At 37.6% G+C, this 70,879-nt stretch overlaps 1 protein-coding gene across 1 annotated transcript; it reads left to right on the top strand.

Moving 5' to 3' along the window:
* The first annotated feature begins 12,612 nt into the window (after positions 1-12,612).
* LOC144253331 (uncharacterized) lies at positions 12,613-56,557 on the top strand. The gene is made up of 4 exons (XM_077795449.1): positions 12,613-13,265; positions 36,809-36,879; positions 44,382-44,508; positions 49,473-56,557. The coding sequence occupies exons 2-4, from the start codon at positions 36,877-36,879 to the stop codon at positions 51,179-51,181; spliced, it is 1,839 nt and encodes a 612-aa protein (XP_077651575.1). The 5' UTR covers positions 12,613-13,265; positions 36,809-36,876; the 3' UTR covers positions 51,182-56,557.
* The last annotated feature ends 14,322 nt before the right edge of the window (positions 56,558-70,879 follow it).

The raw sequence follows: 70,879 nt of genomic DNA, 5'->3' as shown, positions 1-70,879 counted from the left end.
CATTCCTAGAAGCATGAGTTTGGGATCAGATCCCTTTCTTAAACACACATGTGACCCACATCACTAAACAAAGACTAGTTAAGATGTATATTCCATTTGGCTTCTGTAAAGGTAAAATTTCTAAGCTGATTCTAAGCTGCAAAAGTCTGAGTTAAAGTGTAAAAGACCGGCATTGTAAAGCTTCTAAATGGCAAGGCCTGGGCTAAAAAGTAAAGACTAGGTATTGTTAAAATTCTTCTGCTATCCCCGGAACCTGTTAATCTCTGTAAAGTTGTTAGGACAATGCTGGAACTGCCCAGTAAATATTTCCACTGACTTTCTGGTTGTTTAATAGCTAAGGGTTCTGAGTTGCTTGGCACGTAGGCATTTCAGGACCTAAACCAATCAGTTTAAATGTGTACCCCGCTTAGAAACAGCCAATCACCCCTGCCCTGATTGTTCCCGCCAATGTATGCACTAATCCTAACTCAGGATTGTTGTTCAATTTTCCCGCGCCTCATGATGATTTGTTCTGATGTATGCAAAGCCCCCCACCCTCTCCAAAAAGTGTACTTAAGCTCTGCTTGAACTCTGCTCTGGGCTCTGGGCTGCTCTCCCTCCTTGAGTGAGCACAGAGTCCCAGCGCGCTGGAATGGATCCTCAATAAATCCCCTTTTGCCAATTGCATGGAGTCAGTCTCTTGGGTGGTCTTTCCCTCCGACGTTTCGCCGGTCCCCCCTTACAGCTTCTACGTGAGGATCGTCCTATTGGGCAGCAGAAATCAATGAGAACACAAAGACCTTCCCAGTTCCCAGAGGTCTTGCCCACAGCACGACTCTTCCTGCCATCTTCATGCTTTGGATTAACTCTTCTATGAAGTCATCTGCCTGCAGCACAGAGGGAAGAAATGGTCAATATTTCTGTGTTTCAGTGGGGAAAAAAATGCAGTCCCTGGTCCAAATGATTCACAGACTGGTCCAACCAACCCTGGGTGCCAGCACCTTCCAGGCACTGCTCTGGATGCCCCAACAGTGGAGGTGAGAGAGAAAAGTCTGCTGGCACAATGGCCCACACCTGTGATGGCAGGGACTTGGGAGGCTGAGGCAGGAGGATGTCAGTTCAAAACCAGCCTCAGCCAAAGTGAGGCCTGAGCAACTCAGAGAGACCCTGTCTCTAAATAAAATGCAAAATAGGGCTGGAGAATGGCTCAGGGATTGAGGGCTCCCCAAGTTCAATCCCTGGCACCCCCCACCCCCTAAAAAGAGACATAGACAAGAAACCAGAGGTTTTCATTGGCCTTTTCTGTTAATAGGAGGCTCCGAGGCCACAGTCACAAGCTCATATAAATTGCAGGTTTCTGTAGATGCTCAGCCTAAAGGGAGACCACGGGCCATGACTCTAGGGTCCAGCAGCTTAGAGGCAATGGAGTGCAAACCCCCAGTTGTCATTACTAAAATGGGTGGCCAATGGATGGGCCATTTTTTAAAAATAATAATAATAATAATAATAATAATAAATACTGTAAGTGCTGGGACTTGGTACAGTTGCCACTTAACAAAAGTAGACCTCACTGGTAAAAGGATGGTTGGTCAGGGCCTTGTGGCACAGGTCTGTCATCCCAGGGCACCTGGAGTCTGAGGCAGGAGGACTGCAACGTGGAGGCCAGCCTCAGCAGCTCAGCAAGACCCTGTCTTGGAATAAACACAAAAAGGGCCACAGTGTGGCTCCATGAGCAGCGCCCCTGGGTTGGGGAGAATGCTAGGACGGTCCCCATGCCCCCACACCCCTGGCTGTGCCCGCAGCTCCTCTTGCGCTTGGCCAGGGCACTCTCATCAAGCTTCAGCCCCTTCCCGTGTCTGTGTGAGGTGATGGGCAACATCTTCGTGGTGCTCTCCACCTCCTGGATCTTCAAGGTGCCAGCCGGGAGCCCAACCTGCATTGAACCAGGAGCCACTACCCTGCACCTGCCCAGGGATTACCAAGCGGCAATTACTAGGGAGGCTGGTAAGAGCCCACCTCCCCTGGCGTCCCATTGGAGGATATTGGAACACCCTCACTCTCCATTGGCTCAGGCATGCACTCATCACACCTGCTGGTAGATCTCCGCACACACTTCCCGCTGTGGCTCTGGGTTGACTTCCCTGGCAAGAGTACTTCCAGCTTGCTCTGCAGGTGTGAGCACAGAAGGACTGATCCCTGGAGTTCTGCTCCCTTAATGAGGAGCGGAGGGGGGGGGGTGGCCCGGAGGAGCGTTTTTCTGGGTGTTTGTTTGGTACCAGGGATTGACACCAGAGCTCTAAACCACTGAGTCCCAGCCCCAGCCCATTTTTGTATTTTATTTAGAGACAGGGTCTCACTAAGTATCTTAGGGCCTTGCTAAGTTGCTGAGGTTGGCCTCCAACTTGCGATCCTCCTGCCTCAGCCTCCAAAGCCGCTGGTATTAGAGATGTTCACCCACATGCCTGGCATCTACTCAGAATCTTAATAAATTAGTGAGACTTTGTCAGAAGCAAATGGCATTGCACCATTTTGCAGATGAAGAAAAAACCCATACAGAGGAAAACAGAACTTCCAGAGATAAGTGAGCTCACATGAGGGTGAAGACACACCTGATATCCAGTCCAGCTGTGGGGGTTGCTGACTCCCATGTGATTTCTTTGTCCTCTCTAGTCTGACTTTTAAATATAATTATTTTATTCTGATCATTGACATCATTATTGAGGCGATTTTGTCTCTTTCCCTCTACTGCTTTACATTATGAAGGTGGAGAACACATATTTACCATTTTAATTTTAATTTTGGAACGTGTTACACAGTCTACAAACCAGCTTCTAGATAAGACTTCTTATGAATTCAAAGAAGGTTCTAGAAAACACCCTCCTGCACACACTGTTGAATCCATGCTTTTTATTTTTATACTATGGATTGAACTCAGGAGCACTTTACCACTGAGCCCCTCCTCACCCGTTTTTATATTTTTATTTACAGACAAGGTCTCACTGAGTTGCTTAGGGGCTCAATAAGTTGCTGAGGCTGGTCTCCAGCTTATGATCCTCCTGCCTCAGCCTCCCAACTCACTGGGATGACAGGCATATACCACTGTGCCTGGCTTCAATTATATTTTTATCCACTAAATAGGTACTAAAATGCCAAATAAATGCAATGAAACATACACCAATAATCCTATGGAGAACTACCTTCCAGAACCATGCACTGAACAATCCCACCTCAATCCCATCCCAAGTAGCATGAAAACTCCAAAGTAGTGGGCGAGGAAGCAAGAGCCACCCTATTGCCCGCCAGTAAAGGTCAAATATACAATACAATCAATCCAGCATCACAGCAATTATATACAGCTTAACTCAAATCATCATCTCAATGGTTCCCTGGTGTCACCTTTCAAACATTCCCTCTGGCAAATGCCAGGCCTCATTCTGACTGGGCTGTGGCTCTCAACAGATCTAATATTGTATTAGTTAGAATGTTAGTATAACAGCATTAACACAAAAAAAACTCAAAACAATGGTGAATAAAGCAAAAGAGAAGTTATTTATTTTTCTCAATTGGGCACATTGGCTCATGCTTGTAATCACAGGGCTCAGGAGGCTGAGGCAGGAGGATCTCCATTTGGAGGCCAGCCTCAGTAACTTAGTGAGACCTAGTCTCAAAATAAAACATTAAAAGGGCTGGAGATGTGGATCAGTAGTTTAAGCACCATGGGTTCAAACCCCAGTACCAAAAAAAAAAAAAAGTTATGGCTAGCTGCAAGGGATTTCCAAGAAAGAAAAGCAAAGCCCAGGACCCAATGGCTTGACTCGATTGTGAATTCTCTGATATATTTAAAGAATGAACACCAGCCAGGCAAGGTGGTGCACTCATGTCATCCCAGCAGCTGGGTAGGCTGAGGCAAGAACATTACAAATTAAAGGCCAGCCTCAGCAAAAGTGAGGGCCTAAACAATTCATTGAGGCCCTGTCTCTCAATAAAATATAAAAAAAAGCTGGGGATGGGGCTCTATGGATAGTGCCCCTGGGTTCAAACCCCTGTGCCAAAACAAAGAATCAAACCAAATGCATCTCAAACTCTTACCAAATAAATAAATAGGAAGAAATGTTTTCTAATATGTTCCCATGAAGCCAGCATCATCCTGGTAACAGCATCAGGTAAAAATCCTACAAGGAAAAACAAAACAAAACAAAAACCCAGGTCAATATCCCCGGAACATAGACACAAAATTTCTCACAAAAATCTGGTATTAGTAAACCAAATTCAGCATCAGGTTTTCTCATTGATTATGGTCCTAGGGAGGGAACTCAGGGATGCTCTACCATTGTTCTGTATCCCTCGCTCTCTTTGGTGTTTTTATTTTGAGTCACTGTCTTACTAAGGTGTGGAGGCTGGCCTCCAACTTGCTTGCCATCCTCCTGCCTCAGCCTCCTGAGCCACATGGATGACAGACGAGCACCAGTGTGCCCTGCTGGAATGAGATTCTGACACTGTGTCAGACTTCCTCACCTCTGATTCAGTGTGGCATTAGCAGATCTGTTCAGTTCTGGGGGTGACAGGCAGCTCAGCTGGAGGCCTGATAGTCTGCTCTGAGGTTGGTGTATGACACACTGAGGAACACACAGGGTTAATGGCAATCACTGGCAGGGTAGGACCCTCTGAGAAAAGAGAAATTTCCATTTCACTCCTGAAAGCATCTTTAAAGCTCAAGTTCCAATCAAAGGGGAAAGTATAATAACTTCCTCTTGGCAAATTTATAATGAATCCAGGATTAATTGGCCTTAATGAAGTTGAATTCATGACTGGCTGTTTGTAAAGAAGTCTGAACCACCTTGGTTTCAAAATGGCATTGAAGACCCAAAAATAAGCCAGCATCCTATGACCATGAAGAACAAATTCCAAATCATGCAGTTCTGCAGGCAGTTTTCAAGCACTCATGTCCCCAGAGACTGTGCCCAGCTGGGACTGAAGACGACTGGGGAGTGTGCTTTAGAGGAAGATGCTATATAGGCTAGTGCTCTGAGGGGGAGTCCCACTCACCTTGGGGTCATGGTAAATTTACAGGTGTCCATGCATCCTCAGAGCTGGGTGTGGTGGCATATTCTGTCATCCCAGCAGCTTAGGAGGCTGAGGCAGGAGGTTCAAAATTTGGAGGCCAGCCTCAGCAACTTAATGGGGCCCTGAGCAACTCAGTGAGACCCTGTCTCTAAATAAAATACAAAATAGGGCTGGGGATGGGGCTTAGGGGTGAAGCATCCCTGGGTTCTGTGCCCAGTGTACACACATAAAAGAAAAAAAAAGGAAAGAAGACCAGCAGCCCTCAGAATGTGGGTGGTCCCAGGAGGGCTGACCTGTGGCCAAACCTCCATGCTCAGTCCTGAGGTTGGCTTTAAACTCAGGCACATGCCTGGTATGGAAGGACACAGGGCCCATGAGGGTCTTGGGCACATCTGGACCACAGATGGCTGTAGAGATGTCCTTACTAGCCTGCTCTCTCCAAATGACAAGAAGATGGAGAAGTGCTGACAGAGGGCTCCAACTCCATGTCAACCCTTCAACAACCTGGGAACCATAAATGGTGGGCCTTAGTTTCTAAATCTGTGAACTACAGCCAAGGACAGGAGCAGCACTGCCCACTTAGAGGTCTGTTGGGTGAATTGCAGACTAGAAAGTATGGAAATACTCATGAAGCTTTAAATGACTGTTCAAAGTTGGTGACACCTAGAGATTCAAAAATGTCTGCCAGGTTTTGCTACAGGTGATTCTTGAGATGTGTGGGTGCTGTGAGTGAAATATGATAATATGTTTTTACATCTGAGTCAGATAAATCTGTTCAGCTTTGCTGCCCACCATAATCTGTTGAGATAGGTGCAGATTCTCACACTCATTACTCAAGAAAATGAAACAAGGTTTCTGAGCATGGGAGGAACTTATCCAAATTCCCAAAGCTCCTCTGTGATGGAAATGATGGCACATTGCACTCTGCCATTTGGGCTTTTGTAGGATTTGGTACAAAGTCCTCTCTAAAGAGTCAGATTGACAAAGCTGGGTTAGCAGGAGTCTGAGTGTGATGTCACATGCCAGGAGCCTTGGCTTCAAGTGGATTATTGACAGTTTCTGAGACTTGAGTGTCTCCTTTTCCATTCCCTGGTTACCTGAGATGTATTTATGTCTTCAGAGCAACATTCTGTGCTCTGCCTTCTCTGCTATTTGGCCAACCCTGTCCTTGAGTCAGGAATTTCCTCCAGGAAGAAGCAAGGTTGTTATATGATGCAAAAGAAAAAATCTGGCTTTAGGGCCAAACAGATGCAGTTGGATTCCCAGCTTCACCTTTTTTTAATCTGGGAGATTGCACAAGCCATGGTTTCTGAGCCTCAGTTTCCTCATCTGAACTGACTCCTCTGTGGCTCTGAGATGCTTTCAAAATTTAATGAATTAACAAACCCAAATGAAAGAGCCCAGCCTGGGGCCCAGGACTGAGCAAAAGCTCAAAGAGAGGGGGCGCCTTTGTCTTTCCCCCTCCAGGGAAGAAGTTCCATGGGAATATAAGATCACTGTGTCCCAGGGAACAGGCGGGCAAGACCTTACAAGCTCTGGCCACAAGGGACTTGAGAAAAAAAGCAAAGATTCCGTGAGATGAGTCCTGAGAAGGTGGTGTGGAAACGTTCAGAAACATGTGGCTAAGATTTCCCTGGGAGAAGAAGGGAAAGTTGCTTCTTGAAAAAAATCTATGTCAAGAAAAAAATCTGGGGAATCTTAGGAACAAACACTATTATGTGCAGAGATGATAGGGCCTTGAAGATAATCTTATCTAGCTCCTTTGACCCATGTGAAAATTGAGGCACAAAGATAAGAGGTTAGTATTGGGGGCACAGAAGGCATTCGTGGAAGACTTCCAACTCCCTCTAGTGTTCATGACACCTCCCATGCAGCCTGGGTGGGACAGGAAGAGGGCCTACCTGTGTCATGGAAAGGGACATAGAACCTGCTCCTATCTTTTGGTGGTCAGAAGAGGAACAGGAAAGAAGATGGGTCCATTGGCAGCATCCAAAGCCTTGACCCCAACTTTTCTGTCCAAGGCCTGGTGGCCTTGCAATGACTCTGATCTGCCAGTGGAAGCTGGCTGGCCAGAACTATCTGTCTAGAATTCTTCCTGGCCCATCCTGCCAAGAAAGAAGAAATTCTGCACTCAAAGTGGGGGCTGGGGTGCTGGGGTTGTGGCTCAGCGGTAGAGCACTTGCCTAGCATGTGCGAGGCCCTGAGTTCGAGCCTCAGCACCACATAAAGCTAAATAAATAAAGGCATTGTTCATCTACAATTTAAAAAATTAAAAAAAAAAAGTGGGGGCTGGGACAGGCAGCATGTCCTTGGAGGTCCTCAACAGCTCTGGAAGTCTTCACACAAGGACTCTGGAAAAATAAGAGGTGATGTCCCTGCAAAAGAACCATTAGAAACTTCTGTGTGATGGTGACACAAACCATTTCTTCTTCCATAATCATCCTTGCTATAGCCCTGGCTCAGGTCAGACAGCCTGCCATGCATGCACTTTACTTTAAAATACCTCTTGCTTTATCTATATCTATATCTAGATCTATATCTAGATCTAGATCTATATATCAATCTCTCTATATATCTATCTACCTACCTATCTACCTATCTCTCTATATATCCATATATCTATATATCTATACATCATATATCTATCTATATCTATATATCTATACATCATATATCTATCTATATCTATGTATTGGTATATCTATATATCATCTATCTATCCCTGTGAATTTCTGAACTCCTAGTCAGAAGAAAGCACTCTATTCTGTCTTTGAGTGTGCTGATGGTGATGTGATTTCTCAGACAGAACCCTCTGAGCTCTGCAGCAGAAACAAGCCCCCTCCTGATGTAGTTTAAAAGAATAGCCTCCCAATTTTCTCATCTCTTTGCTGGATACACCTTATCCAAGGACAGGGTAAGCCAATTTCTGGTTAAATAGTTCAGAGGTTAATTCTCAACAGATGTGAGAACTTTTTTCTTACATTCCTACACTCTTAGAGGGAATCTGGTCAACTCTTCTTGCTGGATTCACAAGACTACCTTTGGCCCACGTGTGCCCCACTCTTCAGGCCTTCTCACCTACATTTCATCACTGAAATATAATAGAACAAAGGACGGGAATACTGACATAAATGCAGGAAAGCTAAAAGAAAACCTTAGTTATAAAAAGAAGACATCACCCTTCCACAGATACCATCTCTTCGGTCCCCTTCTTCCTCCGGGAGAAGTCTTTTCTGCTGTCCTTTAATAAACTTCTACTTTCCACTCTGACCTTGCCTTGGCGTGCTTCTCTGGTATAATACTTCAACGTTGGAAAAGCAAGGACTCGTCACTGGTAAACAACGATAACACTGGTGTCCGAAGAAGTGAGGATTTCTGTCCTTTTTTGTGTTCTAGGCTTTCTTTGTTCTCATGCCTTTTCTTCTTATTTTTCTCCTTCCTGAATCCTTGACTAGGCCCAGAACTAGGCCAAGAAATTCTTGGTGGAGTGGCCCAAAGGTAGAACCCAGGTTGGCTGAAGGGGGAAGGGCAGTTCAGAGAGCCAAAGACAAATGAACCACCTTAAAGCTTCCTGTAAAGAGGGGGAATTTTGGGGACAGATTACCATGGTTCCAGGTGGAGGTGTGAGGTTCTTGACAAGGGTCAAAGAAGCACTCTGAGAGAGTTAAATTCTTCCCTTATGGGACAGTCTCCAAATGATTGGAATCACTCAAAATTGGTCTTCTTGATCTTGCCTGACTCAAGTTATCTATCTGTACTTACTGCCTGTCTAATTCTGGCTTCATGAACACATTTGTTTTTCAATTATCAGTATTTTTTTCTATAATTTAACACTGCAAAAAACAAAGAAAAAAAAAGAACCATTAAATCATCAAGGGAGGGGCTGGGGATTTGGCTCAAGCGGTAGCACACTCGCCTGGCGTGCGTGCGGCCTGGGTTCGATCCTCAGCACCACATACCAACAAAGATGTTGTGTCCGCCAAAAACCAAAAAAATCAATAAATATTAAAAACCAAAAAAAAAAATCATCAAGGGAAACAATTAATGTAATGCACTTGGGCCCCTTCCGCTCAGCCTCAGGACACTTTCTCAGCATTCCTGCTTTTTTTCTGCCAAGGTCACAGAAAGCACCTGGGGTCACTGTGTTAAGATGATGAGAATCACAGCCTCAAGAAAGAGTGTTTTGTAAAGTGATCCTGAATAAATATTGAAGGAGACAGCAGGGCGCAAAACTAGGATCTCCTAAGCCCTCAGGCACAGGTTAGGCCGAATATTCATTTCTAGTTTTTTTAATCTTCATACAGATATCCAGATTTGTATTAATTTGCAGATCCACTGAAAGATCTAAGCAATCTCATTCTACTTGTGACCTCATTTTGCTCTGAAAGTTAACCTTTGACCTACTATAGTCCTAAAGTCAGGAAAATACCACAGAAAAGCTCTGTGGAAACAGTCCTAAAAAAGCTGCAGATGGTGATCGCTGAAGATAGGCCAAGATATTGAAATATCCGAAATTCCAGATGCTCCCTCCCACCTAGGTGTGGTGGCCAATATCTAAACTAGAAGCCCTGAAGCTGGGCATGCCACACCCTTGTGGTTTAAACCAATCATTTTTAATTGCATCAACCCCTTGAACTAACCAAGAATCCTTTTCATATTCTCTCCTGCCACTTAATCCCTTCTCCAAAGAATGTATAAAACTGCTGCAAACCCTGGGCTTGGGGCCTCTCAGTGTCACCACTTGCTATGTGCACACGGAGGACCCAGCTAGCTCACAATAAACACCTCTTTGCTGCTTACATCAATCTTGGGTCTCTGGTGGTCTTTTGGGGATCCCAAATTCAAGCATAACATTAGCTCCAGAGACTCTGCCCCCACCCAACACCCTTCATAACCTCTTTTCCAGATTTTACAACCTCTCTTTCACTTCCTAGAAATGAGATCTGCTCTCTGGCAGGTCCACTCTGCTTAGTCTATCTGCTCTACAGCATCCCCACAAGGAAGCATCAAACCTAAACTCCCCACACATCAGATGAGGAGCCACCAGCCAGATGAAGACTGGCAGATCAACTTCACTCACATGCCTAGGCACAAAAAGCTTCACTACCTACTTACTTTGGTTGATACTTTTTCAGGTTGGATAGAAGATTTTCCTACATCCAGGGAAACTGCTGACACCATCACCTTTTTCCTCATCAAGCAGATTATTCCCAGGTTCAGACTTCCCACCTCCACCCAGTCAGACAAAAATCCAGCCCCCACTTCTCAGGAAACAAGCAGACCAGTGCCTTCCTGCAACATTCATTGCCTCAATCCCAGCACAACCACAAACTAAATTGGACCCTCTTCAACTGGGTGACTCAGTCTTACTTCAGGAACTGCATTCTCAGTCATTGCTGGATGGGACCCCATACAGTCATACTTACTACCCCAATAGTGACCAAGCTTTTAGGCATTCTCGCTGGTACCATGTCTCCCACCTAAAAAAGGCACCTGTTACAAATATCCAGTCTTGAACTTCCACCACGCCCATCAAACTCAAAATTTCTCACCAATCCTGTTCTTCTTTTACTAATCATTAAATTTCTTTTAAGTTTCTATTCCAAACACAGATGATGCTTTAACATCTAAGTGACATGGCACCAGGATTACACCACCCACTCTCAATTTATGGATCAAGGCGATTTTGCTTCCACTGGCTGAAATTGGGCTGTCACTTTTAACATTACTGGAATCAACAGAGCTACCTCTGATACTTCCTAGAGTCCTTACGACAGGACCAATGGCTGTTACCAAGGATCTCCTCTGCCCAAGACTGATTTGGTGCTATTGATAACTTGTGGTTTCAAGGAATTTTTATGGACTTTACCCCTGCCAAAAAAAAACTGTATATAGCCACTGGGTGTTATTTCTGGCTGCCTGGTGTTCCCTGACCTGTCCCTGAATATTCCTCCACTTTCTCTCCTAGGTCCCACCTTGCCCACCATTAAGCAGGATGTAGCCAGAGGATTTTATGATTTTCCCATGTCACTTAGAAAAACAAATGGAAGGAATGTTAGGTTCAGGACAGGCTGAACCATGTTGTCTGTAGGGCAGGCTTAATGGATGTTAGCTGCAGGATAACACATGCACATGCACCCAACACCCCCCCCACCACCTGTCTGATCCTTTATCACCTGTTTACATCAAGTCTGAACACTCGACCCCCACCCATCTGGTGCAACAGAAACCCACATCTGACCCCTGTCCCATCTGCCTCAAGGCAGAGAAGGATACCCTTAGCAACTACTGTGTAATCCAATCATTATCCACCAACAAGGCAGCTTGGAGACCCAGAGATCCCATTAAAATTTGGCTTTAAAAACTCTCTCCTGCAGGGGGGGGGGCATCTCTTGTTCTCTCTGTTTCAATCTCTTGCTTCACTCTCCCTTGCTCTCTCTTTTTTCTCTCTCTCCTCCTATTTTGCACTGCTGCAATAAAGATCTCTTGGTCATTCCGAGTGTTGTGGTCACTTTCCTTTCACTTCCACCCCTAAACTATCATTTGGCCCTGTGTGAGAAAGCAGAGGTGGGCTTAGAGTGACCTTTGTACTCCAGGGGTTGGGTCACTCGCCCAAGGAAAGTGAAATGCTGGAGCCCAAGCCTTGCCTCAGGCAAAGGAAAGTTTGAGTACCCTTGAAGCATGGGATTCCAGTCTGGAAGAGTTAGTTGTCAACCACAGAACCAAGGCTCCTCTCCCTGGTATTGAACGTTTATCAAGCCCACTTTGCTACTGAGCAGTGAGGTTTGTACACAACAGAACTTGCCTACAAACATAAGTGAATGTGGGTGCGATACTTTCACTTACATGTAGAAGAGAAATAAAGAAAGGACAATATATGACATGGATTGCAGTCTCACTTATAACCAGAAACTTCAGCACAGTGGTCACACAAAACTATTTAAAGGTGACTTGCAAAAAGAAGTTATCCTTCTTTTGTTTGGAGGGGAGTTAATACCAGGGATTGATCTCAGGGGCACTCAGCCACCGAGCCACATACTCAGCATTATTTTATATTTTATTTAGAGACAGGGTCTCACTGAGTTGCTTAGTGCCTCACCATCCCTGAGGCTGGCTTTGAATTTGAGAGAGTCTTGTCTCAGCCTCCAGAGCTGCTGAGATTACAGGCATGTGCCACCACGGTCCACTTCTAAATCTTTCTGTCTAAACTAGAATCCTTTTTTTTTTTTTTTTTTTTGCAAAGGTCAAGAATGTTTTATTGTGGCTTTGGGGGTAGGGGAGCGCTGGGCTGCCCTGCACCCTGAGCAATTGTTGCGAGCCCGGAAGTGGTGAGAGGGAGGGGGCCAGGCCTGGAGGCTGAAGACAGCTGGCCAACCAGGGCCCTGCCCATTGGCTGCCGGGTGGGGCGGTAACCATGGCGACGCCATTGCTAAGGGCGTCACTCTGGCTGTTTCAAAAATCTCCCAGCAGCACTTGGGAAGGGGAGGGGAGAGCGTCTGGTGGGGGAGGGGAGGGGAGGTCCTGGCCCAGCGGGGATGGTCCCCCTCCACATTGTCACATGTAGGGCCTGGGCGCTCACTTGCAGCCCTTGGGCACCTTGGGGACACTGGGCTTGGCTGCCTTCTTCAACTTCTTGCTCCCAGCCGCTGCCTTCTTGGCCTTGCTGCTGCTGCTGCTGCTGCTGCTGCTCTTGTTCTCGGTGGCAGCGGCCTTCCGGGTGCTTGCTTGTCGGCTGTGGCACCCTTGGTGGGTCAGGGGTCCGCGTGGCGCTGTGCTGCCTGCTTCTTGGGTTTGTGCACAGCAGGCGCGGAAAAGGGGCCCACCGTTAGCTGGCAGCCAGCTTTTGGCAATTGAACTTGAAGGAGCAGGTGGAGCCTGTGCCCTTGACCTGCAGTAGCAAGTCATTCTGCACCAGCTTGCACAAAGTACTTGAGGTAGGTGCGGCTGTTCTGCTGGTCGAACCTCACCACCTTCCTGGTCTCTGCATAGATGCCCGCCAGCGACAAGCTTCTGCTCGCCCAGCCTGCGGTCTCCTCCACCAGCTGGCTGTACTTGCCTGGCTGGTTCTTCCTGCGGCTGCTCTTATGCTTGGGGCCACCATGGCCCTTGTCGCTGCCCCCCCATGGCCCTCTCGGCGGGCGCCCAGGAGCGGCAGGGCCTTCTCCAGCTCCACCAAGGTGGTGGCCAGCGGGTTGGTGGCAGGCGGTGCCAGGAAGAGGAAGGTGAAGGGGGGGGGTGCTCAAGGCGCGGGTCCTGGGGCTGGGCGGCATGGCTGGGGACAGATGGACGAGCGCCATCGGGGAGCCGGGGTGGGAGTCTGGGGCAGCTCTGGGGCTTAGGGAGGGCTCAAGCTTGGGTCTGAATCTCCTTGCGGTGCCACTGCTCTAAAGCTGCCTGCCTTCTGGACGTTGTGCTGCACTCTGCTAAGCTAGAATTTTTTATTCAGAAGATTCCTATACAGATCTTTGTCCTTGTGTAAAACAAATGGAAGACCAGTGTTCATCAACATGAGGACAATTTTTTTGAAAAGGGTTTGAGGGAAACAAACTTCTTGGTGCTTTTTCGTGAAAGCACATGGTGGGCAGTTAGAGGTTAAGTTGTTCAGACAACACAAGCAGAATTTATGGGATATGGATTATTTTTGTTTCTTTACCCTATTTCTGTAAGTCTGTAGGTCCACTTATAATTTTTTTCAAATGAGACATCCTTAAGTTGAATTTCAATGATTCATAGTTGTTATAGTTTTTATAAGAATGTATTTGAAAACATTTGTTCTCTGTGTACACAGTTTACGTAGGAAACTAGCTCCATGATATTTCTTGGCTAGGAAGCCTGTATAAGGACTTTTTCAATCTGATACTGAGGACAGGTTTCATGGGAAAGTCAATCATATGAAGGTTACATAACTTTTTCCCCCCTGGAGCTTTGCTTATCCAAGTGTGGTCCTATGTCCTGGAGCTTGTTTGAAATGCAGACTGGTGGTGTACCTGAACTTGTGGGAAGATCCAGACAAGATATGTGACTCTCAGACTTGATGGTGTTACCAGGATCACTGGACTATTACAAAGTTTCTGATTCAGTAGTCTGTGTGGGAGCCTGAAAATTTTAATTTTAAGAAGTTATCACATGATTCTGACGCTGCTGGTACTTGGAGAACCATTATACTAGAGTCTCCTCATTTTACACTTTTCTTCCCTTTCCAAAGTTCTTACTCATTCAAATAGATTTTTAAAAACAGATTATCATATTCTTTAACTTGATTGAAGATGAAAAAAGCATTTTTTTTCAATGACCACACCAAGATTGCTTTTCAGCATCTAATTTCAGAGCAAAAACTCTTTAAACCTTAGTTTTAAGTCTTATTTATGGGTGTCTCTTTCTCTTCTTTCTGTAAGTATTCTTTTTAATGTTTAAAAATTCTTTTAATGTAGATAACATATTCTTATGTTTCAAAAGTTAAAATGACACAAGCATGCTTGGGAAAATGTGATTTCCAACTGCTTTGCCCCCCTTCACCCCTCTTTTTTAGATAACCACCTTTAATTTATTTCCCATAGATGTCAATTGTTTCCTTTTATAGTAGGAGAAATGCCAATGTACATTATATATATATATATATATATATATATATATATATATATATATATATATATAATGTAGAATACTATGTAAGTAATTCTATCCTATGGCTTTTTCTTTATATGCTCTTGAGATTTTTTCCTATTAGTATTTATTTAGAAAGAATATAATATTTGCTTATAAAAAAACACTTAAAAAAAAAAACAGCTGTGTTTAAACAGTGTCTATTAAGTGCCTTGTTTACTTAGCCAGCCCCCCCCCCATGGGTGTTTTGGTTGTTTCTAGTTTTACCACAGACCATACTATGGTGAAACAGCTTGTATACATATCATTTTATACATGTGCAAGTACATCTGTGGGATACATTCCTGGAAGTGGGATCGTTGTGCCAGTGGGCAGTGCATTTATAATTTAGTTAAATTCTTCTTTTCTTAGGTGTTGCACTGTTTTAAACTCCCACAAGTACAGTTGCTCCTCATTATCCACTGAGGATTGGTTTGAGGACCCCTTTGTGGATACTGTAATACAAGGATGCTTAAGTCTCTTATGTAAAAAGCATAGTATTTGCATATAACCTATGCACTTTCTGCACATACTTTTAAATCATCTTTAGATTGCTTAGAAGACCTAATACAATAAAAATACCATGTAAATAGTCATTACACTGTATTGTTTAGGAACTAGTGACAACAAATAGTTGGTATGTGTTCAGTATGACAATTTAAAAAAAAAAATATTTTCACCTATGATTGTTGAATCCAGTCTGAATACCACAGATACAAGAGGGCAGATCGCAGTGTATGAGAGAGTTCCTATTTTTTCCTGGCACCTTTCCAATGTACTGTGTACAACCCTTGAATTTTTTAACAGTTTTATAGATGAGAATTATCAATATAGAGTAGTTTAATGTGGATTGCTATCATTATTAATAAGGCTGAGCATATTATGCTTAAAAACTAATTGTATTTTTTTTTTCTTGTGAACTCTCTGTTAATGAGTTTTTTCACATTTTTGTTTTGGGTTGCTTTTTTCCCATTATCAATTTCTAGAAATTTGTAAATTGGTGAGATTAGCCCTGTGTAATATCAATTCTAGTTTTCCCCAGATTTTCACTTATTTTTATTTACCTTCACATATTTTGATATACAAAAGTCTTACATTTTTTTTCTTTAAATTTTACAGTTTATATTAATCATTAAGGTATCTTGATTTTTTAAAAAAAATATTTCTTTATTTCTATGTGGTGCTGAGGATCAAACCCAATGCCTCACAAGTGCTAGGCAAGCACTCTACCACTGAGCTAAAGCCCAGCCCAGGTATCTGGAATTTTAAGTCACTGAAAGGCCTCCAAGGTTTTTAGAATTTGCCCATGGTTTGTTTTAGTACTTTTATGGTATCACTTTTACATTTAAATGTTCAAATTAGGATTTATTCTGGTGTTCAGAATGATGCATAGGTTCAACTTTATATTTTTCTGTGTGTCTGTTATTTTCATCTGTTGCTTTTAGAGCCCTTCTTTGAATCTCTTATGGTATTGTTAACTTTTGGAGGTATTGGGGTGTCTCTGAGTTTTGTATTCTATTAGTCTTTTTCTTCATATATCAGTATCACATTAGTTGTTTTATAAAAGTTTTAATATCTTTTAAAACTAGTTTCCCCTTGTTGCTTTTCATATTTTTTGGGAATTCTTGCTTGCTTATTTTCCCATGAGTACTTTTGAACTGTTTTGTCTAGTTCCAGAAAAACAGAAATCTAAAGGAAATAAACATCAGATTAAAGGTATATATTTAAAATCTATTTAACTTCTCCAAACTTTTTTTTTCAGGTTTTTAATAAAGGTACTATGAAAGAATGTAAGACAGGAAAATAATTAAATATTTTTACTGTGGTGTTTTATGATTTTACATTTTAAAAATTCTTTAATTCTTCTTCTTCTTCTTCTTCTTCTTCTTATTATTATTATTATTTTAGTCTGCTTCCTTAATGTGTAAAAGGGTTATTGTTTTAGGAGTGTTTGAGTTCATACAGCCTCTGGGTAGTAAGGTGGATGCCAATAATGTGGGCTGTTTGAATAATGATGTTTGTCTTTCCCTATCTCTTTGACTCTAATATTTTAATTTCTATTATCTTGTCATTTTAAAGTGTGGTTCTGAGAAGGAGGTCCTGTGTTACATTTACTTGCAACATTCAATGAATTCTTTCCTCTTAAATAGGAAGATGAAAAGATTTGAAGTAATTTTGGTGATATAGAGGCACTTCTTTCTCTTAAAATTTGTTGTGATTTTTTATTATAATAATTAGCAAAATTTTTACCCATATAAAACAACATGATGACAAAAGTAAGCCCTCAACTCCTGCACAAAGAAATGGCAACCATTAACTCACTTTTGGAAACTTATTGTTGGATATGAAAGTATATATAAGACTTTAAATACACAGCAGTCTCTCTCTATATATGAAGCTATGTGGTCATTTTTATAGTATTCTATATATATCTCCATTTGGGAGTTGAACCTGATGTGCATAATCATGGGTGATAATTTTACTGGCTACCTAGTTTTGTTTTTTAAATTATTTTTTTAGTTGTCAATAGACCTTTGTATATGCAGTGTTGAGAATCAAACCCTGTTCTTCACACATGCCAGGCAAGTGCTCTACCACTGAGCTACAACCCAGACTTGCCTGCCTAGTTTTCTATTATTTAGAGGCATCATATTTTATCTAGCTACTCCTTTCATAACCATTTAGATTGTTACTTGTTTTTCTTTCTTGTTAAATATGGTATATTGATTATAGTATACTTATTCACTTATCTTCTTAGAGGTAAAACTGCCAGGTCAAAGATTATATACATTTTATATATTGATAAATATAGCTAAGCTGTTATCTGTAAAAACTGTCCTCCTCAATGTCCATGAGAATCCTATTTTCAAAACCCTTGCTCACACCAAGGTTTGTTAATCTTTTTAATCTTTGCTAATCCAATAGGGAAAAAAAGTACATTTTTGAGATAACATATGTTTTATTGGTACTGGGGATCGAACCTATGGGTACTTCACTAGTAAATTAGATCCCCAGCACATTTAATTTAATTTTTTTTTTTGAGACAGGGCCTAGCTAAGTTGCTGAGGCTATCCTTGAACTTGTGATCCTCCTGCCTCAGTCTCCTGATTTTCTGGGATTATACGTGTGTTCCATTGTAAACTTGTGTTATTCAAAGATTTCTTTCATTCAACATTCTTATTAACATAAAGAATTCTCTTCCTTAACAATATACTAGTGATTCTTACTTGTCAGATATTCTTACACATTTAATATGATGAAAATATTTAAATATATTGAGTTCTTTTTAGGTCTTTTGCCTTGATTTTAACTCATTGTTTTTTTTTTAATTTTTTTAATATTTATTTTTTAGTTCTCAGCGGACACAACATCTTTGTTGGTATGTGGTGCTGAGGATCGAACCCGGGCCGCACGCATGCCAGGCGAGCGCGCTACCGCTTGAGCCACATCCCCAGCCCTTAACTCATTGTTAATATATGAAAATTTGAGGGTTGGGGATATGGCTCAAGTGGTAGTACACTAGCCTGGACTGTATGATTCACTGGGTTCAATCCTCAGCACCACATAAAAATAAAATAAAAAGATTGTGTCCACCGTGAAAAAAAAAAAAAAAAACACCTAAAAAGGAAATATTAAAAGCAATATTTGAAAACTTGATCAACCAGCTATAATTGCTTTGAATACAGAATGTTTTCTTCTGCAAAGAGCAGTACTTTTGTGTTTTATTCACCTGAAGGAAAGCCTAAAGTAACTTTCAAAATAAATTTCTTAACAATTTTCAAACAGGGATCCCAATGGCTGAATAGCATACAGAATATTATTTCCATAATTGGGTAATAATATAGTTTTTATGAGTTATGTAAACTATATGATTGTGCGATCATCTCTAAAATTATGTGTATCTCTTCTGTCCAAAGATTTTATCACATCCTGATGTAAATATGATTTTTAATTTTATGTTTGCTTTACATTTTATTTCAATCAAATAAGAGTTACATATAAAGATGACCTCACATGAAGCAAATTCACAACTTTATCATTGACCTCCTGTTTATTCTTTGAACTGTCTTCTATATATAAAGTACATCTAGATTGCCTTTCCTGAGAGTGCTTTTTTTTTCACTTCAATTAACTTTGTTTACTGAATAACCCAAGGCTGGGACAATATGGTCCAATTGGCGATTTATTCACCAGTTTTCTTTTTTCTTTTTTTTTTTTTTTTTGAATTTTTAATATTTATTTTTATTTTTTAGTTCTCGGCGGACACAACATCTTTGTTGGTATGTGGTGCTGAGGATCGAACCCGGGCCGCACGCATGCCAGGCGAGCGCGCTACCGCTTGAGCCACATCCCCAGCCCAACCAGTTTTCATTTAGCACTGAATACCTACCTAAATGGTAGGCATCCACAGACACCCAAATCATTATTTACTTCTTTGTTTAATTTTATGGTACTGGGGATTGAATCTAGGGGCACTTTACCACTGAAACACATCCCCAGCCCTTTTGTTTATGTTTTTTAAAATTTTTAGACAGGATCTTGCTAAGTTGCTTAGGGCCTAAGTTCCTAAGACTGGCCTTGAATGTAGGATCCTCCTGCCTCAGCCTCAACCTCCCAATGGTTGATGTATATTGTCATTATTAAGTTAAAGATGCAAAAGAGAATAGTATACATTTTTTTAAAGAGAGAGTGAGAGAGTAGAGAGAGAGAGAGAGAGAGAATTTTTTAATATTTATTTTTTAGTTCTCGGCGGACACAACATCTTTGTTGGTATGTGGTGCTGAGGATCGAACCCGGGCCGCACGCATGCCAGGCGAGCGCGCTACCACTTGAGCCACACCCCCAGCCCCAATAGTATACATTTTAATTTAGAGAAGACTGTGGTGAGCCGTTTCTGTGTACTGTGGCCGCCATTACAAGATGGCGCTGGTTTCCGCTGTAGTGTATGACAAACAACTCCTTATCAGAATGAGTTGGCGCGCTGTGACTTGGCACCCTATGAGAAAAGTCCACGTGGCAGTTGTGCATTGGGGCTTGATGTGCTTTATCAAGGCTGGGGCGCTCGGGTGAGGTAGTAGGAGTAGTAGGAGGAGTAGGAGTAGTAGTAGTTGTAGTAGTAGTAGAAGCTAGAAGACATGTCAAAATAAAGGCCTGAATAAACTGCTGAAGGAAGAATCCTGTATCACGTCTTCCTTTGCCGTCTGGGGGTCGTGGCAGAAGACTAACATGGTTTCTTTTAAATTTAGATATGCATAACTGTATGGCACTTGCTGCCATAACATTCGATGGTACTTTATTTCAAATTTTGATGTGGACTATATTTTATTTAGTTTTTAGAATCACATAAGTCCTGTATTTTAAATCTTTTTTTAATGGGCAGAGTAAGTATTTAAACTTAGTATGCTGCTGGATCTTGTTTAAGATCTGTTTATGTTTCTCAGTATAGACATGGCAATATTTTTCACAATATGTTGTTTGAAAATAATGATAAAGTAAATGCCCCCCAAAATAAAGTAAATATAATTGTATGGTTCACATTTTTTAAAATAAAAGCAGAAAATTAGATTGCCAGACTTTGAGTAGAATGAATAAGTTTTTGTCTGAGACTTGCCTGGGAAGCTTTTCTGACTCCTAAACCAGTTTTTCACAGCCAAAGTAAACAGAGACATGGGACAATTAGTGATTTAACAGATTTAAGCAGTATTTTAGTCTCTATTTTATACACTTTATTTCTATTAGAATGCAGGATTCTAAAGAATACATGTAACTTGTTTTAATTATTATTTTTGCAGAAGTTATTTGCATGTGAAACTTTTAAATCAATTAAATAATACTCTAGCAAGTTTATTTGCACTTTATTTTGCCTAAAAATTGTTTCTTTTTTAATATTTATTTTTTTAGTTGTAGTTGGATACAATACCTTTATTTTATTGATTTTATATGAGGTGCTGAGGATTGAACCCAGGGCCCTGATGTGCCAGGCAAGCACTCTACTGCTGAGCCACAACTTCAGCCCCTAGCAAATATTTCTTAATACATAGTCTGAAATTAAATCAAGGCAGACTTGAAATTACTGAGTCTTCATTACTGGGCCAAATTAATGAGGTTTTCCTGGACTTTTCCTTGTGCTATCTTATTGTGACTAATGATGTAATCTTGTTTGTTTTCTAAAATATTGAAGTTTTAGGTTTTTGAATCTTTTCTGTGGGAGTACAGGAATTTGTTTATACAGTGCCTTTAATTTTACTTATGAGTTAATTTCTTTAATTTTGTGCCATAAAAACTACTAAAAATATTCCTGGAAAGTGAAGGATTAAACAGAATTTGTAATTAAAAATGAAGGCCTTTTTCTTTATTTCTTCTGTTAGCTGCAATTGTTAACATTTTTATACTACATTTAAATGAATATTAAGACTTTATTACAGGGCTGGGATTATGGGTCAGTGTAGAGTACCTGCCTGACATGTGTGAGGCACTGGGTTTGATCACCAGCACCAAAATAAATAAATAAATAAATAAACAAACAAATAAATAAATAAAGCAATTATGTCCATCAAAAACTACCCCCTCCCCCAAAAAAGAGAAAAGACTTTATTACATATTAAGTGGGTTGGATTTTCTGTATTTGAAACAGTTTCTTTCTATATTAGGCATAAAGTTTAAATTAGACTGGCAGAGTAAGTGGTCATTTGATTGGAAAGTTGGGTAGACAATCTTTGGTTAGTTTTATTCTATAACCTTCCAGCTAATTGTTGAATTGCATGCTCTTTTGTTCTTTGCTCTGTCTACTTTTGATCTGATTTTATGGTTGGTTGAAATAGGGATTTATTGGTAGGAACATAGATTATTTTCTGATTTAAATAGATTGTGTGTTCTTCTGACAGCTTATTCTGTCACAAGCAGATTCATTCAACCAGACCGTTGTGCAGAGGTGTTAGTATAGGATTTGGGCAGCCATTTTAAAAAATAACAGCTTTATTGATATATAATTCACATTACCATCAAGGTCACTCCTTAAAAGTGCAATTCACTGAGTTTTAGTATATTCACACAGTTGTGTGCCTATCCAGCTATCTAATACTGAAACACATTTGTCATACCCAAAGAAGACCCATGCCCTTTAGCAGGCAGTCTCCACTCACTCTTGTATCCATGTAGGCATGAATCTTTATTTCTTTGTGAAATTACTTGTTTTGGACATGATATATATATAAATGTAATCATTCAATATATGGCCCTTTGTATCTGGTTTTTTAGCCTGTTTTTGAGGTAGCACATATCAGAACTTCATTCCTTTTATTGCTAAATAGTGTTCTGTTATGTAGATACACTACAGTTTGTTTATCCATTTATCAGTTGATGGATATGTGAGTGACTTTCACTTTGTGGTTCTTATGATCATGCTGCTGTGAATATTGGTGTTTTTGAGTTGACTTCTGTTTTTTGCGGGGTAGATACTTGGGATTGAAATTTATGGGCCATAAGAAACTCTGCCAGACTGTTTTATAAGGTGACTCAACCACTTTATATTCCCATCAGCAATGTTTGAAGATTCCATTTCTCCATATCTTTGCCAACATTGTGCCATGGTGTTTTTCCATAGTAGTCATCCTAATGGGTATGAAGTGGCATTGCATTGTGGTTTTTATTTGCATTTCCCTGATAACTAATGATATTCAATATTTCCATGTACTTGTTAGCCATTGTTTATCTTTGTTAGACAAATTCCTATTCAAATTCTTTACCCATTTTAAAAATTGAGCGGTCCTTTTTTTTTGTTTAGTTTTAATAGTTCTTCTGTATTCTGGATATACACAAATGTACACTTATCAGATATGTGAAGTATAATTTTTTTTTCTTATTCTATAGTCTTTTCATTCTTATAAGGCCAATAGGTTTTTTGTTCAAGTCCAATTTACCAGTTTTTTGACTGCTTATGCAGTTTTCTCTGAAATTTCGTATAAGTTAAAAAAAAAACAGACCTTATTTCTCAACATCTTCCAATATTTTTTTTCTACAGAAACAATAATCATTTAGTTAACTACACAATGGGTTAGAGATATTTAAAATATTTTTTGTTTTCAAATATTTTCATCACATTTAATGGAAGAAGCCCAAGTTTTCTAACTTGATATCCAGTGCACTTTAAAAAAATCTGCTTAGCCCAGAATGCACACATTATTCTCTAAATATTTACAGGTGTCTAATGTATTCTGATGACTGGTCTTGGAGATCCAGGGATGCTTGGAACATGGTCCTGTCCTTAAGGAAGCAGAGGTCATGTGCCAGGCTACAGATTTCTACAGAGGGGAGTGGCACCAGTGGAGAAACAGGGGAACTGTCTGGGTGAGAAAGCCTCTCAGGGAGTCAGTGCTGGTGCTCTGTCTGCAGAGATTCATCACTGATCAGAACCTTTTGTTATAGCCTATGATTCTTCCTTTCAGACATTTGCTGCTGCTGTGTGTTATGTACATTGGCACCAGTTATTTGTAACAGCAATATTTAGGAATTTGATGTAATGAAATGTAGACATCAATGTGATGACTTTGATACCTAGAAGCAAGCTGGAAGAAAGTCACATTTTGTTGATTTCTTTAGGTTTTCAAGAATGGGAACTTTCTACTTTCTAATTAATTTGGTGTGGTGTGTGTATCTGAGCTCCAGACCAAACCCAAGCAATTTTGGGTAGTCAGAGCTAAAATGTGAGTCAAAGAGGAACAGCTGTTTGACTGGAAGGAAGATTGTATATAGACATTTGGGCGAGTCCTGTTAAGGAATTTAGATCTTTCTTTAATAATGGAGAGCCATTGATGAGTTTGGATGTGTGTGGGGAACATGGACCTTCCTGTTATCTGTACCACAGAAGCTGTTTGTGAGGACTAGAGACAGGAGACTTGTGGGGCTGTGGGACGAGAGCCAATAAGGACCTGAGCTAGGGCACTGCTGATAGATGTGGACACAGAGATTGGAAATGTTTAGAAGGTGTAAGTCAGGATGCTTGGATGCAATCAACCATCATAATTTAAAAGGAGGATTACTGAAGAAAGAAGATTTCTGAAGAAAGATTCAAAGGAATGAAATGCTACAGAAGCCAGCATGATTTTAGGGCCTTAGGGGCTAAGGGACAGAGCAGGGGCCATACTCAGGCTCTCCCACAAGAGGGAGGAAAGAGGGTCTCCTTCCAGCTGTGCTTTTTAAAATCCCATGAGCACTCTTTTTTTTTTAATTTATATTTTTTTTAGTTGTTGATGAACTTTATTTTGTTTATATTTATGTAGTGCTGAGAATCAAACCTGGTGCCTCACACATGCTAGGCTATTGCTTACCACTGAGCCACAACCCCAGCCCCCAAGAGCACTCTTAGCCTTGGGTTTTGTGCCCCCTGTTCGGGCAGAAGCTTTGCTGGGAACTCCATGCCCTCATCACTAGCATTTCCAGAATCAGGGAAGCAGAGCCATCTGTTCCTCTTTAGTTATTCAAGTTGGCTTGGGCAGATGTTAAGATCTGAAGATGAAGATTGGGAATGCCTCAGAAGTTTGTGGCCTGGGTAGACCATGATGACAGCATTTCTGTGCAAGAACAAGGTTCACAAGTGAGTAGACTAGAATGCAGGAAGTAAACAGAGTTCACTTTTAGACCAGCTTAGTTTTGGATGTGACTTTCAAGATGTTATGTTTCTGTTACAATTCACTTGACTTCATTCACTAATAGAAGCCTCTCTAGGGATTGGTTAATTTCTTTGCTATGACTTTCCAGAGACTAGCATGGATTTTCAGAGGTACCTTTATTAGCTCTTAGATAAAGTCATTAAAATTTTTATAGTGCAGCTTATTCTGTTTCTATGTTTTCTGACTTTTTTTTTTTTTTTTTTTTTGTACTAGGAATTGAGCTCAGGGTGCTCAATCACTGAGCCACATTCCCAACAATTTTTTTTTTTATTTTTTCTTGAGACAGAGTTCTGTTAAGTTGCTGAAAGCCTCACTAAATTTCTAAGGCTGGGTTTGAACTTGCAATCCACCTACTTCATGTTTACAAGCCACTGGGACTATAGGTGTGTGCCAACAACCTGGCTGAGCAATCTTTCTTAATTAACAAAGAACAGTAGATGCTGTTTAACTGTTCTTGCTCTTATGTTAGTGAAGTCTGAATTGAAATTTCTTTCTGCATCTCAAAGAGTACAATATAGTGTACAGCAATTCTAAAAAGGTAGAAGTTATATGGTTTCTGTAAACTTCTTTTCTGGATGTAATCCATGAAACATCAGTGTATGTAGCAGTTAAATAGGAATTTTTGTCAGAGGACAGTGGATGGCTGGGCTGGCACTACACTGTTACTCCAACAGCATCATTTAAACACCAGCATTCTGGGCTGGAGATGTGGCTTGCCTCACATGTGTGAAGCCCTGGGTGTGATACTCAGTTCCACAGACAACTCATTGTTCTGTTTTCATTAATGAAATACAAAGTCATTTTTGGAGGAATGAAGGATAAATTACTCATTTATATATCTTATGTGTTATAACATGACACAAATCATTTGCTTATGTGATAAACACTGCTTCATTTAAGATCAGAATTTTTTTTGAATATTTAAAATATTTAAAGTCACTTTAAACATTGTCAGGATTGATAATAGCATTGCTGGTAACGCCATTCCATATATGTCATTTTACTAAAGAGATCTTGATCTTTTCTAGCTTTGCAAGATATGACAATGAAGGCTAGCTAAATGCCAAAACTTGGAAGATAAATTGTTGCCCACACCAGCTCTGCCACTATGTTGTTTCTCCTCCATGCCAAGGCAGATGGTCAGATTAAGGTGAATTAGAGAAAAATAAATTTGCTGAGATTAAATGGGAGGTACTCATGGTGGGATGAATCCATATTCTCTGGCAGGTGTGGTCTTATTTGGGGCCCTCTTGATAAAAGATTCAGGATATACTCTGTGCTGTTAATAATGGGAAGTAGCTCAGTGACCTTGGACAAGTATATTAAGGTTAGTGACACTGTCTATAATATTCTCCATTATAGCATTGTTGTGAGGATGAGCAGAGCTGCTGCATATCAACTGCTAAGCACAGTGCCAAGATCATTTCAAATTATAAGTAGATCTTACTCCACACAACAGTGTTTTTCTTCAAAGTAAAATGCAACAGGAGGGCAGTAATTGACAGCAGAGGTATCACAAGGAACAAATTGGCTCTTATCTTCAATGGAACTCAAGCTGTAGCAGGTATTATTTCACAATTTTAATTAAAATCAGTATCAGAGGTGAGATGTTGGGGCTGGGGATGTGGCTCAAGCGGTAGCGCGCTCGCCTGGCATGCGTGCAGCCCGGGTTCGATCCTCAGCACCACATACCAACAAAGATGTTGTGTCCGCCGAGAACTAAAAAATAAATATTAAAAATACTCTCTCTCTCTCTCTCTCTCTCTCTCTCTCTCTCTCTCTCTCTCTCTCCCTCTCACTCTCTCTTTAAAAAAAAAAAGAGGTGAGATGTAAATTTTCATAATTTTAACTATAAGCAGTTAAATTTCTGTGCTTTTTTCACCAATTTACCTAAAGCAAGCCATATTCATTTGTAAAACTCCAAAAATCAATAAATATAAGATGCAATAACTGTATACTATGGTTGGTTTCATCTTTTGTTTAGTGGATACCGCTTCTCAGTGAAGGTGAGAATACTTGGATATTGTGCTTGCTGAGCTCATGGTCTAGGTTCCATGGTTACTGAACACTCAGGATTAGTAGTGTTTAATGTAGATATGAATTTGGGTATGATGTGTTTGAAACACGTGGAGAGTAATCATGTCAGTCAAAATTTACTAAAAGCTTATTGTTTAGCAAAATTGTACTTTGAGAACACAAAACATGACAATTCTAAAGAACCTGAAAAAAATTAGAAGAGTAACTTTCTAAGGGAATCCAAAGCACATGCCATCCACAGTTATCGCTGACAATTGATTTTTATAGATTTTTGTGGATATGGCATGATTTTGTTGGGTTCTTTTTTAAAAAAATTATTAACTAGTTCTAATCAGTTATACATGAGAGTAGAAAATGCTCCAATTCATTGTACATAAATGAAGCAGGTGTTGGGTTCTTTTAGAGAAACAACCTTAAAGGGTAGTATCATTGCAAGAGAAAAAGATAGTGGATGGTTTTCAAATGGATATGCTTGCTAAGCTGTAAAATGTCTTGAATATTGTGGCAGAGCTCTGGATGGTTATATTTATGATGAATAATTAAGGTTGTATCTTCTATAAGATATAGTAATTTCCATTCTTGGTCCAGTTATCTGAGCTCAGTAATGAAGAATATGCTGTTAGAGTATTATATTTAATACCAGCTGTTAGAATATTTACTTAAAAATTCCTGTTAGTTATTGGTATTTAAAAAAATCATTTGGGGTCTGTCTTCACATCTTTTTATATTTCTAAGCCAGAATGACCTCTTAGAGCTGGTAGACTCCATACTTGCTGTGTGTAGAATAATTTTTAATCTTTTTTCTGAGTTCACTTAAAATGTGAGTGATACTTGTCATTTTGGAATTCTAAGCTGTTAGGATACAGTTCTTCAGTCATGTAATCATTGAAATTTAATATTTTAACCTTTTATTAGAAGAGTCAATGTTCTAGGCTATGGCCTGTTTCCATTGCTATTCTTTCATCATGTGATTTAAGTGTTGCTAAACTTTACAAATTATTTCAAAAAAAGACATGGAATAACTTTGTAATTTTGTACTGTCTATTCTGCAGGAAATCCAGCACTTTCAACAGTGCCATGCAGAGAGCACATGTGCAGTAAATATTTATTTGAATTAGAGAATTGCTTTAGGGCAGCTTGCAAAAGTAATGTTTTCAGTATTCAGTGACTGAGCCTTCAGTACTGGTAGTTTAGCTAAACATTCAGACTTCATTTGAAGCCAGTAAACAGACAACTGTGCAATCCAGGGAGACAAATTTCTTTACTTTTCTATCCAATAGTAATTTTCTTTTACAGTCATGTTTACATAGAGTAAAGGTCAAAGGAAAAGGTGACTTTGGAGCAGGTACTTGAATAAGTTTGCTACAGTGAAAGATTTTTGGTATGCTGATGAGTAACAGAAATCCACTAGGCAGCTCTTTGGTCAGTCATATTTCTTAGAATGCTGCTGCTCTTTTTTGCATTCAAAGCAAGGTGTGGTTAGGTGCTGAGCAACTTGTTGAGGCAGCTTGTCTTCCCGGCCTCCTCATGATGCACTTGCAGTACGCACTATGCATCCTGCTGACTGACAAGGCAATCTGCCAGCCCCAGCCTCATGTGCTCCTGGTGTGTTGCAGGCTCTGCAGGTGGCTGGGAAGGTGAGGAAGGATGGCCATGCCTGATGCAGGCAGTCTGTGCTTGTGGACTGCCTTTGTTCCACTAGGCTGCACTTTCAGAGCACAGGTTCAAGGATGAAATTGTTGAGTATTTCTAGATGGTGAGAACAGCATAGCAGAACTACTGGAGGCCCTTCTGGGCATAGGATCTTTCATACTTGTAGGGCTGGCACTGTCTGACCAGAGTCAGAAGAAGGAATGCTGTTGGTATTTCATGAAAATATGGCCTTGGACAAAGTTCACTTGGACTGGAGGAAGGCTCTGTTTGGGAACTCAGTGGTCAAAGACCTGCTGAGAGGGTAAGAAGCCCAGTCCTCTTGCCTGAATTTACCTGGAAAAGATGAAGGAGGCATCTTTGAGGTTCCATGTATTGTAGATAAGAAGTGTGACTATCAATCTGGATTTGATCCTTAAACAGTGCTACGTGTGGGAGGAGGGGACTGACCTCTTGGACTCGTGTCTCCATTTCTTTCTGGAGAGAACAAATCTGACTTCACAGCTGCTGCTGAGATCAGGCAGTGGGGGGGTGGGGAGCTGGTGCTTTGTGGTCCTGTGCTCAGGTCATTAAGCAGTCAGGTTAAGTCCACTAGCCACCGATAGCATCCTGGCTGACCACATGCTTGAGACCCAGGGCCTCAATGCTGAGGAGCCTTGGACCAACTCCATGTGGCAAAACTGCACTCAACTTCACATGAGGATTTGTGTCTCACTGGCACACCTAGGCAGTAATATCCAGCTTTGAACATCTGAACACACAAGCTAATTTTCATGGAAAAACTGCCCTGCCAATGTCAACTGCATCATCCTGGCTGATGGATCCTCTTCTCATTTTAAGTTTGAGGAGATTGAGGCATGGACACTAATACAAAATGCAGAGGCCATGTGAAAAGACAGCTGTGATTTCAGGCATGAATGCTATGGAGCCCACTCTCTTTCTCTTGTGTTATCCTGTCACCATGTCCCTCCTTGGTTTTGGGAAAGCCTACTTATTGCAGAGTGTATAAGATGGTGGAGTGACGTATGGCAGTCTCACAAAGCACTTCATGTGATGTCTCTTTCTGCAGAATTGGGTGGTGGGAGGCAAAGCCATCTTCCTAATAGCCAGGGAAATAATGCATTTCACACTCACTTGGCAGGGGCCTCTGCCCACTGGAGGCCAAAGAGAAATGAAGGACAGAACCTTAAAAGACAAAGTGATCTTTTCCAAACCATGACCCATTCAAGGGATTTTTCCAGGCAGCACTTTGAGGAGCATCTCTGTTTTGTACAGTGAGGCTAATTCTGTGTTTGGTCCACAGATATCTGATGTCCCATTATTCTTTATCCTGACCATCACTTTGACTCACTACTGGGCATCTCCTCCAAGACAGCTACCTGTGGGGCAATAACTCATCCCCATGAGAAAATGTGAGACACCAAAAAGACCAAAGCAAAAAACTAGTTAAGAAACTACAAATAATAAGTAAAATCGATGGCCCTTGTTAGCTTTAACAAACTGATGGATTTCTTTCCCCATGAAACAATGAAAGTTCACGTGGATTACCCAGTAAGTTTTGAAATAGAGATGACAGTCATTATTCCAGGATATCAGGTTAAAAACATTCTTAGGAAACATGCAACCTTGTTAATTATGGTATGTTTTTCTTCAAACTAGAGTGAATAACAGAGTAAAGTTTACTGCCTGACCCTAAATCTGTTACTGCTCTGCTCTTCATAATCTCACATTTGTATTTTACCCATAATGTGCATTTATCTTCCTCAGGCGGATTGATTTTCCTGTGAGAAAGATACTTGCTTCAGTGGGCACAGCAGGTCACTCTCAGGCTTTATCATGATGTGCTCACCAGGCCCTCATGTGCTCACACATGAACTTCACACCCATCTTTCCTGGATGTACAAAACCACATCATCACTAGATTCTTAGCCATGAAAATTTCTTGTTCCACCTTTGCTTATGAATTTGATGAAAGGGGCTGACTCTATGAATTGTTGTCTCTCCTCAGAGTTTCTGGTGATGCTGATGATGGCAATGATGGTGATGATGATAAATGTGATGGTGGTGGTGGTGATGATTATGGTGGTGGTGGTGGTGGTGGTGGTGATGATTATGGTGGTGGTGGTGGTGGTGGTGATGATGATGATGGCAGTGGCAATAATGATGAAAATAATTATGATGGTGATTACAGCAATGGTTATGCCAATGATAGTGACATAATGTTGATGAGAATGATGTCATGAAAAGCATGATGAGGATGTGACGATGATGAATGTTAGCAGCTGACATAAATTAGATTATTTTATCTTTCTCATTGGGCAGAGTCCAGCCTAGATTCTGTTGCCCTCAGACTTGGTCATGTGATCTGTTTCACCAGTGAAAGGAGAGTGGATTCTTTGAGAGTCGTGATGAGATTCCACTTACACATTACGGTTTCTGTTGGAAACATGGCCTCACATCTCAACTCTTCAGAAACAGGTTTAGGTGGAGAAAAGGGTCAGTAAAATTGGGTGGTATGTGCTGAGTTCCTGTGGCAGATGTTGATTCAGGATTTGTCTGAACAAACATTTATTGAGCATCTCTGTTCTAGGCATTGGGGATACAATGTAATTGGAGCGTATAATTTTGAAAGGGGGGAGAGAGAAAAGTAAATATAGAGTAGATCAGGAAAGGTAAAGGCAATGGGCACAATGTGGGGGGCACAGAGATTGTCTGTTGGAGACAGGGATGAGCGGGGGGAACCTCCAGACTGTTGAAAAGCTCATGTCCAAGCAAAATCCAGAGGGAGTGAGTGGGTATCCATGTGATAAGTGGAGACGGGAAAGTTCTAGAGAGAGAAGTGGAATGGCAAGGGCCCTGGGGATAACATAGAAAGCTAACCAAGGGGGACAGTCATGAATGAGGAGGCCACGAACTCCAGGAAGGGGCTCCATGGGATTTCTAGGGCCAGAGACTCTGCCACCCTAGACAGCACTTATCCATATTCAAGAGTCCAAGAAGATGATCAAAATGTCAATACACAGGGAACCCTTAATATTCAGCTAATCCCACTCCACTGTGCATACCTAAGCTGCCCCTAGTACCCCAGATGGCTATGTCCCAGCCTGTGGGTGCAGCCCCTTGTGTCCCTGCTGGGCACCTTCTCTCACTTGAGGCTTTTTTTTTTAACAGGATTCCAGCCCTAGAGGCCTTGTGCATCACATGATCAGATCACCACCTGATACTCTGTGACCCTCTCCCTCACATCTTCTCCCCAGTTACATTCCTTTATTTGTCGTCTCTGACTCTTTCTGTTCCACTGTCTTGTCTCCAACCTCCTTGAGTTGTTAGTTATTTTCAGCCATTTCAATCTCCATGGATATGGGTTGGGGAGGAGTAGAAGTCTCACTTGAGGCTCTAACTCACATGTTCCAAATGTCCCTGTGGTGTGTCATGTCCTATCATCAAAGGACCCTGGAATCTTGCAAAATAACTGCCAGCATTCCAGCAGGCCTTTGTCGCCCCGTGTAGCATGTCTCTTCCTTGTTCTGATTTTCAATTTTTCCTGTTCTTGAGTGGCTTCAGATGACTCTGTGGTTGCTCCATGTGTTTGCTCCTAAATTACATCTTCACTAAAGACAGAATACCATTAGTTCAAAAGCTCATGAATGCCAAATCCAAACTTATTTATCCCTAATTATTTTAAAAATATAGATGAAAGTAAAAAAATTCTCACCATTCACATCCCACCTGCTTTGGGCACCTAGCATCTAATGTCCAATTAAAAGATAGTGTGGTTAAGAGACCCCAAGGTGATACCACCCTTCAGATTTTTATAACCCGTGCCATACTACTAGCTATATTACCTGGGCAAATAATTTCCAGAGACACTTTCTCTGACTCTCTTTTTCCCCATGAGTTCACTTGAAATTCTCAACTTTTGGATTATGGCTCTTTGTCATAGTTCCCTGAGCAGTTTCGGGCTGTGAAGGGTGTTATTTTTTTCTTTTTCTTTTCTTTTCTCTTCTCTTCTTTTCTCTTCCTTTCTTTCCTTCCTTCTTTCTTTTTTTCTCTTTCTTTCTTTCTTTCTTTCTTTCTTTCTTTCTTTCTTTCTTTCTTAACTAGGAATTGAACTAAAGGGCACACTTAACCTTTAAGCCACATCCCCAGGTTTTTTTTTTTATTTGTTTGTTTGTTTGTTTTTTAACCTGGTCCCTCTAGGTTGCTTACAACTTTACTAAGTTGCTGAGTCTGGTTTCAAATATGTTATCCTCCTGCCTCATTCACCCAAGCTTCTAGAATTACAGGCTTGAACCACCACACACAGTGAAACATAGTTGTTGTTGTTTTTTTTTTTTTTAATGAGACCCCTCTCCCATAATTGTATTTTTATGCCTTATAAGCATCCAAAACCCTCAAATTTCTTACAATAGTCAATTTCAACTCCATCACTCCAGAAGCAATCACTATTTTTATATTTTCTCAACTGATAATAGTCTGTGCTAGAATTTTATATAAAACACAAGAGTTTATGTGTTTTTATTTAAATGAACTTTAGTTATCTTGTTTTATTATTAATTCATAGTACATCTAACAGTAAGGCATTGAAGGACTTTACTAAATGCTATTCAATGTATAGGTAATTTGGCCAGAGTGTATTTAATTTTCTATTTGTAGACTCCAAACTATAAATATTAGGTATTATGAATAAAATGTTACTAAATGCTACTTTTGTGATGTATGTCTTCACTTCTCTTGGGTAAAACTTCAGAGTGGAGGTTTTGGGACTCACATTTGGTGTCTATGTTCAATTTTAGAAACAAAAATGGAAAATACAAGTTTGTTTTTCAAAATGTTGGGTCCATTATATATACTCAGAAATATCACAGAGGATTTCCAGTTGCTCTGCAATCTTGCCCACATGAGGGGCTATTAGCCTTTTGTATTTTAACCAGTCTAATAAATATGTAACAATATGCCATTCAGATTTTAATTTGCATTTATCTGAAGACTTTTTTTTTGTTCTTACTGATATTCTGTACATCTTCTTTTATGAACCATTTTCTAATCTTTTGTGCACCTCTAGGAAATGGATTATGCCTCTTTATCATTGTTTTAAAAAATGTTTTTATATATCATTTACCAGAACTTTGCAAAGTATTTGTTTTGTAACATATTGCCTGTAGGTGAGTCAAAAAAGTATGACTATGAGCTATATATTTCCACTTAAAAATTCAATTTGTATCTTACTTTTTTGATAATTTTATTGTTTTACCGTACAAAACTTCACTTATTTTAGGAAAACAAAAACAATCACATGAACAAACAGCTGTAGTCTTATAGAGGTCTGCCTTAAACATATCACAAGTGCTTCATGCCAACCTCTGCTGGAATATCTAATTGAATCTTGACATTGTCCATTTGAAGAAATCAAATTTAACGTTTCCCTATCAAAGTAAATGTAAGCCTTAATGTTAAAACTAGATAGAAAATATACAACAAATGTTGGTAACATGAACTGTGCTAAAGAACTTTTAAAGAGGGAAAAAAATTTATATTTACTATTGTATTGGAAATTATTTTCCAAATATTAATCTTTTCACCTGGTGTGGTCACCATTGGTATGAATATTTCAATGACATAATATAAAAAATAATTTAAAAGGCCTGGGATTTTAAACCAATCTTTTGATCTGAACAGTATTAATCATGAACCTGGCCTAATTCCAGTATAAAACTGGGAGACATCTTGTCAAAAAGCTATAAAAAGTTTATTTTTATTTTCTGTAAGAAAACTAAAAATTCTCTTTGGCCTGACAATATTTTGATGTTTTAAACTTGTTTGGAATTTCTACCTGTGCTTTGAATTCAAATATGCCTGGCTATCCCTGACCAGATACAACCTTCTCTAAAACCTTACTGGTGCCTCATAAATCCTGGCTCCCGCTGACCAAATAACAACTCTCTCTAAATCTCAGTGGCAGCTCATAAATTCTAATGTCTGGAGTTGAATTTATTCCCTACCTTGAAATGTTGAGACATGTAGATCCTTAACCTGCTATCTGCCTTTGTTTTATGCTTGTCAAAATCTTGTTAGCTGTATAGTACCTGAGACACCCACCTTCTTTGTAATATTTTGTGCTGAAAATATTTTTTCCTGAAGATCAGAGGGTGATCTCTAGCATGGAGTTTTGTAAGAGACAGTTCTGGCCAGGTTTGTGTACATAATACAATCTTGATTTAATTTAATTTCAAATTGGAGTAGGTGGTCTTTTCATTGTGTTCTCATTGTAAATAAAACCAAAGAACAAAACAAAACTCCTGTAAATGAACCAGGTGCATAATAATAGCCATTTTTACTGAAAGCACTGTATTCATTATAGAAATGATATAAGCTTAAAAATTAAAAGATAGCTCAAATATCAAGGGAGTTTAGAAGTTAGAAATTTTTTCTTTCAGAATACAGGTGGCAAAATAGGTAGATGGAACATGTGCTGAGAGAAATCAAAAGTCTTTGCAGAGGTGGCAGCAGAGATTTGAGTCTTTCTCAGGTCTATATTTTGCACAGAAGAGAAAATGTGAAGCATAACTATATCAAGTAATGTGCAAAAAAATCACAAAAATATTTATTATAAAAAATCATATCTACAGAAATGTTTCTAAAGAAGCAGTTTTTTTGTCAGGAATAAACATTTGGACACGAATGGAAGTTTTGGTACTATTTTTAAGTAGTTTTACTCATAGGGAATAATCTTTATACCATTTCTCCATTTTACTGGTTGGAATTAATTACAATTTATATATCTGCTAAAAAAGATACTGAGTGCAGAAAAATATTAATTGCTCATGTTTAAGTCACCTACATCATTTGATCTTTCCCTTTTTAAATCAAAAATATGCATCTCTTAATAAATATCTCTATCTCTGTATATTAGCAGCAACTCAGTCATAAAATATACTATGATAACTTGTCTCCTCATGTACTTACAGACTATGAATTTGCTGCTTAGCATTTAGATATAATTTTCTATGGTGTTCTCTACTTATTTATGTCTGTATGCCAAGTTTTATTCAAGCTCTAAGTATATGCCTTAATTACTCTGTGTAGCAATGTAGGATCCATGTCTTATTTGTGACACATTTTTCCCAGAACTGTGTCTAAAGGGAAATATGTACAAGATGATTATCCAGGCAAAAAATATCTATCTAACATTATATTTTATTATATATATATATATATATATATATTATTTTTATTATTTAAAAACACACTTTGTTCTGAAACTACAGTGATACTACTGTATTTTAGCTTGAATTATTTGTGAGAAACAAACAAACAAAAAAGACATTTCTCTTTGTTGGCTGGTGATTTTTTTCAACCTCAGGAGTCTCTTGAAGAATGGCAGAAATAGATATGTAACTCCCTAGTTTGAGGCAGACCCATCAAACTAGATGATGTTTTGCTTCTGCTTTCTATCTTGATCATTAGAAACATACATTTATATTCACATGGAACATTTTTGGAATTCTGTTCTGTTAGTTCTTCTAAAAATTAAATGAAAGTGAAAAAGAATGCAGGAAAGATAAATAATTAATTTCAAACAATTCATTTTAAAAATATTTTTTTCAAATTACCAAAAATTCTTAAAAGTTAGAAAAGTTAAAAGCTTTAGAAATAGCCTAAGGCTATTTTCTCTTTTGCTCAGGAGAGTAGACTATATCTCCAACTCATTCCTCTCTAGAATTGTACTGTGTGCAAATATGAAAAAAAAAATGTGCTAAGATGCCCCCCGTGGCTTATAAGTTTTAAAATCCTCACAGGGGCTCAAATGTGCCATTTTTCTACTTTACAGGTACAAAATCTGAAATTTGTATACTTAACAAACATTTACAAGACTGTAATTCAAAATGACCTAAAGAATAAAAAAAATTGAAGAACTGACCCACTGAACATTAATCATAGGGACTTATAATATTGAAGCCATTATATTAAATGTCTTTTTATCATTGTCACAATTTTCCATATTTATATCATCAATATATTAATCAAAATTTTTACCCACTTAATAACAAATCTTAGTTTCTATTTTAATTGTTTTTTAAGAAAAAATTTGTAGTAATTCATATTAATAATTTAATGTTCATACTTGTTAAAGTATGAAATATATACTTTAAAAGCTATGGCTTTGGCAAGTGAAAAATCCAGCCTAAATTCTTCTTAAGATTGGGAGCCATCTCATCACACAAGCATGAAAAGTTAATTTCTGCTTCATTATAAATTACTGTGATTTCTAAAGTTGCTTGAAATGTCTGCTAGTGCCTTGAATTCACCCATGTCTGGTTTTCCCTGATGAGATAACAACCCTCCCTGAAACTTTAGTGATGACTCATAAATTCTGGCTTTCCCTGACCAAATGACAACCCTCTCTGAAACCTTAGTAGTGCCTCATAAATTCTGATGTTGTGATCTAAACTTACTCCCTAAGAGATGAACAATTTTAAACCACTAACCTTGTACCTGCCTTTGTATTGTGCTTGTAAAAATCAGGGTTGTTTTCCCTGATAACAACCCTCCCCGAAACTGTAGTGATGACTCACAAAGGGCTCTCTGGTCTCAGATGCAATATACATGATCTGGAGCCCCTTCCAATCAAGAGCATTTTGTGGGAACTGTCCAATTCTGTGTGTTGTCAGGGAGAGGAGGGTGGGCTTTCACTGTTACTTCTTATCTCCTAAGTCCTCTTTTTTTTTTTTTTTGACATTTGTCTGGACTTGAATCTCATACTTCAGAGTCACAGGTTGCTCTCCTGTGCAGAAACTGAGGATCCCAAGGAGGCCCAACTGCAGAGAACCAGGAAATGGTGAGTGTGTATTGGCCTAGTGAGGTAGGCTGGGGGAGAAAGACTATTTATTGGAACCACTAAGACTGGCTGTGGTGAAAACAGGAGCTAGCAGATTGTGACTCTGGGCAGTTTCTGCAGGCTTAAGTCCTCCACTGGGCCACTATGTCCTCAGTCCTACTGACCAACCAGGTGGGGAACATGTCAGTGGAAGAGACTCTTTGCTGTCTTCCTTATGCTTAAAGGGCATCTTCAGTCTGCCTAAAATACTATGTGTCAGGTGTGTTTCTGCAGCCCACTGTCTTACCAGATGCTGGAGATTGACAGGTGGAATAATTATCAAAATCAAATCTCCACAGGCCATTTTCTTGAAGGAAAGGAGCTGTTGTTTTGGGGCACCTAATTTCCTCTTGAGCCAGCTAATTTTTATTTTGACTTTCTTTTATTTTTATTTTATTATTATTATTATTATTATTATTATTATTATTATTATTTAGGTAGTTAGTGTCATTAGGTAAATCAGGTCTAATATCAAGTAAAATGAAGAATGAACATTATATTGAGAATGGAGTCCAGGAAAAGGGGAATTGAAAATGTCCCCAAGGCCCAGAGCCCATCCCAAGTAAATGTTAATGAAGCAGCTCCCAGCAAACAGGGAGATGCTAATTCAAAAGCCCTTCCTGCCCAGATTACTGCTTCAGCCCACCTGTCCCCCAGCCTTTGGGCCTTCCCATGTACATTCCATCACTGCAAGATAACAGATCAAAGGACAGAAATTCAACAGGAATGCAGGAAAGCTGAAGGAAGAACTTAGTTATAAAAAAGAGAAGATCTCGCCCTTTCATGGATTCCTCCTCTTGGGTCCCCTTCTTCCTCTGACGAGAAGTCTTTTCTACTGTCCTTTAATAAAGCTTCAACATTCCACTCTAAACTTACCTTGGCATGCTTCTCTTATATTATACTTCAGCATTGCGGAGGCAAGGACTTGTCACCGGTAAATAGCCCTAATAGTAGGTTTAAATTTATTTTGAGAAAGGTCATAGCTAAATTGCTGAGATTATTTTTGCTATGGTTGATATATCTAGACTTTACTATCACAATAAAGCATACAGGTTTTGCATACAAATGTATTCATATGGGGATTTTATTTGTATTGTGATACTTTCATGATTATTGTAATATTATGATTTCTCAATATATATGAATAGTAGGCCATGATAAGTTCTTTTTTTTTTTTTTGCTCTTATAATTGAAAAGGTTTTTGGCTAAAGTTACATATAATTTTGTGTTTTTTTTTTCTTAGAGAGAGACAGAGAGAGAGAGAGAATTTTTAATATTTATTTTTTAGTTTTTGGCGGACACAACATCCTTGTTTGTATGTGGTGCTGAGGATCGAACCCGGGCTGCACGCATGCCAGGCGAGCGCGCTACCGCTTGAGCCACATTCCCAGCCCCTACATATAATTTTGTAGATTAATTTTAAAAATTTATGATTTGGTTACTTATTTCATTTAAAGTAAATGTTTTTGATTTTTTTTATTATTGCATTATTCTTGTATTTAATACTCAGGATTATTTTGACATAATCATAAAACATGGAATATAATTTGCTACCCATCAGTATCCAGTAGTTCCCCTTTCCCTATTCTCCTACTTCCTTTTATTGTATATTTATTTATAGCTTTTTAAAATTATTGCATTATAGAATACACATAAAAGTAGACTTCACTGTGATATATTTATATTTGTACATAGCAATTTTGGTGAGATGTTTTGGGTATTAATTTGGGGGAAAATTATCACCTTTATAATGATGAGTTTTATCATCTATACATGGGATGTATAATTCAGTCTTTTATGTGCTTCTCATAATTTTTATTTTCTTATAAGTTCTACATATTTTATTTCTAAAAATTTACACATGTAAAATACCACTTTCATAAGGCACCTATGTAAAATTTATACATAGTGTTTTATGCTCTTTTTTAAACTGAATATGTTATGAAATGTGACCGGCCTAGTGACCATTTTTCATACAGATTATTATTTTTCTCTTCCAAGATGTGTGTTGTATTGAGCCATGCCTTTGGAATTAAAGTGTTTGGATGAGTACCATTGCGTACTTATATGTTATCATTGTCACATATGCTCTAATTTCACTAAGTCTCTATGATGGGGAGTATCATGTATATTCAATAGCAAAATATTTTCCACAAATAGATACTAATTTAAACTCCTTTTTAGTTAATAATTATTCATTTTTTCTATATTTTCATCAATATTATTATTTTTTCCCAAAATGGGTTTTTATTTTGCAATTGTTAATTTCTAAAAATTTTGAATTTTTAAATCTAATAGACATAACTCATGTATAAATTTGCAGTTCAAATTTTTGGCCTTTATATTTTTTTTATGATTTCTGGCTTAAAAGAGAAAATGGATCCAAAAATGCAGCTTGAGTTTGATTTCAACAAAAAGAAAAAGGTTTAAATTATTTTTTAAAATTGCCTTTTTTATCCTCATCATTTATTATAGGTTTCTTGTGTGATTGTAAGTGTAGGTTATTTAAAGTGGATTCTAGGTTTTATCTTTGGAAGTTACTACAGGAAAAATAAATAAGAAATATCTCAACACTATGGCTGCAGGAAAATGAGTAAATTTCCTCAAAATCATATGGTAATTAAATTGTTAAATGACATATTTACTAAACATCCACTCCTTAAGGAATTTTTTTCTTAAATATTTTTGGCAGTGAATCATGAATTCTATTATCTGGATTTTGGTGTTTAATATAAAATCATATGGAATAAAATTTGTTCAATCCTAGAAATATTCATACATAATTTGTTGTTTACTTAATGACATGCTGAGGAGATAGCAACTAATGAGCATATTTATTTTTAGAAATAGTTACTTTTTTGCTTTTCAGTTTCTAATAAGCCTTTTATATTTATTTCCTTACTGAGTCTCTCAGGGCCACTGATTTTTTTTTTTTTTTCATTTTGTAATCTCCAGGCATTTACCCTTCTAAGAAATCTGTCTTGGGAGCTCTGTTTCTGAATAGTTTCTTAACATGAAAAAAAAAGTACTTGTGTTGCCCCTGAAATGTATTCTCAATGCACTCTCTTCAAAATGGAAAGAAAATAATATTTCCCCAGACTGACATCCCTGTGTCAGGAGCTAACAATACATTGATGGTCTTTGAAGAAACTTCATACAGTTCTGTCTGGGTAGTTTGATGTGGGCTGCTGAATTGCCATTCAGTATACAAATACCCATTTTTTTTATCTGTACTATGGGAATAATTTTAGAGGACACAGATAAATAATGCTCTTCATGGAGGCTATGAATACCTGTATGTTCTGTAGTGCACAGCTGATAAAGCCCCTGGAAGACACTGTGCAGATACTATTTGGTTAACGATTATCTGCCACTCACATAAAATGTATTTCAAAAGCTTGTAATAACCTTTTCACTTTAGGCATCCATGTCATCCACATTCCCGAGTATAAAAGTATGAATCTTTCTTTTCTGAATTCCAGGGTCCATTTCTTTTGTGCTTCAAAGTGGTGCAAATAATTATGTTTTTTTTTTGTCTTTCTTTTACACTGTGTTTCTAATAAAAAATGTTCTCTGCTCCAAGTCTCTATTTCCCATGTCCACCTATGTTTAGAACATGACATAGAAAATTGTATTTGATAATTTATAAAGGAGAGTTGAGAATACTTCTGGTTCATGTCTTCCTTCCTTAGAAACTGAACAAGAACTATGCTTGGTCCTGAAAAGGGAGCAGCATAACCTATCAGATATATAGAAAAAATGTTGATTGATTGTATATTCTCTTCTAAGTATTGTCTGTTCAGATCCTTGGCCCATTTGTTGACTGAGTTGTTGTTGTTGTTATTATTATTATTATTTTTATTATTATTATTATTTGCTTAGATTTTTGAGTTCTTTATGTACCCTAGAGATTAGTACTCTATCTGAAGTGTGAGTGGTAAAAAATTCCTTCTAGTATGTAGGCTCTCTCTTCACCTCACAGATTGTTTCTTTTGCTGAGAATAAACATTTAGTTTGATTTCATCCCATTTATTGATTATTTGTTTTAATTCTTGTGCTATAGGTGTCTTGTAAAGGAAATTGGGGCCTAATCCTACATAATGAAGATTAGAGCCTGCATTTTATTCTATTAGGTGCAGAGTTTCTAGTTTAATTCCTAGGTTCTTGATACACTTTGAGTTGAGTTTTGTGCATAGTGAGAGGTAGGGTTTGTTGAAGAGACTATATTTTCTCCAGTGCATGTTTTTGGCACCTTTGTCTAATATATAATAATTGTAATTTTGTGCGTTAGTCTCTGTGTCTTCTATTCTGTACAATTTGTATATCAGTCTGTTTTGTTGCCAATGCCATGCTGTTTTTGTTACCATTGCTCTGTAGTATAGTTTAAGGTCTGGTATAGTGATGCCACCTGATTCACTCTTCCTGCTAAGGATTGCTTTAGCTATTCAGGATCTCTAATTTTTCCAGATAAATTTCATGGTTGCTTTTCTAATTCTATGGGGAATGCCATTGGGATTTTGATTAGAATTGCAGTAAATCTGTATAGTGCTTTTGATAGCATGGTCATTTTGATAATATTAATTCTGCCTATTCATGAGCAAGGTAGATCATTCCATCTTCTAAGGTCTTTTCTGATTTTTTTTTTCTTTAGGGTTCTGTAGTTTTTCTTGTATATATAGATCTTTCACCTGTTTCATTAAGTTGATTCCCAAGTATCTTATTTTTTTTGAAGTTATTGTAAATGTAGTATGTACCCTATCTTTTGTATATAAATTTTTAAGTTTTGTACTTTTTTTTTTTTAAGAATTTTTTAATATTTATTTTTTAGTTTTCAGTGGACACAACATCTTTTTTTTTTAAGAGAGAGTGAGAGGAGAGAGAGAGAGAGAGAGAATTTTTTTTTTTTTTTAATATTTATTTTCTAGTTCTCGGCGGACACAACATCTTTGTTGGTATGTGGTGCTGAGGATCGAACCCGGGCCGCATGCATGCCAGGCGAGCGCGCTACTGCTTGAGCCACTTCCCCAGCCCAAGTTTTGTACTTTTTATATATTTCAGTATTATTTATTAATAACTTATATTCAGCATTTAATGTGTCTATATGTTGTTATGTTTTTTGAATAAAGGGATAAAATAGCATTTTATTATCACACTGTTTTCCCAATATCCTAGCATCTTTCTTTGGAATGAATTCCATTTTTCCTCTTCCCTGCACTCCAATCTTCATTATGTATCACTGCCTAAATAACAAGAGGCTTATTAAGAGTTTTGTTTTTGTTGTTGTTTTCTGTAGTTCTACCATTTATTTTATTATGAGGTTTACCCTGATTGATTTAAGTTCATAGCATCAATCATGTGGCATCATGATATTTTCATCAGCAGTAGACTTTATGTACAACAGTGGAAATAACAAATATCTTAGCCAGATATCTAGATTCTTGTCATTATACTCAGAGAAATGAAAAATTGCAGAATATTCTTAGGATAAAATTTCCATCAGAGTGTATTTCCATCAAATGAGAAATCATTATATATGCATATATTTGAAATTATATACTATATAATTAAAATAATTATTATTTGTTGAATTTTCAAATTTGCTACTGCTTCTTTAATTGTATCTGCTTTTTTAAAATTTGAACTGTAAATTGAACCCAGGGGTGCTTATCCATGAAGCCACATCCTCAGTCCTTTCTTTATTTTATTTTATCAGTCTTGCTGAGTTGCTAAGTGCCTCACTAAGTTGCTCAATACAATATATATAAGACAATATTATATATAATATTGTCTTTGAATTTATGATCCTTTTTCCTCATCCTCCTCAGTCACTGGAACTATAGTTTTCCATCACTAGACCTTGCTCATTTGCTTTTTAAAAGCACCAACATGGATATTGGTAACTGTCTCTGTGTTATGTTCATCTTTAATAGCTTCTGATTTTGTTCTTTTGCTTAAGATTTTCTTTACTTTTAGTTTATAAAATTTACTTTTCATTGTGATCAAAGATTTGATAATAAATTCTTAGTCATTTTATGGCTTACTAATTATTTTCTGTATGTTTTATTTTCAACCTCAGGTTTAGTTGAATTTTAATTTTTGCAGCTGTATAGAGGTCTAAGTGAAACATAATAACCTGTATGGATATTGTTTAAAGAAATGGAAAGACAATTTAACCCAGGTTTTTTACTGTACTGTATAAACCCGAAGGACATAAAATCAGAATGCTACATTGACTCAGCCACATTAATGTTCATAGCAGCATAATTCACAATAGCTAAGCTACAAAAGCAAACATTCAATGAGGAATGGGTCCATTCAATGATGACAAGATAAAAAATTGTTGCTTATGTACACAATAAACTATTAATCAGCCATAAAGAAGAATAACTTTATGACATTGGCCAGTAAATGAATGGATCTGGAGATGTTATGCTTAGTAAAACAAACCATTTCTTTAAAACTAAATGTTTAAATTTTTTTGCTGATATGTAAAATCTAAAGTTCATAAAGTGGGGAAGGGTAAGAAAACAAGAACAGTAGATTGCACAGTGGTAAAAATAAATAAATAAATAAATAAAACGGAAGGAGATAGAAATATTAAAGATATATATAAATCCTACCATCAGAGTCACCAACAAGAACAAGATTCTAATTAGGATAAAATATATCCCATGCTTACATAATACCATAAAAATTGATTCTACTCTCAGGTAGAACTAGAAAGAACCAAAAAAAAAAAAAAAGAAACAAATTATATATTTTGAAAAGCTATATGTATATTCTAGTATAAACATCATACAATATATGCATCAATCAAATTTTATATATATATAAGCATATATTATTTGGTATGTTAAAAATTGTTAAAATTATAAAACGGAAAATGCAAACAGGATTGTTTTTGTTATTTTTTATATTAATAACATCCATAAATACCATAGAATGTTTGAACTTAAATTCACTATTAAATATTTCCATTATGTGGTCTGTCTACCTTGTTATATTTCAAAATTTCTCTTATACCATTGGTATTGGGATTACTAGAGATATTACTACATATTCAGAAAAGCCAGCTCTATCAGAGAAATAAAAAATAAGATTCTACACTTTAGTAAATCTCTGATTAGTGGTTGTACAATTAAAATTTGAGGATTCCCTTTTTTAATTACAATAATTTTCTCATCTGAACAATATACATAATTTAGATCATGATATAAAATATCAAAAATTATATATTTTTGTGGTAATGTCTGAGTTTTATGTTGTGTTTCACAAATGTGGAATATATATACTTTTTGGAACTTAAATCACTTTGTCTGCAGAAGTAGATAATAGTATCATTTTGTTCCAGAACACCACCTACATGATAGTCTACTAACTTTCATTTTAACTTCATTTACCTTACAGACTGTGCAAATGTTCATGTGGTTAATGTGTTATTTATTTATCTATTCTTTTTACAGTTACTGTTATCATTCAGGGATATAGCCATTGATTTTACTGAAGAGGAGTGGGAATGCCTTCAGCCTGCTCAGAAAAACTTATATAAAGATGTGATGTTAGAGAACTATAGAAACTTTGCCTTCCTTGGTAAGTTTAATTTCCATTTAAAATTTTTAATTAATAGTTATTATTTAATGTACTTCTGTTGTATCTTCTGGGAACTTCTCAATAAGAATGAGTTTCAGTTTTGTGTTTCAAAGATAAAGGGCATTTTTAGTACAGATAATTTACTCTTTAATATATATTGTTACTCTTTAATCTCTCTCTTTCTTGGTATGTTATACATTCTCCACTTTAGATAAGTAGTTCCTAGCATACTTTAGTGATGTAAACTCTTGTAGCCTACACAGAGCAGGGGACACAGCGAGACATTCAAATAGAGAAAACCAATCTAAAAAATGTTGGTAGAGTAGTTATTTAGCAGGGAAAAAAAAACATTTTAGAAGCTTAGGTTTATTTCTTTTGATTTTAATCATTGAACACATACTGCCCTACATTTATCACATTTTCAAATTCTTTGTGATCCTCCATTTTCTTCTTTAGTGATGTCCCGGTTTATTCAGATTAACTATCAATACTTACGTTTTATTGTGAGGGCCAGCATGATGTGTTACAATTCTTCTTGTGAGGAAACCTTTAAAGAAGCAAAAAGAAGACAGAGAATCAATCTCAGTGAAAAGGAAAAAAAAAAAAACTGGCCACTCCTCTTCATGGCTGTACATAGTATGCCCCAAAATTACATAGCTTCTGTTGGAATGACTACATTCTAACCTAGTATTATTTTAACCCCAAGTGTTAGCTAACCAAGATAACGTACAGTTAATACAAACAAAGAGTCTCTTCTCCCAAAGGACATTACCACAGAAACTAGATAGTGCACCTGTAAAGTTGTCTTAATAGCTTCAGAGAGAAACTGCTGGGACTTACTATTGTGGGACTCAGGGTGCCAGTTTCCATCACCCGCACACTTTTTATTTCCAAGGTCAGAATACTTAAAGCCCCCCCCCTCTTTTTTTAAGGCCTTTTGAATAAATAATATTACTTATCTCCTTAATGCTGGTGGGGGCAAAAAATAGGGCAGCCATAGACAACAGCAAGTGCCAACATCAGTAAACATCCAACTATGAATATTTTTTGACGCAGATGAAATTGAGTAAACATGAAGTTAGCCAATCCAACAAGTCAATCATCAATCATCTTGTTGTACCTTATTAATGATATCTTTAAGGTAATCTAAGTCTTTTGAAATAAAATTACTATTATCACTTAAATTGAAGGCACATGTTATTAAACTTCTGATATCCATTATGATATAACAATACCACACAATCAATTGCAATCATGAATTTTAAGTATGGCTTGACAATGTTGTTTTTGTTCTTCATTAAGCATATTTAACAGCCATGGAGGCATGACTAATACTTTTTATGATAGCATAGGTAAGTTTCATTGTAGTTTTGTAAGCCCATAGAGCTAATCAGGGAAACCCACTAAGGAAAATGTCAGAGCATCAAATTCTGCCTTAGAGAGAAGGTTCACTGAATTATCACAGTTTTTATCAAGAGGAATAGACCTTTCATGAATATATTATGCAGGATTGTGACCTATTAAATACTATGTGGATGGTTAGGACACAGTTATTCTGCTAACACAACAATGAATACCATGAGACATTTTTTCAGGTATATAACGATTTCATCCAAGTGAGTCAAGATATTGTAATGGGTTGTAGAAGTCCAGGATCTGACAGTACTGAGTTTCCCACAAGTGGTGTACAAAAACAGAGCTAAGCATTAACAGAGTTTTGTGTGAGTTTAGCAACCAAAGCAGTAACTAAGTTATCCATAGTGCATTCTAACCTATTTGAGCCAACTCCTTTTGAGCTGAGGTTATTAATGGTTTTATATCCCCCCAAGAATCTGGAATTATAGTATCTTGGGTTCCTCTATTAATCTTTCTCCTCTTTTAAGGAGAATGATTATTCTCTTGTTTGGAGGGACTCTTCTCTTCCAGGGTTAAATGAATCTTACAAATCAGCTTGTCAAGTCCCTGATATACATTTATAATTGCTATATTTCATGCATCAAAAAGAACATTTTGGCATAAGTTTAACAGTCCATGCTTTTCCCCATGTGATCAAAGGCATAGTACCTTGCCATGATAATAAGGTGGAATCTTATATATATTTTCATAGATAGATAGATATAGATAGATAGATATAGATAGATAGATATAGATAGATAGATAGACAAATAGATAGATAATGGCTGTTTGAGAATAAAATGCCTATTCAATGCAGATGACCAATTTTGAATATTAATTTTATGTTCTATATTGAGCACATTAAGTGTAAATAAAACAGTATTTAATGTATATTAATATGAGAGAGGCTAGATCTTGGTTTGTTTCTGTTTTAAAAGGCAAGGATCAGGATATAATTTACTCACTCAACAAAAGCTTGTCCAAAATGATTATGAGAAATTTCATAATTTAAAACTAAATCTCATTCATTAAACATTGTGCAAAAGAATGAGATGTAAATGCAGAGGTATTATCCATCTTTAAACAAATAGGCCCTCTAGGAGCAGATCATGCTTGGTTTCTTTTCATGCTCAATGCTGGTACTGACTAGGAAGTTTCTTTTTTTAGATTCAATTTTGTTAGTATTTTTTTCTTTTTTATTGTGTTTTTTAATAATGCATTATAATCATAAATATTTTGAAGTGAATAACTCATTATACTTCTGCTTTGTAAGCTATTTTCTATATTTCTTATTTTTCTATTTTGATTAATGATTTAATTTCTAGATCATTGCTTTTTATTGTGACATGAGTGGATTTTTTACATATATATATATATATATATATGTTTTATATCCCCTCAAGTGTAGTGTGTGTGTGTGTGTATCGCACTTCTCTTTGTATATTCTAAAGGTTTTTAATTTTTACAGTATTTCACAAGTTGCTTAGACTTGTCTTAAACTTGGTCCTGCTTGATAAGCCTCTCCCATATTGGTAGAATTTCAGGTTTGCACACTAGGAATGCCCCTCTCATTTTTTTAAAAGAATTATTCACATACATGATTTATGCTTATTTATATTTATATTTTTTTCTTAATTTCACTCTCTCAACTTTCTTTAAATCGTTATTTAGTATTCTTTGAGTAATTCATAACTGCCAGTATCCTAATTTTCAGTTTTTAATTTTTTTTCTTGTCACTTGGATTAAGCCATGCTTCTCTTTGTTTATATTTGCTGTATTATTTTTTTTGTTCATTAAAGGAGCTAACAGTAGATTATATAGTTCATTTTTGTTAAAAAGTATAAAAAAACATTTAAATAAATAAAAATAGGCAACAGCAGTGCTACATCCTTGTAATATTTGCAAATTGGGAGGCCATGCAAAAGTACTTCATGTTGAGGGAAGTAATAGAAATTTAGAAACAGCATGAGTCAAAAAATTTTAAAAAGACTTGTGTTGTATTTCAGTGATATAGAATTTAGGGGGTTAATCTGAAGCACCACACATGAAAAATTAAAAGTTAGATGACCTAAAGATGGAGAAATGCCAGTGCTAAATATGTATCCATGAATAATTAAATCAGAAAACTCAGCTTTTGTGTTTAGTGCAGACTTTGTTCTCAGTATTAAAGTTATGGGCTCAATGTAGGTGCCTATCAATGACCAAATGTGTACAAATATTGTACTTATATACTATTATTATTGAATTATAAAATATTTTGTCTCTTAAAGTGTTATAAGAAATATATGCAGGACTTTGCATTAAGAGAAATGTGGCATGCAGAGATTAAGTTGCAGGTACATTTGATTCACATGTGGAAGACAGAAATTTAGTGGGTAAAATTTTGCTCACCAGGTACTGTGTTTTGTGTAGGGTTGATATTATACTCAAAGTTACATATTTTTATTTTATTGAGCATAAGAGAGTCAAGAGTTTTGTTTTACCACATGGTGAGTATATTATATTCTTCATAAATACTAATAGAAGAAATATAATACCTTGTAAGAACAAAACTGATAATTATCTAAAATAATAATTGTGTTAATTCATTCTTTTTTGTGTTAATTCATTATATTTAGTAATTTTACCTTGTATATATATATATAGTATAAAGTACCATGATATATTTAGGAAATAAACAAAGGTGTATTTGTCAATGAAAGAAATCATCATATCTCACGAATTTAAAAATATAAAAATCAATTTATTATACTTGATTGTTATGGGTTGACTTCATCCAAGTATTATGGCCATAGGCTATGCAAGGTTTTTATAGTCTTTTAAAATGTTTTGTTTTTTTTTTAATATTTATTTTTTATTTCTCGGCGGACACAACATCCTTGTTGGTATGTGGTGCTGAGGATCGAACCCGGGCCGCACGCACGCCAGACGAGCGCGCTACCGCTTGAGCCACATCCCCAGCCCCTTAAAATGTTTTAATGGAAAATTTTATAGACATATATGTGTATATTTCTTAGTAAATTTTTTTGTTCATTTTTCTGTTTAAGAGTCCATAGCCTCTTTACCCTTGTTGAATATTTGTGGTATTATCACTCAAAATACACTAGTTATTTTCATGTCTGTATGTCATGGTAGACCAAAGCCAGTTTTTAGATACTTTCTTTGAGAAAGCAACAAATGTTTGTATGTTTTACATTTCTCTTGTTCTACTGAGAGTGAATGTAGCTGGTAGATATTTCCTAAATACACAATGCTATCTTATAGAGAACAAAAGGCTGTAGATGATAAAAGTAACATACTTACCTTCTCTTTATTATATTTCTCTTCTTAATGATATACTCCTCTTGGATGCTGTGATCTCTACAAAAATTTGAGTAATATTCTGAAGGTTATTTTGTTTGTGCTTTTTTATTGAACTGATATATTTTTTTGATTTATGATGACTTGGACATACTAATCTTCTACACTCCTGATGTATTTATTCTACCTCAATTTCATGTTATGTATGCAAAATATATTTATCCCTGTCTAGTAGGTATTGTTTATTTTTTTATTTTTGTTTATTTCAGCCATGACTCCTCAGGACACCCAAGAATATTCACCAGAAAAGGGCATAAAACATATATTTCACAAAGTGATAAGTGGGAAATACAGAAGTTGTGATCTTGACTATTTACAACAAAAGAAAATAAGGAAAACTACAAGTGAGAGTGAACACCAGAAATCATATAAAAAATCAGGTCTTGTTCACCACCAGAGAATTTATACTGGAGAAAAGTCCTACAAATATAAAAAATGTGGCAAAGATTTTAGTAAAAAAAAGGTCTTATTTGCCACAGAAGAAACCACACTGGAGAGATGCCTTACAAATGGGAAGAATGTTTTTAAAGAAATCTCAGTCTTTATTAAGCAAAGCAGAATTCACACTGAAGAGAAGCCCTACAAATGTGAAGAATATGGTGAACTACTTAGTCAAAAATTAAACATTATTTACCAAAGAAGAATTCACACTGGAGAAAAGCTCTACAAATGTAGAGAATGTGGCAAAGCTTTTAGTCAAAAAACAGACCTTATTCACCACAGCAGAACTCACAGTGGAGAGAAGCCCTACAAATGTAAAGATTGTGGCAAAGCTTTCAGTCGAAAAGTAGGACTTACTTACCACAGCAGAACTCACAGTGGAGAGAAGCCCTACAAATGTGAAGAATGTGACAAAGCTTTCAGTCGAAAATCACACCTTATTTGCCACAGGGGAACTCACACTGGAGAGAAGCCCTACAAATGTAAAGAATGTGGCAAAGCTTTCAGTCGAAAATCACACCTTATTTGCCACAGGAGAACACACACTGGAGAGAAACCCTACAAATGTAAAGAATGTGGCAAAGCTTTTAGTCAACAAACAGACCTTATTCGCCACAGCAGAACTCACAGTGGAGAGAAGCCCTACAAATGTAAAGATTGTGGCAAAGCTTTCAGTCGAAAAGTAGGACTTACTTACCACAGCAGAACTCACAGTGGAGAGAAGCCCTACAAATGTGAAGAATGTGACAAAGCTTTCAGTCGAAAATCACACCTTATTTGCCACAGAGGAACTCACACTGGAGAGAAGCCCTACAAATGTAAAGAATGTGGCAAAGCTTTCAGTCGAAAATCACACCTTATTTGCCACAGGAGAACTCATACTGGAGAGAAACCCTACAAATGTAAAGAATGTGGCAAAGCTTTTAGTCAAAAAACAGACCTTATTCACCACAGCAGAACTCACAGTGGAGAGAAGCCCTACAAATGTAAAGATTGTGGCAAAGCTTTCAGTCGAAAAGTAGGACTTACTTACCACAGAAGAACTCACACTGGAGAGAAGCCCTACAAATGTGAAGAATGTGGCAAATCTTTCAGTCTAAAATTACTCCTTATTCACCACAGCAGAATTCACACTGCAGAGAAGCCCTACAAATGTAAAGAATGTGGCAAAGCTTTCAGTCGAAAATTACTCCTTATTAGCCACAACAGAACTCACACTGGAGAGAAGCCCTACAAATGTAAAGAATGTGGCAAAGCTTTCAGTCAAAAATCAAACCTTATTTGCCACAGCAGAAGTCACACTGGAGAGAAACCCTACAAATGTAAAGAATGTGGCAAAGCTTTCAGTCAAAAATCAAACCTTATTAGCCACAGGAGAACTCACACTGGAGAGAAACCCTACAAATGTAAAGAATGTGGCAAAGCTTTTAGTCGAAAATCACACGTTATTCTCCACAGCAGAACTCATACTGGATAGAAACCCTACAAATGTAAAGAATGTGGCAAAGCTTTCAGTCAAAAATCAAACCTTATTTGCCACAGCAGAAGTCACACTGGAGAGAAGTCCTACCAATGCAAAGAATGTGGCAAAGCTTTCAATCGAAAATCACACCTTATTTGTAACACAGAATTCACACTCGAGAGAAGCCCTACAAATGTGGCAAAGCCTTTAGAATAAAACAGGCATTATTCACCATAGAAGAACTCACGCTGGAGAATAGCCCTAAAAATGTGAATAAAGTGGCAAAACTTTTAATAAAAAATAAAACTATTCACCACAGCAGAAGACACCCTGGTGAATATGAAATGTAAATAAAGTGATAATACTTTTGAAGAAAAACTAAACCTCATTAACAACAGAATTTATATAGGAAAGAACCCCTATGAATGAAAACAATGTATCAAAGCTTTTAATAAGAAATCAATTCTTTTTCACCACTAGGCTATTTATTCTGAAAAGGAAACATACAAATATAGAGAATGTAGAAATATTTTAAATTATATATCATACATTACTAGATATCAGAGAAAATATGTTGGAGAGAAGCTTTATAAATTAGACCATTGAACCATTCCTCTAAGAAGGGGTTAAAATTTAATCCTCACCACAATAATCATAGAAGAGAGAAAGTTTTGAAATGTGAAAATTGACAATGTGACAATGCCTTCAAAATTTATTCAACAATACTCAGCACCTGTGGATACATACTGGTTAGAGAGAATACAAATGGAAAAAAAAAAACATTTCATAGCCACATGTTTCTTAAACACTAGTGATTTTTGGAGAATACATTGTGCCCAGAAACCCTAAAAAGTTAAATAATATTTCCAAACTTATTCAAATTTTAAATTCATTGAACATCTGAAAAATCATACCAGTAGTGAACATTGAACAGATTTTGTCCAAAATGTATGCCTTATATAACAATGAAACATTTAAAATCAACACCTTGACAAATGTGAGAGTATAGTGAAGTCATTATCTATACATTACACCTTGATGTATATGAGGATCAATAAAGACACAACTCATTTAAATATCGAATATAAGTAATTTTTGATTAAATTTATTAAGCATTATCAAGTTATTTGGTAGAAATGTCAGTCATAAATATCATACATGTATAATGCAGAAACCTCATTGTTGAAAGCATATATTTTTTTTTCTAAATCAAATATTACTATTTTCACTTTTGAATACCAGAGAAAACAATTATAAGGAACCTATTTTTTGATGGGTAACACTGAATTGTAATATTTTAATCTTTTTTTGTATTGCAGTTTAAATTTAGGGATTTTTAAACACAGTGCCACATTCTTATGTCCTCTCTCTGCCTTTTCAAATTTTGATACTGGTCTTGCCAAGTTGTGTGAATCCACACTAAGATGCTGAGGCTGAATTTAAACTTCTGAAACTACTCAGCTTCCCAATTTGCTTGTATTACAAGCATGGACCATCTTGCCCAGTTTACAGTGCATTTTTTACCTATTTATGTATGCAATATGTCTTTGTAACTGAATATTTCTGTATATGTTAACACTCATGTATTGCATTTTGTCATTAAAAGACAGATATCACAGTATTCCACTTGATTAAATATTTTATGCAACAGTAAAACCTACTATTGAGTAAATAATACTCTAGCATCTCTTAATACTTTTACACATTTTAATCAAACTTAATGTGGAGTATAATTTGCATAATCAAATCATTGTAATTTATTTTATGTTTTTTTTTTCATGGTGAAATTACAAGTTATAGGAAGGACATGGATAAATATTGGAAAATAAGCCCCAGATTTTCACATCTTGATTTACAAATTTTAACATTTTAACTTTTTAACATTTTAACATTTCATAATGATTTGAATAGACTGAATTTCCACAACCTTAAAGGTAGCTCTTGCAGGAGAGAAGTGCTTTATCTTTCTTGTGTGTGCATAATGCACTTCTAGACTTCAGCCTCATTGGAAACATTTCATTTTTATGTGAATGAGGTAAATGATCAGTGTTTTCATATACATTAGTTAATTCTGACATCACTGTTATTCTATAGGCAGTGTTATTTTAGGGCAGGAATCAGAGAAATGGATGTGGAGTCAAGGTTGAGTGAGGTCTTATACTTATGAAAAAATAATCAATGAGCTATGTTTCATAGTCTTATTTTCTGTGAACCAAGTGGTAAGAGGTAAACTGAGAAGGCTTTATGTAAAGATTAAGTTTCTTATCATAAAATGTTGGCTTACCAACTACAATAGGGCAAAGGCTTTTTATGCATGGAATCCATTCAAAAATCATATTGAATATCATTCACAATATTAATATTACATATAATTTTTGAAGAACTGAGTTTAAAACAATATATGGCTAAGAACAATGCCTGGGGACATTGTACACTCTCCAATACAGACATTTATACCAATTTAATTATACATCAAATTACACTAAATAAGAAGAAAAATAAATTGGATCAAAGCACAACAATATACAAATAAAAACTTGTAAAGATTTAAGCAAGAGACAAATAGTGGATGAAGTGTGGCCTCTAAAAATTCTAGGGGGAAAATCATCATATAATCAGAGGTAATTGAAGAAAGATGTTACCCACTTTGAGCTAGAACAGCATTTGAAAGAAAAAGAATCACAATGTTAGCAAAGATTATTCACTTCCTTTTGTATGCCTTATAATATATTCCAAAAGATTCCTGCATGTTTTATTTCAGTCAAATTGAGAAACAATCCAGAAAGTTAAAAAAAAAAGAAAAGTATTTCTCCTCTGGTTTTAAAAGCAAGAAAAGGAATAAAGATTTATTGAGCTAGAAAAACTTACTAGTTAGAGGTAAAAAAATAGAACTGAGATTTCCAGAGTCTCTGTATAATGTATTTCAGTGATCTCTGGATGCACAGGGCATTTTTGCATAACAAAGAATTTGTTCACTTATGTACAGCTAAAAAAACATTGCTGTTTTTAGTAAGTCTTTTTTATTAATAACAGTGATGTACCTTTCAGGTGTTTCCAGCCACAACAATACACAATTTCAGAAATCTTCTGGTTCATGCTCCATATATTCTGCCACAATATTCACCAGGACAAGATAATGTAAACCTTTTTTCAGCCCCATCAAAGCATTCACTTCTATTAATTTTAAGGCCAAACATATACTGCAGAGAAAAGTATGATACATTGAACAACATAGTTTTACTTAGTAAAAAATTTTTTTTTAATGAAAAATATATCCCAACTGTTTTGTCTTGGGATTGCATTAGAAAAATATGAGGTAATTATACTGTGTATTATGACCTCAGGCTCTGAGCCTTAAAATACAAAGGAATATTTTATGTTTATTTTTAAATATAGTTTTTATATTTCATACATTCAAATCAAATTCCACAGCAATTAATGAAAAAAAAAAGAAAAACCACGAGAAAAAACTGCTTTTTGGTGTCTCATCATGACCTTTCAATACCTGCTGTAGATTGCCTGTGGGTTCCACTTTTAATTTAAAAGATAATAATTTTTCCATACAGTTTGGATCAAGTGTTGGACAAAATCTCCTGCATTGTTTTCCTGGGCAAGCTGTCATACTTGAAACAACTAAACCCCCAATTGAAATATCTTTACATTCTAATTATATCAGTTCTTAACTGATCTAGCATAAAACAAATCCACTTTCTTCTTGTTGAATATCTTGGCCCAAAGATATGTAACCTGAGAGCTAAAAGAAAAGGACATAAATGAAGGGGTCTTTTTAGCATAACGCAAATTGCACTTTTTTCTATTTAATTTTTCTGCTTGTGATGATGTACACTTCTCTACCTACTTAAAATATCTGCTTCCACAGACTACATAATTCATAGTAATTCTCAGGAGTATTATCTATCTTTCAATTTTTTAGCTTTCTATATAGTTACCGCACCATCTCATGGCCAGATCAATATTTTCTTGAACTTCTTCATATATTAATCAATACACTATCTCAGATATGTTTGTTTCTAGATTGTCAGGGATCCCTCCTAGTGAATTCTGAGATGTGTGAGAGGTTGAACAAGCATAGAAATTTGCTTATAAAAAATAAGCCATGTTGTAGGTGGAAAGTAAAAGGAGAAAATATGCAAAAGTCCTCATCAAAACTTGTATATGCTGATACTACATAAGGGTATTCCAATGATGTCTGGTTTGGGGTATGGAAGCAACTTTTCTTATACACTATGAGAAAAAGTTCATCAAATATGGTTGTTATAAACTTTTTGAGAACACCCAAATTTACCTTAGTAATTTCTACATTGGAAAACTACTGTTACTTTTAAACAAAACTATTCATTGCAATAAATCTGAAATAGTTCTTTAATATTGCAGAACAGAAAATTGGTGGCATTACTGACTGAATGCCAATATTTTCCAAAAACACCTATAGGGGTACTTAACAGAATGCATGGATAATTAAAGTAAAGACTGAAATGACACCCAGAAACAACTACTTATAGAAAAAAAAATTATTACCTTATTTCAAATACTAGTGCACTCTTTTGCTTTTTTTCCCCAAAAGTTAATTTTTTTAACCTTTTGGTATGATATTTCACTTCATTTGTATAATATGATCAATAGTGTGTTTTTTCATATGCACTCTCTGATGCATCCCAAATATGTTTTCATACCCCAACACCTTAGCAGATTTCTATACACATTATTCACTAGAGAAACAGTAGTTACTTCTGAAATCTATTTTGCCCTTTTCAAATGAGGTCTTGTAGGGTTTTTTTAATATCTGAAATAATTAGGATGAACTTAATTCTAATTAGCATATAGTAAATTTCTGTTAAAAAGAGCATTTATATAATCTATACAATATGGTATGTGGTTTTTCCTGTTTTTAGCTACAATTTATTGAGTATTATAACAATCTTATTATATGGGTAAGATGTGGGTATGATGAACAAATAACAATTACATGCTGCATTGTTAGTAATTCACCAAACAATTTTTTTCAAAAACAGACTCTCTGATGTGTGGGTTTTACCAACTATTATATTATGAATGAATGAAGTTCAGTAAATGAATAATTGGAACTACATACTTGCTTAGGGTGCCTATAGCTCATTGTTAAAAATCCTTTAGTTATATAAAATTTTAATACTGTTTCTTACATTGTGACTTAATGGAATTTTGATAAAATGTACATTAATAATGCTGAAGTCTTTCATTGAATCTTAAATCAGTTTATGAAATAAATATGCTATATGTAATTTCCTCAATTCTAAGTGTCGTATGTTTTAAGAAACTGTATGAAAAATTCAAATTAAAGTTAACACACTAATATCAATAGCAGAAGCACCACAGGAAAAATGAAAACAAAGAATTGGGAGATTTCACCATTATAGATATATTTTTCTCAACATCTTTTCAATGTACCTAACACAGTATTGATACCAAAATTAATGAGCAACCTCTTCTCGTGCTGAGTGTGCATGATGTTATTATATAAAATACAAACAATTGCAAATGTTTCAGAGATGCATTTTACAACATTACTTGAAAATACAATTGATTTATCAGTATCTCACTGTGTTTGACCACAGCAAATACCTTCTCAGTGTTCAAGATAAATGGGTAAAAATAAAAATGAAAAAATTCAAGTAAAATCCATGTTAAACAATAACAACTATTTTTTTCATAAGGAAACTGTCAATGTTTTTTTGAAACAACATGACAATAAACTGTTCCCTATCACATAAAGGAAAGCAACAGTTATTTATTTTATTATTTGAATATGCCAAGTATTCTTTGGCAAACTGCCACATATATTGTTTTAATTTCACAGGTGTGAATTATATCTAATTTTCTCTAAATTGTTACTTATTTAATATAAATTTGTTGAGAAATTATTTCTGCATGTGCTGATTAGTGAAATATAGTGAGGAATAGAAGTCATTGAAAGCTTTATGTATTGCAATCCCAGTATGATAGGAGGAAGCTGTATATAATTATGAGAAACATTGAGTAATATTAATTTGTTCCAGATATTTATTTCCCTTAGTATCCACTTTTCACATAAACTAGTGCTTTTAAATTGAGCTGACTATAAAATATAGGAAAAGCCATCAGAGCAATCAGAATAAGTAATTTAATAGAAAACAATAAAATCATAAACATCTGGTTGAATCAACTAGCCAACTTTGTCTTGGCCATTATACTTATTGGCATATTTCTGTGCTGTGGCATTTCTTGCTGCATCAATCTGGTTCCGGTACTAATGAATTCTTGTTTCTCTTATAGACCACCTATCACTCGAATGGCCCTCCAGCCTATTACTTCTCAATTGGACTTTTAGCATGGACCACTCGATAGACCCGATATTTTTTAAGGGGGACTCCAAACTGCTTGCCCCACACCGTCCCTTTTCAGCCTGAAGAAGCCAGAAAGATCATCTTCGTCCCCCTTCCTCACAGCAGTAAGGAGTTCCCAAATTAGAGGGGGGAATGAAGCCAGATTTAAAGTTAGGTAGTCAGTGTAGTTAGATAAATCGGGGTCTAATACCGAGTGAAATCTAAAATGGAGGCCATGCTAAAAATGATTCCAGGAAACACAGGACAACTCGTGGTAATTGGAAGGCAGTATGCTCCACTGACAGAGATGAAAAATGAGACTCCCCAATAATTATGATTCATTACTTTTAAGATTAAAAGTAGTCAGAAAAAGGAGTGGGGAATGAAAGGGTAAAGTTTCTAAGCTGGAAAGCTTGAATGTAAAAGATTAGGTATTATTAAGTTCCTCTGTTACACCCAGATTCCTGAGATAGTTAAAACAACGCCCTACTGGCCGTTTAGCCTAGGGCCCTGTGCAGTTCCTCACAGGGCCCAAACCAATCAGTTTGAATGTGTAACCCGCTTACGAATGACCAATCACCCTCGCCCGCCAATGATTGTGCCAATCACATCTCAGAGTTGTTGTTCAATTTCCCCGCGCCTCACGATGATTTGTTCTGATGTATGCAAAGCCTCCCGCCCTCCCCAAAAAGTGTACTTAAGCTCTGTTTGAACCTCTGCTCGGGGCTCTGAGCTGCGCTCCCTTCTTGAGTGGGCACAGAGTCCCAGCGCGCTGGAATGGATCCCCAATAAATCCCCTTTTGCCAATTGCATGGAGTAAGTCTCTTGTGTGGTCTCTCCCTCCGACGCTCCGCCGGACCCCTCTTACAAGCTGACATGCCAAGGTACCACTCCTGCTTGCCTTAAAAGCTCCATCTTAAAATGATTCCTTGCAGTTGTCTGGGTTCAAGTCAGAAAGCTAGGAGTCCTGGTTTCCCCCAAGCACCAGTTCTGTCCCTCAACCTGAGCTGTGGGTGGGTGTCTGAACAAAACCTTGCCCTTCTCTGCTGTCGGTCATTTTATCCATGCAATGAAAGGAAATGAGTCAGGAATTGGTTTTGTCTGATTCTCTGTTGAAGAATTTAGAAATTCAGATTTTAATATAAAATTTAGATTTTTAGTTGCTAGTAATGAATTCAAAATTGTACACAATACCTCTGGAGATCAAAGGAGACACTACAGGGAGCAGATTGGGCCTAGAGATGCCAGCTTGCTAACTTGGGACTGGAAAGTCTCTGTCTGACATTTAGTGCTGAGGTTTTCATCAGAACAACTCATTGGAAATTCATGGAAATTAAAAAAAAAAAAAAAAACATTGACTCCCTAGTACCCCAAAGTTCTGATTTAATGGCTAGAATGATGACAAGAACATGAGGTACCAGATGCAGGGCTGAATTCCGGCTGCACTGTGGACCTGAGAGGTAAGTTCCATTGTATCACTGAGGCTTATCTTCCCAATGTGACTAGAAGGCTGTGGGCAATGCAGGAAGGACTCTCAGGTAAAGCTTTGGCACAGAAAAGGTGTTCAGTGAATGAAGGGGGAAGCTATCCACAGCTACTTTTGACTTAGTATCTTAAATCTGGTCTTGGAAAACAAGCCCATTTGCTTTCAGGACTGAGACAGTATAATGTTCCACAGGGATGAGGGTGGGGAGACATGAATCTGGGTTCCATTTCTGCCTCTGGTCATCTGTGGGAGTTGGCGAGGTTGACAGTTTTATGTTCTCTGTTCTGGGCCTCAGTATCACCTACTTCTTTAACTTGGCCAGGGCTGTCTGTTCAATGTGAATGCCAAAATTTCATTGGAGACTTATTTATGGAGGTCGGGAGGGGTGGGGGTTGACTGACTCAACCAACTCAAAGCTTCTATCTGGAGGCTGAGGCAGAAGGATAACAAGTTCAAAACCAGCCTCATAACTTAAAAACTTATTTTAAAAAAAGAGCTGGAAATTTGGCTCAGTGGTGAAGTGCTCTTGGAATCAATACCTTGTATCAAAAGCAAAAACAAACAAAAAACAAAACAAGAAAAGGGCTGTGGATGTACCTCTGTGGTAGAGGATTTGCCAGGCAAGCAAGTGGCTCTGGCTGGTTTCAATCCCAGTACCACCTCTCCCACCAAAACAAACAAATAAATAAATAAATGCAAAAATTGCACGTGTCCAGGCCTGTAGTGGGCAAGCCTGTAATCCCAGTGACTCAGGAGGCTGAGGCAGATGGATCAAGGCTGGCCTCGGCACTTTAAGATCTGCCTCAAAACAAAAAGGACTGGGTGTATTTCAGTGGTAAAGTGTCCTTGGGTTCAATCCCGAGTGCTGCAAAAGAAACAAACAAAAAAATATTTTGGCCAGTGAAGGTTCTTGTGCCCCAGCTTTGGAGCCCTTGAAGGACCAACAGAACCTGCCCAGTGTGTCCTCAGACCCCCAGAGGAAAGGAACCCAGGGGTCTGTGCAGCCATCTCCCCGCAATGGCTGCAGGGGGCGCCCGACCATCCTGCTATACATTGTCCTCCAGCCCCTCAGAAGAGCCTCCGGGTAGAGTCTCCCGGATCCTCACTCTGGGAACTCGCCTGGGCAACAGTTCCCACCTCCTGCCCACCAGGTTTCACCCTGACCTCTCCCCCACCCCGGCCAGTTCCTGACCCCTATAGGGTGCCCCCAGTCCCAGGTTGTACCCCTAGGCTCCCTGGCTCCAGGACAATCCTCCCCCACTCTGCCCCTGTGGTGGCTCCTCAGTAGGGGGCCGGGTACTTGCCACTGGGGCGCGCCCCCCCACCCGCTCTGGAATTCCAGCTGGAACCTGCACCACCCTGCCGCTCCCGCACTCCACTGAACACGGTGTTGCGGGGAGTCGCAGCCGCGCTAGGTCCCTCTCCGGGTGTGTGAACCCGCACACGTGCATATTTGTGCATTCCACTGTGTGCCTACGCTGGTGTGTAATTGTTTGTGCACACACTCTCAGTGACGCTTGAGGAAACTTTTCTGAAAATCCTGGGCTGGCAGTTTAAATATAGAGGCTTTGTTTAATGCCAGAAGCATTTTCCCCAAGTTCCCAGAGTGGGAACCTTCACCTGCTTGCCCCTCCCTTAGAGACCAGGAGGCCGAGGCTTGCTGGGGGTGGGGGGCAGAGTGGGTGGGGACAGATGCCTGGTTAAAAGATTTTATTTTCCGAGATCCCATCGCCCCCAGACTTCAAACCTCCCCTAGTCTCTGTCTCTCCAGGCCCTGTTTAACTTTGAATGTTTCCTCTTTGAATATCTGGGAGTGTTAAAATGATGCCAACTTCATTCTGGCGGTGAAATTCAAGTTGAAAAGTGGCCAGAATGTGAAACTCTGAGGAGCTAGGGGATGTGGTAGGGGAGGGTGATTGGGGCAAAGCAAGGAAAGTGAGAGCAAGGGGAGTAAGTAGGGTGACCCTACAAGTGGGTTGTCCTCACCTACCGTTAACTGCTTTACACTGAGGGTGAGGACACCTGTCTGATAAGGTTATTTGGAGTTTCCTTCCTGTACTATAGATCTGATGCCTAGGACTGTCTGCTCAACAAAGGTGCTAACAAATTGATCACTTCATTGAGTTTTTATGAGCAGGATAGGAATAAGGTATAAAAGCATGCACATTGGGGTTCTGGGTCGGCGTCCTGGCCACACAGTTTTCTGGTAGTATCACTCCATGTAAATTTCTGCATTCCCTCTTTCCTTCTCAGTAAAGTGGAGCCAATAATGGTTACATCTGTCCCTGAATTATTCTAAGGATTAAATGAGTTAATTTACATAAGCACTAGAACAATACCTGGCACATCTAAGAATTGTGTATGTTTCCCTTTTTTATTATTGGCATCACCTGTATTTATTTCGCCCTCCTTCAAGCTAAGAATGTTTTATACATCTGCACATTTTTAAATGGTTGGGCAGGGGGAGAACACTTTTATTTCAGGATGCATGAAATGGAATTCAAAGAGCAGTGTCCATAAATAAAGTTTTATTGGCATATAGCCACACTCATTTGTGGATGCTTTCCTACTGGGAAGGCAGTTAAATTCTTTCAATGGAGACCTTATGGCCCCAAAAGCCAAACATATTTACTATCTGGTTGTTAGAGGAAAAGTTTGCTGAGCCCTGCTGGACAATATCACCTCCATGAGTGCAGGGAGCTTTGCCTGTGTGAACATTACCGTATACCCCTGCACCTGGAACAGCACCTGGAACATAATGCATGCCCAGTAAGTGTTGCATGAATGAGTTTGGCCCTAGGCAGTGGTGGAACTGTGGCTCTCACATGCCTGAGCTTGGCATGAGAGTTCATAGTGATTCCAGCAGATGCTCCTTTGGAGATCCAGAAAAGGGAATCTGTCTCCTACCCCTACCTTCTCAGGCATGACCAAGGAATCAGACAGCTGCAGGTAAGCAGCAGCTGCCCACTTTAGCCTTGCTTTAGGTTAGGCACTTACCTGGCTTAGGTAGGTGCCTTTCTATAAGCGCTACTGCATGAGCAGATTCTAAAGGAGAGTCAGCTGGTCACCAGGAGTAGGTGTGTGTTCTCACACCTTCCCTTCCACTGTGGCAGTCTGGGAGCAGAAAGGAGTTGGGAAATGACTTCCCTGACCTTCCTAGATGGGATGCTCACTGAAGAGGAGGTTTGGGCCATAGCCCTTCCTTTCCTGGAGCCCAAGGATCCCTGAGACCATTAGCCATGATGAGATTCCTCTGGGCCCTATCAAGAGGCTTTACAAGGATCCTAGTGAAAGGTTCTTGTGAACATGGCTAGGGGAAAAACAGTTACTCCCCACATGAGAACAAGCCTGTGTGCAGCTCAGTGTAGAGTGACCCTGAGTTCAATCTCCAGTATTGCAAAACAAAACCCTTTCCTCAAACCCCAAATAAACATGAGATCAAGCAGACAATGCCTGGCATTTAGGAAGTGGTAGGTGCCCCACGTTGGCTGGCCCACTCACGCTGGTTGCTGGTCAATATAAAGGTTTGGGGGAGGAGGTAGCTTTTTCTCACTGAGTTTGAGACTGCCAGGACAGCCAGATCTGCTGGCAGCCATACTGTCATTGTGTGGACTCCAAATGAAGTCACCATTAGGGAGTGAGGGGTGGAAGGCTGAGGGATGGAGAGACAGCTTTTGTCCATCGTCATATTACTTGAATACCTGAATCCTCCAGAGTCTGAAGCTGAAACTACAATTCTTTTTGTTGAAGCCAGATTTTGAAAAATCACTTACAATAGAAAATTTCTGATTTGTGGTCACTGTCATCCCTGTGTGTCCACCCTAAGGCTCCCGAGCCCAGGAGGCACAATGCACTGATCCAGGTGGGCTTTCTACCAGGGCTGAGGCCATTCAGAATGTTCAAAGATGGAAATCTGGACTGGGGTGCAGCTCAGCGATAGAGCACTTTTATTTGATTCTGAGATATCATGTGAAGAAGATTCAGGGTGCTTTTGTTTGGCTGCCAGATCACCCTCTGAAGTTCAGTAATCTTAACAGCTAAACACATGCTGCAAAAATATTGCAGATGAATGCAGTTCAATCTAAATGTGAACTAGTAAGTTTTAGAGTGACTGCTTATATAGTTATAGACAACAATATGCCCACTGTAGTGAAAATGTCAGGATTTAATTACATGTGGTACAGTGAATATCTGGAAAACAGCAGATACCTTATAAGTAGTATTTTAATTTCTCTTATTTAAGTTTATATCCTCAGCCCCGATTCTTAGTATTTTAACAATGAAAATGGAACAGCCTCCCTTTTGGACTTGATTCTTGGCCCACTTGGCTTAGGTTGGAGGCAGTGCCTGAAGACTTGTCCAATCAGTCTCTTAGGTGAGAACTGTCCAATCCTCACGCAGCCAGTGATGAGGGGGAGGGCTTTGACAATCTTCTGTTCCCGTTTTTTTCTGGAACCACCATTCTTTTAATCATTTTGTAGGCTTTCTGTCCTGAAACAGGAGCCCAAGTTTCTGTGCTAAGAAGATGCTGAAAACAAATCACAGGGAGAATGCTGAAAACCCTGAAAGCCAGAAAATGGTAAGTGTGCCTTGTTATTCTGAGACTGGATAAGTAGGTTGTTTGAAGCTGGCAAGAGTTTCAATGGCGGAAAATGAAAATTGTGGCTAGGGACATGTTGTGAGGGGGTAACAATTGTGACATATGCAGTACAGGAGAGAAATAAAGAATGTCCATGCACTTCTGCCCCTTTCAATGCTTTATTCTCTCAATTACTCAATAGAATTTCACTCTATAGGTTCTTAATGAAGAAAACAATAATTCTTAATTCTGGGTACTGCAAAAGACATAATCAATTCACAGAAACACTTGTAAATTAATTGTAAGCACTGCAAAGCACACTTCATCATAATAGGCTAATTATAGACATTCCCTCTTCATGTTAAGTTCAAAAGTCTCAACCCTTAGTCTTTATGTCCAGCATATGCACACTCACTCAGACCAGAGTGATCAGGTCAAAAACAAAGGCAGGCCTTTCATGGTGTGGAGCAGATGACTGGTTGGGAGAGGATGATAGGAAGAAGTTGCAGCTCTCAACAGCATCCATACAAGGGGGTATAGTTTTTGAGTGGTTAGAATTATGCAGAGGATCAGGAAATGAAGACAAGTGATGGGATGTCAGGTCCTCATTAGGCTCTCTTGCTCAAGTGCATTCTTGTTTTGGCTGGCTGAATCCCTGTTCATTAGTTCTATTATTTATATTAAATTTGGGGCTTTTTGACCCCCCCTCCCTTGCAATCCTTGCAATCTTCTTCAGCTACCACCAGATTTCTCCTTATCATTTACCCTGGGGTCAGAAACATCTAGTCTGGTGGTCTCCATCCTGAACTTTTTGCATTTATCTCTTATCAGGCTAGGACAGCCTGCCAGGGGCTTCACTCTGTTTATAGGTTGAGGGGAAGTAATTTGTTTGAGGCCATACTGGAGTGTTCTGTGTGTGTGCCTGGTGAGACTACAGGTTTGAAATTGGAGTTTTTAAAATAGAGTTGTGTAGGCTCAGGCCTAAGGCCATCTTCAGAGGACTAATCAGAGGGTCTCTGTGGCAGCTCAACCTTCACCACCACCACCCCTTACTAGTCTAGTGAAGGTTAGATCAGCAGTTAAAAACCTGGGCATTTTGTTCCATAATTGTATGGTGTTTTCAGCTTGTCTCTAAAGCCCTTTGTGGACATCCATGTGCCATGAGTCCAGCATGTCCCCACAGTTCTTTTCAGGTTCATACACAGGCAGAATTGGGATGTCAAACAGAAAAGGAGCTATTATAATCACCCCATTTAAAATGGTATCTTATTTTCTAAGGTTTAAACACTGGACTGGTTTTGACATATAATGAGGAAATATTATCTATTTTTAAAAGGATTCTGTTGATTCACATTTTATCTACACAATTTGTAACAGTGTAAAACTTGATTTAATTTGAAAATATAATTCATCCTGTTAAATTTCTGTGTTTTTACTGCACTCTATTAGAACACTGGTTTCAATGCCCATGCAAAATTATGATGAATTTATAGCTAAAGAGAAGTCCATATAATAAATAAAATAATAATATTGATTTTAATACTTTTTTTGTTTCATATTTCTAACTTAGTTAGCAATATGAGGAATTGAACTCATAAGTCCTTTATCACTGAATTACATTCTCAGTTCTTTTCTTCTTTGTTTTATGACAGGATGTTTCTCAGTTGTCAAGGCTAATCTCAAACTTTTGATCCTCATGCATCAGAAACCTGTATCATTGGTATTGAAGTGCTTGACCCTGCACATGGCTATTTTCTAACATTATTAAAAGTTGAGTATACAAACTAACCTAATGGTGCATGCCTTTAAGTCTAGTTACTCCCAAGGATGAGGTACTTTCATTTTTTTCTTTTTGAAAATTTATCCATGGTGACTAAGAGGCAGATATTTGCTTTGAGAGAGCATACAGCACAAGCCTTAAATCATACACTGCAGGGTCTATTTCTAGTGAATGAAAAAAAGAGTATCAGATATGTAATATTGTGCTGCATAATCACATGACATTTTGTTTGTTAACAGCAGCACAGTGTAAAATATTTAGTTGTATATGTATTCTAGATAATTAAAAGAATATTAGCATAAGTTCAGCACATATGCTATCTGAAGTTTCAGCCACACAGCAACTGACTGATGATCATTTGCATAAATGATAAGCTTGTCTAGGTACCACCTGGAGGTGGCTTTTAGTAATCCTAGGCAGGGGTCTTGTGTTCTGGTTACATGACTTTGCAGCATACATTGGACTGGAGATTCAGATCTCTGGCCTTCTTGATAAGGGATTATTACAGAAAACTTCAGATGTTTGGATTTTATGATGAGGGATCCTAAAAATTTGGATTTTGGGGCAGGCCCATGATGGCTATAGATATGCTATCTTGCTGATGCTTTCAGCAGGTTGGTTTTTATTATATATTTAAGGTAATAAACACTCTGATTCAGTGTATGTATTCAAGGTCATGAATATTTGTTTTTCAGCATGTATTCATTATGTAAAATTTTTGAAATTGGCCTTCTTTTTTGATATATATATATATATATATATATATATATATATATATATATATATATAATCTCCTATACAATGATGCAGGAGGCTATGACCACCTCTGCATAAGCATGACTAGTATGTCTACTGTGCCTTGTATATTTCAACTGCTAAAGACCCAACACTTGCTTCCTGGATCTGATCTGCCACAAAGGAACTGGCATAGTCTTTAGAATCTTTTTTTAATAATTTTAAAATATTTATTTATTTATTTATTTATTTTTAGTTTTTTGGCAGACACAACATCTTTGTTTGTATATGGTATGAGGATGAAACCCCGGGCCACACACATGCCAGGTGAGTGCGCTACCGCTTGAGCCACATCCCAGCCCTCTTTAGGATCTTTTGTAGGTGAGAGGTATCTGAGCCCTGGTATATTAGTGGTGTTGGTTTGGGGAGCGAGGAGCACCTATGACAATCAAGAAACATAGAAATTAGTGTCCACAATCCTATTATAATGTACCCCTATGAAGAGTCAAGATATGATGGGATGCATTTCCTGCTAACGTAAGGAAGGCTTCTGATTGCACTGTGTATTTACAAGAACCCAGCAAGTTTAAGTGTGAAGGACTACTTTAAGCAAAGGCTTTAGTCCCTGGCTATGGAAAAAAGTTGCAGGAGTATCACTGATGACTTGTAGAAATAGCCTAAGGACCATGTGTATGTGCTAGGGCCACAGTATAAGTGGTTTCTACTTATGTGACAGAAAAAAAAACTGACACAAAGCTAGATATGGTGGTTCATACCTGTAATCCCACCTTCTCAGAAAGCTGAGGCAGGAGGAACCTGAATTCAAAGCCACCCTCAGTAAAGGTGAAGTGCTAAGAAACTCAGTGAGACCACACTTCTATATAAAATACAAAGCAAGGCTGGGATATGGCATAGGGGTTAAGTGCCTTAGTTCAATTCCTGTTACCAACAAAATGAAACAAAACAAATAAACAACAACAACAATAAGGAAAAAAACTGATGAAAATGTATGAGAGACTGGCAGAATTATAAAATTGTAAGACAAACAAGAAGACTATAAAGCCAGAACACAATCAGTAGAGTAGGATCTCTGTACTTTAAAAATACCCATCAACTTTCCCCATAGTTTTTAGTGAGTCAGGGAAGGAGAAGGAGGATAAAGGCCAGCAAATCCAGTCAATGGTGATGCATAAAATGAAAGAAGAGCAGTCAATGACTCCAATGAACTACTGGCAGGGCTGGTCCAGGTATCCAATTGCATCACATTTTACCTATCAAGCAGAATTTGTGGACTTATGAAAATAAGTTAAACATGAAGCAAGAGATCCCTGACTGTTTTTTTTTTTTAATGTCTGTATGGTTTAGAGATGAATAGAATTCTATGTAGTGCCTTGAAAATGGAGAAGTTAGCCCTGCTCTTAACAGTAGAAGTTTTAAAATACTCAATGCTATGAGGTTTTTATAGGGCCAAATGTGACTGAGAGCATTACAAGTGGCAGGGCTTTCAGAGGGCTATGGTTGTAGTAGATAGCCAAGGTTATAAACTCATTGATTCAGTGTACATACTCAAAGTCATAAATATTTGCTTGAGTTTATGTACTTACTTCAGTAAAATATTGGCAATGTGCCTTCTTTGTCTGACCCGCAGTTCAAAAAAAGTTCTGTGAAATAATTTAGGGGACTGAGGGCTAGAAGCTAGAGGGTGGCTAGAGACAACTGTTGCCTTCAAATAAAGCAACCCTACTATCACACCTGCTCCTCACATCTTCTTTAAACTCCTGGAGCCCTAAACCTTGTTTACTGGGTCTCAGCCCCTGCACAGCAGCCAAAGACTTGAAAACAATTTGTAATTTGAGGCTAATACAAATCCTCTGATTTAAAGCAAGTTCCAAGGAGTATCATTTTTTTTTTGGTATTTTTGTTGGTGTTGTTATACTCCCAGATGGTATTCTTATAGTGGAGATTTGTGTATCTTTTGTTTTATAGATTACAAATATTGCCATAATTACTTCTCTCCTTCATTTTCTTATGTGAAATTTCATATTTTCAATTTGAAAAAGTCTTTTTATTTGGACCAGGGATTTAACTCAGGGGCACTTGAACACTGAGTCATATCTGAAGACTAACTTTCTATTTCATTTAGAGACAGATTCTCAGTGAGTTTCTTAGCACTTCACTCTTGCTGAGAATGGCTTTGAATTCACAATTCTGTTGCCTCAGCCTCCAGAGCCACTGGGATGGCAAGCATGTGCCACTGCAATCAGCTTCAATTTACAAAAAATGTTGAAATAAAAATACAGTCTTCTGGTTGCAGTATCCATAGCATGTTGCAATATTAACATGCCTGTAATAAAGCATATCCATTTTAAAATTTCTTCTCTCATGAGAAAATAAAAACATATTTTTGTTTCTTAATTTCTTCAATTCAGTTTTCAGCCTTTTTCCTAGATTACTTCAAGTTCATGCTAGAAGTTTTGTAAGTCTTGCTCAAACATATTATTCCTATGGGCGGGGGGATAAAACAGTATGAGATAAATGGAAATTCTGCTTTTATCTCATTTATTTGTTTTTTTAAATAATATTGAGTATTTAATTCAGGGGTATTTAACTACTGAGATATATCCTCAGGTTTTGTGTGTTTGTGTAAGTTTGTGTGTGTGTGTGTGTGTGTGTGTGTGTGTGACTATGTGCTTTCTTTTGGGTATTGAACCCAGGGCCCCATGCAAATGAGGCAAACACTAAACTAATGCAGCTGTATTCCCACCCCTTTTTATTTTTTCCCTCCTTTTTCACAAGTTTTTAAATTTATTTCTTTTTTTATTAATTTTGAGACAAGAGTCTTGCTGAGGTTCTTAGAGTCTTTCAACATAATTGAGACTAGTTTTGAACTTGTGATCCTCCTACTTCAGGCTCTCAAATTTCTAAGATTTTAGCGAAGACCCACAATATGTGACTAATCATATTTTTTAAATAAATGTCATTATTTATCTTCAAATATAATAATAAAAGAATGAAGAATCATGTGGTCTAGGTAAGGTAGGTTCTCCCTGTGGGGTAGGGCATATATAATCCTGAATCCACTTCAAGCTTATTAATAATTGTGAGGCTCATAAATGTGGTGGCACATACCTGAAATTCCAGTGATTTGTGAGACTGAGGCAGTAAGATTGCAAGTTTGATAAAAGCTTCAGCAACTTAGGAAGACCTTATCTCAAAATAAAAATGAAAAGAAAAATAAAAAAGAAAGAATCAGAAATATCAGTGAGTAGTAATAATCTCCTCAGTTTAATTACCAGTACCTGCCCCCACACACTACTGGTGGTGTTTTGAAAATGTTCTTTGACACTGAGCAACTCTATTGGCCTCGTGTACTACAAAAGGCAGAATGATACTGACTGCCAAAATACCGACTGTTCTTTCCCTTATCTGTATACAGAAAGTTGGCAGTGTGCTTTTCCTCTTATTCTAGCAAAAATGCAGAATGTGTTTCCCAAACTTTGAATCTGGGCTCTTCTTGTTTTTTATGGCTTATGTTAAGCTGTGGTATGAAAAATTATTTATCCGGTACCCAGTCAGAAACCATTTTGATTGCTTTTGCTTTTACTTTAAAAACACTGTCACCTTCATGATAACAAACCCACATTAGTTTGATCATGAGATATTCTGTTGAGGAGAATCAGGGTGATTTTTTTTCACAGTGAGATCACCCTCTAAAGTCAAGTAATCTTATCAACCATCAGCTAAACATATGCAGCAAAAATATCCCAGATGAACTCAATCTAACTGGTGAACAAAACAAATATGATTTAGTAAGTTTACAGTGATTAAAAAAGTATACTCACTGTTTGCAAGATGTCAAGATTCAATAACATATCCTACTGAAATTATTTGGAAAACAGAAGATATCTTATAGGTAGTGATTTAATTTTTTCTAGCTTAAGATTCAAGTTGAATCACTCAATATATGGTATTTAATTATTTAGAAATATGTGAAGACACTTATGCCTTTTATTTGTGCTAATATTTTCACAGTAACCTATAGCAAAAAGAAAGAAAGAAAGAAAGAAATCAAAACCCTGACATTAGGCTAAGAACAAATTGAAAAATAAAATTTTCTTTAATATGATTATACTTTAGATTCTGGGCTACTGAAAATCTGAATACCTGACACCCTCCACCTCCTGGAACACCAATTCTTTGTACTTTACAGTTTGATATCTGAAGTGGGAATGCATCTTTGGCCAGCATCTAGTGAGAAACAGTTTCCACATTTGAAAACTTCCTTTTTAGAGTCACCAGCTGTCTCAAAATGCATTGTTGCTCCCTTTTTTGGGGGGCCCTGATGAGAATATATCCAGGAAGTGTATTCCATCACCTTTGACATAAAAATGATGGTCTAAGCCTTTCATCTTCCTGAAGTCAAGAAATTCATAGCTCTCAAACATGAAATTAGGATCAATAAACTGAGATGTGCTTGAGACTTCAGGTAAATAGTGAATATTAAGATGAATTTCCAGGGGCTGGGGATGTGGCTCAAGCAGTAGCGCGCTCGCCTAGCGTGTGTGCAGCCCAGGTTCAATCCTCAGCACCACATACAAACGAAGATGTTGTGTCTGCCAAGAACTAAGAAAAAATAAATAAATGTTAAAATTCTCTCTCTCTCTCTCTCTCTCTCTCTCTCTGTCCCCCTCTCTCTCACTCTCTCTTTAAAAAAAAAAGATGAATTTCCAAAAATACATATATTCATTAATAAATTTGTGTGGTCCACCTA

The sequence above is a fragment of the Urocitellus parryii genome, chromosome 2, assembly GCF_045843805.1.
Source record: "Urocitellus parryii isolate mUroPar1 chromosome 2, mUroPar1.hap1, whole genome shotgun sequence".
Classification (NCBI taxonomy): domain Eukaryota; kingdom Metazoa; phylum Chordata; class Mammalia; order Rodentia; family Sciuridae; genus Urocitellus; species Urocitellus parryii.
This window is presented reverse-complemented; position numbering and strand designations above follow the sequence as displayed.

Bases quoted from the DNA above. Each gene is read 5' to 3' on its own strand.
- LOC144253331 (XM_077795449.1), top strand. The intron at 44,509-49,472 runs GTAAGTTTAATT...TGTTTATTTCAG, and splicing joins TAGAAACTTTGCCTTCCTTG to CCATGACTCCTCAGGACACC.